The following is a 72089-nucleotide window of genomic DNA, read 5'->3' as shown; positions in this document are numbered from 1 at the left end:
CCGTTCACACTGCTCTTTGCTGAATATGAAGTACTTCAATGTTAGCATTAGTACTTCCTGATTTTGCCAGTTGTAACCAGATAGGATCTCACTATGTAGCCCTGATTAGCCTAGAACTTATGTAGACAAGGCTGGCCTGGAAGTAATACAGGTCTATCTGCCTCTGCCTCCCAAATGCTGGGATTATAGGCATAACAAAACCTGGTTTACAAGGAAAGTTTTTTTGCAACCTCATTTTAGAGCCCATAAGAACTAAAACCAATGATGAAAATAAGCAATTCATTTTTTGTTGAGAAGAAATCAGAACACAAAGGAAATACAGAACTATACTATTCACATTACAATTACCTTTGATTAACAATAGCCATTGTTAATCGATCAACTAAAATGGTTATTGTTAATTGATTAGCAGTTGTTAATGCTGAATTTATTTTTCCTCCTTTAAATGTATTTCATTAATATATAACTCACATTTTATTAGAAAAAATTTAATGGTCAGGGTGTTTATCATATTACATAAGAAATACAACAAAAGAATACTTCTCACAGTAAAGATCCGAGTTTGTGATTCTTGCAAGTAATTTTTGACTTGCAAATGATACCAAAATCCTTTAATGACAACAAAATAAAGCTATGGATTCACAATCTAATCTTGGATATTTAATAAGCAGATTTTTATTAAGCATATTTAATAAGCTCAAATTCCTTCCCTATGTTCGTATTTCCTTTAAAACATGTATTTAATGTGTTGGGGGACTAGATGTGTAAATATGAGATTATATCTGGTAGTCCTCCAACATGCTCCATTTGGTATTATTTCAAACATAGAATAAAAATGTATGGCTACTAATGTTTTTAGTGGATTATGCCAGGTTCAGCTAACAATGAGAAGGGATGAGTTAGGCTGCGTGACATATGAGCAAATAACATAGACTGGAGTTACTCTAAGTGTCGTGACTCCACTGGCTCATCAGTTCTGTGCCACAGAGTTCTCCTCTATCACAGCACACCCATATGCAGGTAACACAAGCCAGCATGAGGGGCTTTGCTCTCTCACGGTGTTCATGTTGTTAAGCATTGCCGATTCCAAACTGCTCACACACAATGGACTTCTGCACTTTACAAAATAACACCCCTTGGACTTGATCACTTCTAAGATGGGATTTGACCACTTCTGATCAGGTAAAATAGCATAATGCTATATAGATAAAACCTTGTTTTCAAAAGTAGACAATTTGATCTTGTATATCTGTGTAGAAAGAAAATGATGCATACACTCTGCTTTAGTAAGTGACTCCAGAGAGAGACACATTCTGGTAACAGGGACTAAAATCTTGCCTGCACGCTCACTGGGACTTACTGCAGTTTCATTTTTAAAATTTGAGACAGAGTATCATTATGAAGGCCTGGATAGGCTAGGATTTATGCTGTTGCCTAAACTGGACTCAGATTTGCAGCAGTCCTTCTGCCTTTGTTTACCAAGTGCTGGGGTTACAAGCACGCATCAGAGGCACATCAGTAGCACATTTCCTTTTATATATTAAATAGCTAACTTAAAATAAAAATTATTGTGTCCTTAATTGCAATCATTTACAAAATGCATAACATATCACCTCATTGGTCAATAGGAAATTTTGTAAATGTAATTTATAGTACTGTACTAAATTATATTACTTTAATGAAAGCAATGCAGAATAATAGTCTTAACAATTAGGTTATACCTTTGCCTTTAATGTTTAGAACACAATTTCTTATGAGAACTAAAATTTGCAGAACAACTCTCACATTTTGATTATTGTAATCAATGAATATATATATATATAATTATTATTATGTCTCACTAGATACTAGACATAAGCTGTTTTGTGTTACCTTTATGTTTCAAACAACTAGTTAGCTTCAATTTAATTGCCTTAAAAAATCAATACTTTTCTTTGTTAAAATGCATAGATTATCAAGAATGCATATTACGAAATGATATTAACATTGTATCTTATGCTGTATATGGTCTTATGCAAGTTAAAATGCCAACTGGAATTAAAAATGAGAATAATGTCTTGACTATGCATATGTAACTGTTATGTAATTATAGTGAGGTTTGGGGTGTTTTATGAGACTGATAGAGAATGTATTCTTTATCGTTACATGGTATTACACTAAGAATCAATCATTTAAGTTCCCAATGAGGTTTTTAAGAGACAATTCATCTAAAGATTCATTTCAAACCCAAGCCTGTTTAACACATGACATAATTCAAGGTGCATAGACTGACTCAACTTGTGTGAATCACAAAGCATTTCCTCTGAAATCCACACTTAGTGGAAAAGTTGGGATTTAATTCTTAATAGTAGGCTGGTGCTGCTTGCTTGGTTTTTACATCCATCACCTGGCCACTTCCAGGAAAACACTGCCGGGGTTCCACAGATAGAGAGACGCTTTTACCTTCCTAGTAAAACTCCTCAATTTCCAATATAGTTCAAAGTATTTTCCTTCCTATGCAGAAATTAGAAGCCATATTTGTATAATTTTACTTAAGGACATGAGACTAAATCTAAGTGAGCTGAATATCATAAAGGATCTACTATTGACTTAAAACAGACCAAGAGCAAAAAGATCAGAAAAGGGCGTGCACATGATAGAGCATTGATGACTTGCTCTTCCTGGGCTACACTACTTTTATCAACAAATAACAGTATATTTCTCTGAGCCTTTCAACAACTTCAGCTTAAACTGTGAAAGTTGACATTCAAAGAAGTGAAATTATCTCAAGGAAAGCATAGAACATTAGATTAAAAAGGGTCTGTGATAGGTGTAGTCTACAGCCACCCCTTTTCCACAGCTCCAAATGTCCCAGTACCCATGTGCTGAGGGGCATTGCAGATGAAGAGAACATTTCACCCTCTTGACAGACAGCTTCAATAGAAAGTCCCAAAGAGCTGTGCGGCATTTGCTTATTGAAGTGCATCAATGTGTGTTGGTCCTTTTTCACAGTGGATCCTTCTCAAGACCCACTGGAGGAGAAATGCTTAAAGAAAGTCAGTGTTCATCTTCTGACTTTCTGGGTTGCTCTTTGAGTAGACCAGAGCAAGACAAATTTGGAGACCAAGGCCTTCTAAGAGAAAAATAAATAATTCCATAAATGTAAGCATATAGACCTTGAGTTAAACTTGGATGCTGGGCTTCGTAGCTTACACCTTTAAATCCACACTCAGGAGGTAGAGGCAGGTGGATCTCTGTGAGTTTGAGGCCAACCTTGTCTACATAGTATGTTTTATGGCAGCCAGGGCTACATAGTGAGAACCGGTCTCAAAATCAAACAAACAAATTTGAGTTTGATCAAACATAGGTCTTAAGACCAGAATTCGCTTCAGATCCAGAATCCTGCAACTGACAGGAAGAGAAAGAAGCAGCAGCCACGGGTGTGGCAGGGATGTCAGATTTCTACACTGGGAGACTGAACTTGAAGAAAACAAGGTGGTCCACAGATAATCTAGACCAAACAGAAGGAGTGCATGAACAGGTGGCTAAGTCCAGTGAAGCTGTAAGGACAGTGATATCTCGGAAAAGTCTATATTCTGCCTATTTACTGCCAACAGGGTGAGGTCACAGTAGGTAATCAGAACCCTGGTTCTCTTGAAAGGACAAATGACCCATAGAAGATGCCAGACAGGGAAACCAGTTCATGGAGGAAAAACCTGTTGAGCCAGCAAAGATTGGAAAGTACCATGTCAGCAATCAAAGAGCTCACAGCTGGAGCAGAAATCTGATGATTTCAAAAGCCATCCAAGTTTACAGGAGATGACACCTTTGCATTTTTGACCAGGCTTGGCAATTGCCAGAAAGTGAAGAAGAGCCAGAAGAGTGGCCAGGAGGTCTCAATTCCCATGACCACCATGCACATATTCTCCTCCTCACTTCTCACTCCTTAGTGGGAATAAGGTAGAAGGTGAGGCCTTGATAGGAACTAAGTGAGGTGACCAAACAGTGCTCTATTAAACTAAAAGAGACAACTGCACCTTAAACTGCCAAGTCTACCTCCCAAACTATTACCCATCTGCTTCCTTCTCAATCCTCCACACTCCTTGGATGGTTCTCGAGAGAAGACCCTGAACAGGTATTTAACCTTTTTATTCCTGTTCTGTAATGACACACTCCTAGACAGTGGCTTCTGAGGAAGTTGCTATTCATTTGGGATGTTGGTTTTGTATTTGTTTACCGCTCAATGTCTCTACTTCTTCCTGACTGAGCTTTTGAGGATGTTGTGGCTTTCTTTCAGTTCCTAGATCGGGACTTTGAGGTTGCAGGTACTCAACATGGTGGGGATGTTGGAGGAGGGGTACAACTTGTAAGGGCACTCATTTGGATTCTAGCAGTTGGCAAAACTGAAGTTTCTTAGTTTTTAATTTCTTTCTTGATGAGGAATTTCAGTTTCAACACAGAAGCCAACCAATTAGGCGTCTGGCCTCCTGGCCAGATGTTTATCTGGTATGTTCATCTCCTTTCGTCATTCTGTCAGTGTTCTATCTTATAAAGCCTTCTAGAAAATTATTGAGGTCACAATCACCCCCAGCTCTTCATGTTTATGGCCCATCATTTGGCAGAATATTGCAACTTCCTCAAAACATGCTCCCTGCCTCCAGGATGAGCCTTCACCAAGCCCACCATCCTTACTGCAGCAGGGAATATTCTAGCACATCCACACAGAGGATGCTGTTTCCTGGGATTTTGTCTTGAGTATCATCATCAGCTTTGGCTCCATGTTCTCTGTCAACACCATGTATGTGCCATTTCTTTTTGATTGTGCCTCTACTGTTAACAAGTATGGAGTATTCTTCCTTTCTTCTTGCCTGTATGCTAATTTCTCAACCACATCACATACAACATTTTTCAGGATACCTTGGCCCTCTTGGAGTCAGCTACTCCAAGAATTTCCTCTGTGTTTTCCATCATCTTGCTCATGGTGATACCCAGCTAACAAATCATCCATCTTTCCTCTCCACCCAACTGTACCTCAGAGGAGAGGAAACTAGACCCTACCACAATCAAGCAGGGAGACTGCTCTACTATCTAGAGTTCCTCATCACTTGCAGTTAAGAATGAGATGATGCCTAAAGTAACATGTTTCAACTTCATCATCATTATCACCATCACTACCAATATCATTTTGCTTTGTGTTCAGGGCAAGTTTCTCCTATACTGACATAGATAGCAGGGTTAGCCATGATGCACTGATATAAACTCTTTAGAAAGCTGGTAGTTTCAGAGCTAAAAGTGGTCCTTTGATTAACTTTGAGAGTGGAAGTAGACAATTTGCTTCTAGCCATTTTCTTCTCTGCTTTAAGTGGAATGTTAAGATCTTAGAAAACTCAATTATTTGATATCTAAATAGATGACTTTCCCCCTAAACTACATTGCCTCAAATTAGAACAGTGAGAGACTCCTTAAACAGGACCAAAGCTCAGAGCATATTTACATTTTTTGTTTGGATAGTAACTGGTAATTCTTCCAACATTTCCCATACAGTTATCACAGCACATCATCTTTGGGAGTTTGCATCATCCTGCCACTAATGTTGCTCAATAATCAAGGAGGCAAGATCTGCTTTTATGTCAGTGAACTTTGCAACTGACCTGGCAAGCCACTCCCCTCTTTCTAAGCCCTTGTCTGTTTCCTCAGTCTTTTTCAAAGCATCAATTTAGAAAAACATTGAAAACTGTTGTGCTTTTGAAGTATTTTGAAAATAGAGGCCTGACTATTCTGCTTTTTCCTGGGAATATGAGCGCCTCAGAAGAGTTAAAATATACAGAATATTTGGGTCAAAAGGAGACACAACACTGATTAACATGATGATTAAAGAAGGCAGCCGTGGAACTCTGTCTATCCCTGCTTACCATCTGAAATTGTAGCCAGAGTTTCTGCCCCATGGAGAAGGAGTTTCTGACAGCTCGGGGATACACTGCTATTAACTCACAAACACTTTTCTTTGTGTCTCCTTATAAATCACAGAGGTCTAGGAGGAAGAATTACTAATGCCCCATAATGTCCATTGACCTCAATCTCTAGCTGACAACCTAGCTCCGGAAAGCTATTATAGAAATTCATTGGGGGAGGCAGTTCTCCTATTTAAAATTTACAATTTGTGTTTACCAAATTAAGTCCATATTTTAAAAAATCCAGTCACACTGAGTGTTTGTTGCATGGTCCAGCAGCTCCACTTGTATTTGAATAAGACCTTAAATAAACAGAACAAAAAAGGAGAACAGAACAGCTGTATATTTATAGAAACATAGTTTGGTGTATAGACACTTTAGAAATCAAAGCCTTCCTAGGGCAAGGAGTTACCTTCAATGCTATAACACTTTAAACCACTGCTTGTTAAAATAGCTAATAAGAAAAACTCAAAAAAAAAAACTGTCCTAGACAAAGATGTGTTAAGCTTCATATGTACCCGGCAAAAGAAAGCCATATTTAAATGGGTCTCATTTAAAATAATGTTTGGAAAGTTGGCTACAGTTGAGCTTGATGAGCAATTTCAAAATGCAATTAAAAAGTAAGCTACAATGTATTCCTGAAAACTATTTATAATCCTGCTTGCATATTTTACTTACATCTGTCTAAATATGGGCTATGACACCAATGTCACCCCAGAGAGTTAATAGTATGGTTCAGCTTCCTGGAAGTACCTAGCACAGTGGCCCTCTGTGGCTGCCCTCTTCACATTTCTCTGAAAGTGCCCTGTCGGTTAAAAGCTTCCAAGCAGCTTAAAAGTAATGTGTTCCCCATTTCGCCATGAGTCCTAAGAAGGCAAACAAACCTGTGTTTAACAATAAGGTCAGCGTGACACAAGGCAACCAGAGCCAGTAAATCGAAAATGAGGTTGACATTCTGGGACTCATCCAGCAATCCTGCAAAGGTTTTCCAGACTCCCCAGCTGTGTAGAGCTTGGATTCGCCTGGGTGCAGCCTCCAGCCATGGCCAGAGCTCTGTTTTGGAATGCTGTCAACACTAAGGGGGAGCAGTCCTGTTTTCCTCCCTTTGCTGTTACTGCTATTGAACTCATCATCAATGCCCCATAAATGCTTAAATTCTTCCAGGGAAGAGAAGGATTAGTAATGAAAGGAAACCACTGTTCACTTTTTATTTTAAAAATTGAGACAAAGTCTGTGTGGTCAGGGTGGTCTAGATTGTGCAATCATGCCTCAGCATACAAAGTCCTGGGGGTCCAGGAAGGCATCAACACACACAGCTTTAACATTAGTTCTGAAGACCTAACTCAAGATGAGTTGTCCAGGAACATGGTTTCCCTGATGAATCCAGCCTGAATCTGATTGTTTAGGTCTTGTTCATCTTGGATTCACATTATGAGGTGGTGTGTAATCCATACTGAACTGTATTTCATTCTGTGCATGGACAGTTAGCTGTCCTATGACTTTTTACTCATTTTAACTTTCAAGGCTGGGGTGTGTGAAACAATGTTTACTAAAGAAGTGGCAGGTTAAAGGTAGAGACAGACAGTGTACTTGGTGCCCAACCTCAAACAAAGACAACAGCAATGTCATGGAGTCCTGGCAATCTTCTGCTAATGAACATTAAGCCATGATCTAGTTTACTGCATGTGAGTAACTTGGGAGTTCACACACTTTGAATTACTTTTGGAATTTAAAAGATGAAGATGTTTCCTACATTTGAGAGGCAGAACATAGGAAAGAGAAAGCTACATCTTCCTTAGAACCTTCCTCTTATCCCACTAACTCTATCTTTAGGGGAGTGGTTGCTTAATTGTGGTGTTAAAAAATAAAAAAAAAAAAACAAAACAAGGCATCTTTAATTGTGAAAACATATTTTTAAGCCTTACATGTTCATATATATATGAAGGCTATGGAGTTTTAAAAATATTTAAAAGATTTATATTTCAGCCTGAAATCTGGTTGGTAAGGGCAAACAGAAATGATGCAAATTGCCTAGGTGTTTGTAGCAAAAACTGAAGGTGTAGTAATTATCAAAGGAATCAAACAGGTAGGGAGATGTCTTACTATTATCAAACAGCAATACTGTTTGGGAAGTTAATTTCATCATGTGTTTTAGATAACATTGTCAGATGTTACAGGTGGAATTTGGACCATGTCAAGAATAATGTTTAGTACAGAGCATAAGGTTGTTGAAGAGCTATGTTCTACTTAAGCTTTTTGGATTTTAAAGAGTTATTGGGAAATGTAAGAAAACTTAGTACTATTATTATTAGATATTATAGGCAAAGGATGATAATGCTCTTTAGATTTCTTATGAAATGGGTCCTAAATTAAAAGGCTACATTTATTTTCAGGAAAATAAATAAAGCAAATATATTTCAAATTAAGTCAATTATTTCATATTAAAAAGCAGGAGAAGGAAAACAACTAAGTTTTCCACATTACTGATTTTACTAGCTTATAGAACTGATTAGTTTGACAAAATTATAACTCAAACTATGACACAATGAAGATGGAATTATGGCAGTTGACATTTCTGAATACCTGTACATACTATATGGATATATTTCCTGTGCCTATTAATTGCAAAGGAGTTGGGTAAGGTTTAATTATGGAGCTCTAGCTTACACTCATATAGCTAGCAAATGACCAAGAAGTGGGCATAGTTCTAGGTTAGCCCTTTGTATACATCATTAAGTCCATCAGTATAGTCGGGAATAAGTTAGAAGTCACAAGTTAATGCACAATGGCTATATAAAAAATATCTTATTTCATACCTGTTCAGGGGTAAAAATTAAAGTTGAGTGTGAAAAAATGCAAGGGAAAAGGACCACGTAACTAACGGTGCCATGTTTTTAAACAATGGAAACAAAATAGTTCCACAAAATAATTGATGCTGGCCATAATCATCTCTTAAGATGCAAATGGTTTTTCTAACTTTTGTGGAGGGAATCTATCATTAAGTAAAAATAAATTCTGCTTCAGTAACATTCAAGTATTTCATGATATAGAGCCTGTATTCTTAAGTTTTCATTTTACTCTAGAGCAACCCACAGAACATGACCTGCAGAATGGAGATAAAGGTTATAATGACTCGATGGGAATGGAGTCATTGTAGCTGGAAATCTTAGAGTAAAAGATTCAGAGATGAGGTAACTTTCATTTGGTCATGTCATGCTTTTCTGGGAATGTTTTTCTTTCTAGGCTTAGCCTTAAATAGTAAATCCTGGTGTTTAGACATCTAAACTATGGATAGAGATCAAGATCAAGAATATCAAATGCTTTTAGGCAGTTGCAAAACAAGGGCCATAATAAAACTCAGCCCTGAAGATGACGGACTTTATTTACCCATAGTCGAAATGAAATTAGAAAATTTTCATTATCTTGAAAATTAAACTGTACTGGTAGAAAACTGTAACTACTATCAAATTAGTCCTTTAATTAAAAAAAAAGGATTTGATATGGTTGTATCCAATGTTCCAGGGGCCATTAAAAAGAACTTATGACATTGGTCTTGGCTGCATCCATTCATCAATCTCTCACAGTTGGTACAACCACCACAGAAGAGAATTTTCCTTGAGTATTCTATATGGGAGATGTTAAAAATATTTTTATTGTGATTATATCTGTGGAAAAAATGGTTTTGAAAGCTTTTTCAATAAACAAATGTACATATCAATTTAAAACAAATGAATTGCTAACAGTTGGCCTAGGTTATATAATTATTAATTTTAAAATAATATCATTTTCTAGAACTTATCTCACTCAAATTGTGCATAAATAATGCCTTGCATAGATCAAACCTCAAGAATGAAATTTATATATCCCACGGGTATCTGATGGCCCTCTACTTAGCAGACAGTAGATTCACACTACTCCTTGGTTATACCTTTCTTGAATTATATACAGTTTTTCATTACCCCTCCCCAGGTACTATTAAATCTTAACATATTTTCTTATGCTGCTAGTAGGTACTCAGAAATACTTGTTGAATAAAATCAGACATATTGATTGGGGTAATTTTACATCAAAGTTTGCAGTATAAAACAATGAAAGAGTGCTTAACTGTTTGTAGACTCTTTTATAGGGAAGGAAATAATATTCCATTCATTGTGTTGCAAAGTTCAGAACAGGGAACAGACCATTGTTCTGAATTCATATAAAATGTGCTTCTATGCTGTAGTTCAAAAAGGGCAAGATGTCACAGGACAGGGAAAACCAGCTTGGAAATAAAGAGAAACAAAGTTGTTAAGTAAAGGGAATGATAAAACCATGAGAAGTTTCTCAATGTCACTCAGGAGACCCACAGCCAGAGGACAAATGTGACAGTCAACTCTCTATCAGGAGACACTGTGGGCTTTCCTCAGTACAGCCCACAGACCTGGGGACCATCAGAGCAATGCAGCTACATATTATTGTAAATTAGACAGCCACAGAGAAATATAGGAGAGATGAAATCCCTGTGTGGCAGACTGAGGAAGACTTTACAGAAACAATGTAAGTCTTGATGGTTGTCACATGTCTGGGTCTAGAGTCAGAGTGGAGAAACTCTGCCAGAAAAGGTGATGCTATGCAAAGACTGGTGTAGCTGGAGCTTAACAGCAGCATAGCAAGTTGACAAATTAAAGGATAACTGTTAAGGATGTAGCCCAAGATTTTTTTTCTTAATAAAAGTGTTTTGTTTTTGTTTTTGTTTTTTTATCAAAGCCCATTTGGAAATTCCAATGTGTAGATTCGTGACGATTGACTGGAAGTTCCTCAATAGGCTTCAGTGAGGAAATAGCAGAAGCAGATCCTTTGGCTAAAAAGAGGAACAAGAATGTGAAAACTTTGACTGCTGGAAGAAGCAAGGTACTGTGCAGCAGGTAAAGCAGTACGATTTCCTCATGCATAAAATGAGAGAAGCCGAGAGTCCTGGTTGGTCCTTATTTCAATGCCTATTTTAAATGTGCTAAAGAATTTACTGTTTAAGGACACACCATAGTCAGTTCTCTTTTTAACTTAGAGAATTTATTGTTAATTTAGAGAAATTATTGTATAATATACATATGTGTATATACTATATATATAATATGACTGGAACTGATATCAATGATTCAATCATAACAAACAGTAACTGGCTTTTCTTGAATTTACCAATGGTGTGAACTTGGTATGTATACATATATGAGCTTTTTTTAAACTAACGAATGTCCAGTAACTGATTTCCGTAAAGACCTATTATCTGTGTTTCAAATTAATATTTTAAGTAGAAATGACAAAGTGAATTACATGTCTTATCATCACTGTACCTGGTTGCATTATTTTAAGCAAGTGTTAGGATTTCCTGAAGCAACTCACTTAGAATTGGGTTGTAGGCACTCAAAACTCTTTCCACCTGAGACTTGTCTATTTCTAAAGCATCTCTTTCAGATTCAGAGGCACTAAAATTATTTTCCACCTGAGATTCACTACCTACATTTCCCAAAACAAAACAACAAAAAAAACCCACTATGCCCAAGAAGGGAAAGCTATTTGCCCCTCCCCTTCTTCCCACTTCCTCCATCCTTCCGTCCTCCCTTTCTCACATTTTCTCTCCTTCCCTTCCAGTCTTCTTTGATAAAATGCTAAGAAGAAGAGGGGACAGGGAAACATTTTTCAGAAAAGATGCTGTCATACCAGCAAGGACACAGAACTACCAAGGGTGACTGACTTTGCAAGGTCCGTCAACAATAGGGATCCCAAGGGGAGAACAGACCTTCTGATTTCTGATATTCACAGGACCTGATCTGAAGGTGTCTTCTCCATCAAACCCATCCTCAATAGTGTCACTGCAACTGTATGGCTATTTGTTAGCTCCATCATAAATCTGCTTCCAACCACAGTTTGCCTAGTTTCAAACACCTCAACATATTTCAGCTCCCTTTCTATTATTCTGTTCTGTTTTGTTGGTTTGTTCTTTTATTTTTGTTTTTTTGCATAAAAACTCTTTGAAAATATGTTTCAGGTTATGAATCTTCTCACAAAATGATTACATTCTTGGCTGCCATTTTCAAGGTTCAGTTTCGGGAGATCAAAAAACTATCTAGAAGTAACATGTATGATTTATTGTTAAAGGTAGGGGTGTTTTCTCCCACTAAGGAGATTTCTTAGATGTTAGATGCAAAAGTTAAAAATTCTCACCTGAATACTATGAAATAACATAATGAGATAGAGTTTACTCACACAATCAGTTTTAGTCCTTTTAAACTATGTAAACTCTCAAAGAAAATGTGAGTACATAAAACACTTAAAAACTCTACTTAGGCATTACAAAGAAAAAAATCAGCATCTCCCAAGTTTTCCCATAAGTTCATACAATGTGTATGTATACCTGCAATAGCTTCATACAATGTGGTACATGTACATGTAAGGCTTTCAAAAGAACATTATAAAGACACAAGACCTGACTGTCCTAACCAAGACAAAAAGACATAGCACAAAATTCAATTTTTGTTAGGAAAACCAAACAAAGACATCACTTTTTATGAAAGAGAAGAGGCTTCACCATGCCTGCCAAGATCTTGGGTAACTGTGCAGCAATTACTTCAGACATCATTTCTGGAAATTCCACAGCTAGTGTCCGAGACTGGATGAATGTATTCAGGCAGTATAGATGGAGCTGTTTCACAAGCTGTTGGTTTAACAAGTGGGTAGATAATGTGAGAAAAACAATTAGCCCACACACTGTTCAAAAGGGATAAATTATCTTTTTAACACTGGAAAACCAACGCTCCACTCTCTAGCATAATAGGAAAAATGTTTTATACTCATGATGGAGCATGCTGATAATATGGTATTTCAGAGATTTGTTTATTTTTATCTTATATGCATGAGTGCCTGCATTTAGGTATGTGCACCACTTGCATGCAATGCCCATGGTAGACAGCAGATGGCATCAGATCCACTGAACTGGGGTTACAGGTAGTTATGAGCTGCCATGAGGGTACTGAGAACAGAACCCAGGTCTTCTACAAAGAGCAAGGGCTCTTAAGTGTAGAGTCATTTCTCCAGCCCCAACTGTGTAATGTTTTAAAGTAATGGAAATTTGCTACATTCCAATGTTCTTTAAATTTTGATTTAATTTTCAACCCCTTTTGTTTTAATGCATGCATGCACATATACACATAGTTTTGCAAATGTGTAAAGGTATACATTTTCAAAATGCAATTATTTCATAAATCCTATTTGTTAAGCAGACTTTTTCTCACAATTTATAGATTCTATTCTATAACCCAACATAAATCATAGAACTCAGGGCCTCCGGCATGTGACCTAAGGACTGTACCACTGAGTAATAATATAGCCAGTTTCTCTTTAATCCTATACTTTTTATTTTGAGATAGGATCTTGATAAGTGACCCAGACTACTGAAAACTTTCCCTGTAGTTCAGAGACTACAAATTCTGTGAATTTGTGAGCTTCCTGCATTGGCCTCTGAAACATTGGGGAGTACAGGCCTATATCAACAGGTTCAACTTCTAGCTTAATCAAATATATTATGTACACAAGTTTAAAAGTCTCATACTATGCAAGATGCATCACAAAAGAACAACAGAACCAAACCCCAGGAGTTCCTCACTAGGCATCTTCCTGCTGTTATATTCCAATTTTTTGCTAAGTCAATATCCTACATTTTTATTAGAAATATTGGTATTGTTTCCTCATGTAGGCTATTTCATTTCATTCACTGCCTATTTTTATTTTGCAGAATCTGATTACCTGTGTCTTATTTCTTTTATTTTTCTCTCCATTTGGCACAAAGCTAAAATCAACTTCTCTGACAGGATTGTGGAAACCACATCAACATGATTGTGCATATTAGAAACCCCCCTAGCTCCATTTTCACCCTGGAGGTGGTGTAGAGAGTCGAGTGCTGTCTTACTGGTCACAGCAAGAACAGAGCAATAAGCAGAGGCTTCTTATTGATTCCCCCCCAGTTGTTATGTTGAGACATCACCACACTTCCCTCCTGGCTTGAATCTTCTTTGCCTACAGCTTGTTGTTCAACAGGAACACATCCTAATGTAGTTCCCAGCGACAGTTATATTTGAGATGTCCTCTGCAGCACTTTGATGGGGGCATTGCAGTTGCTGGTGTTTGGTGGTTTTCCTTTCATTGGGGTTCTAAAGATACCACTCAGGCATTGTCACAGATCCAGTGTCATTCAGAATGCTGGCGGTTTGCATATGAGTTGTTTCTTTTTCATTGGTATGCTTAGGATATTCTTCTTATTCTTGGTATGATGAGCTATTAGAGTGTACCTTGGATGAATTGCACAGTGCCCGTACTCTATTCCTTTACATTTAGAAAACTCACATCTTCAGCAAAGAGAAGTGACATGAGGATGGAAACCTGTTACCAGCTGACGGTCAGTATGGGCTACATAGCAAAGCTACATTTCAAAGCTGAGAAAGAAAAGTAAGAAAAAGAGAACTCATGCCGTTCTATTTGCATAGCTTTTACGATAATTCCCCTGCCTTTACTTTCCTAAATTTTTCTTCTGTAAATTCCTATGAACTTGAATTTGAGGATGAAATCTGATTTAGCATGTCTTAGGTTTTAATTATTTTCTACTGAGAATGCCTTTGTATTTCATGACTTTTGTTGAAGTTTGATTTCTTTGATTTTGTACTTAATTGTCTCAAAGTTTCATTTATTTATTGCTAAATGTTCATTCTTGAAGGCTCTCATTTCTTTCTTTGACACAGTACCATTGTGTTTCTTTGAGGCTCTGTGAATTTCTCTTCTGTCTTCTGAACTGGTGCTTTATCCTCCAGGTTTCTGTTTTTATTCTTATTTTATTCTCTACTTTTTATTGTAAATGTTTAATTCTGGTAGCTCATCATCTCCATAAAGTGTTTATAATTCAGGCTCACAAGCTGACCTGGTAAGTCACACACAACCACACCCACACACACCCCACATACCCCACACATGTTAAGTTTCATTAATCTAGCTCTGGTGTTGGACATTTCTGGGCTACTTATCACAGCAGAGTATAAAAACAATAACCCAGATTAATTTATGATTTCTTTATGCCTTTGAATGGAATATTGGAAATCATGAATCTCTTAATGATTGCCATCAGCAAGAGTATTTACAAATAAACAGCAAATGGCATAGGTGTATTATTTTCTATATTAATATTTTGAAACAAAAACATATTTTAGAACATATTCTGAAATAAAATGTGATAATTTTTCTTGGCCATTAAATTATCCTCAAGTGATATACATACTAGTAAAAAGATGATATAGTCTTTTAAAATCCAACTACAAACAAGAATTTGGGGAAACCACACTGTGTGAGGCGAACGTGATAACCACTACACTACCAAAACCAGCTGGGGAAACCGCACTGTGATGGTTAATCTTGGTCATCAACTTGACAAGATCTAGAATGATCCATAAGACAAGCTTTTGGGCACAGGTAAGAAGGATTATCTAGGTTCTAGGCATGCTGAGAGAGATTAGATTAATGGCACAATATCCCAGGCTTGGATCCTGGAATATCTAAAAAGAAAAAATGCTAACTGAGCCCCAGAGTCTACCACTTAATTATTCTAGAAATTAACAGAATTCTCACCAATAATCTGGAAAACAAAACACTTACATCATGCAAGCTGTCGAGAAATTTTGTAAGTTGATAGAAGCGCTGTGAACTGGGGACCACTCCTTTCTGCCTTAAGCCGATTGCCTTTATCAATTCCCGGATATAGCTTGACCTCATCTCTTCAAACTGGCTTTGGCTCCTCAGTCCTTCCAAAGGAACTATATAAAATAACAAGAAGTGGCAGTTACATTAAAAGTGGACACTAGCAAACCAGGTAGTGGTAAGGCATGCCTTTAATCCCAGCAGAGGCACAGAGATAGTTCTCTGGCCAAAATGTTACGTATTAAGATACATGAGATATGTTAAATACATTCACATAGATTCCATAGAAGTACCTTGCACTCTGTGGGACTGACTCTTCTCCCCATCCCAACTTCCCTTCCTCAGTCATGTGAGATTTGTGCCACTAGCACAAGTCCCTGAGAAGATGATGCCCAGAAAGTCACTCAGGTCAGCTCATCCTAAGGCCTTAACTCCCTGTGACTCTCTAGCAAACCAAAGCATCAATTATCCAGCTGCAGGCTGAGCCTGCTCTGTGTGGGAAAGTCACAGAAAGGCTTAGTGATGCATGTGCTATCAGACTTTGTTCCCCTTTGCTCCCTTCTCCTATGGCTGTGCCCCCACATTTCAAGCCTCACACCCAAACTTCCGTGCACTTCTTATGTGTTCATTTATAGTCAGATGCAACAGAGGACTCCAGGCCACATGATCCAGTGTTGCCTCTATGTGGAAGGAACCTGAGTCTTTCTTATTCACTTCCTACCCTGGGACTGTTTGAGTAACACACACACCCCTGCACCAAGTCAGTGATTCTTATGGCCATTTGCTGGAAGTCCAACTGTTCCCATACCCTGAGAATAGTTTCAAACAAGTGTGTGTGTGTGTGTGTGTGTGTATGTGTGTGTGTGTGTGTGTGTGTGTGTGTGTACTGTGAGTACCTTGTTTGCGTAGTAGGTTTAATAATGCGAAGCATACATTGTGTTCATGTCATTATTTAGCTTGTAAAACTGACTTCAATAAATAAATTTGTAATCATATTTCAAGTAAAATGAAGAAATTGGCTAAGCTATTTTAATCTTGTGTGTCAGAAAAATATTTTAAAAATGCCAAATTGTCAATGACAATATATTGGATATTACTCCTTCATGGTTGTGATCTAAGTTTTATACCTGGTATATATGATCATACTTTTGACACTTACCCTGTGAGTTCAAAGTAAGGTACTAAGTGTTATTCACACTTGTGTACTCACTTGTATTAAGAAGTAGCAAGACTTTCATACAGAGGAACTCCTCATGGGTCACTTGGAGCTTGACAAACTCCTGTGGGATTTGCCACATGGTAAGGCACAATGAATAGAATGATGACTCCTTCATCCTCTGTCTACACATAAAAGAAAACCAACACAAAAATAAAAAAAAATAGACTGTCAGCCAGGCAGTAATATAATTTGTCAGTGAACAATATTTCAGTAATTGTCTTTCCTGTTGTTGAATTTACTGATATTTTAAATAAGAAACCTTAATATTTAGCATTTTAAATGTTTCTAAACTTTTTAATAGGTTGGCACTAAATTTTTAAGGCAAAAAAATTAGACATAAAAATGACATTAAATACACCTTGATCAAAGTTAATATTGTTTCTTGCTTTTATTACCACACTTAAATACCTAAATCTAGTAAGAGCAATGTTGTAGGAATTGAGAATTTGAGCCAGAAAATGCTTTATTTACTGAAAATATGTGTATTTGTATGCATAAACATGATCTTGTTCACAAGTTAATGGACTGCTTTGGTTCATGAAAATTTATAACACTGTGACTTTTTCTAAGCGATGTGTGTGATAAAACACAAAAACAAATAGAAGAATGGTATTAAACATTAAATAATTGAAAAGGTCAACATAAGTTCTGAAGATGGAGGCCCCTTATCTGAGCTATTCTTCTAGCCATGTGCTATTTTGTGATGTCAACATTGGTCAGTGCAGCTAAAGGAACAGTGGGATGAAGACAAGATACCCACACTGATGATAAAGGGTAATCCTGGCCCCTCAGGTCTGTGCCAGGTTTTCCAGTTCTCCCGAGCCCCAGTTTCTTGAACTGGTAAGATGAAGGGTGCTGAGTCCTTGCCTATGTCAAAGGACTATGAGTTAAAGAGGAATAAATGAAGCATGTAGATTGTTAACTGTGAAGACATTAGACAGTGTCAGTTATTAATTTAGATGCTTACAACTTAACATTCACTATTAGAACAGTGTAAACAATACCATGGAAAAATTCTTTCCATTTGAAAACTATATGCAGAAAACTATTTAAATATAATAAATCAAATATAGTTATTTATAGAAGATTTTATGCTTAATTTTTAAAAGTAAATCAATAGTGTCTCCACAAGTACAAAAGTCAGAAAATTTAATTTGATATGATAAACATTTAAATTTATATTTAAATGTAAATATCACTAAGTTTTTGAAAAAATTAAAAATATTAGTTTAAGATAAAAATACATTTCAAGACAGGCGAAAAGGGTTCCAAATATCAAACTAGTAATACAAAGGATTTAACTAAAAATTTCAAACAAATAAACATAGATTAAAAACTTTTTGAAAAGGACTCCATATTCTCAGGAAATAATACCAAGTATTTGCAAATAGGACTGCATGAAATTAAGTTGATTCTATACAGCAAGGGAAAAGTTGAATAAAGAAAAAGCAAAAGAATAGGAGAAAACATTTGCAAACTACACATTTGACATAAGATTGATATAGAAATATGCAAAGATCATAAACTAAAAATCAAGAAATCAAATAACCAAATCAATAAATGAGCTAATGAAATGAACAGACAGTTCCCAAAAGATGGAGTACAAATGTCCAACAAACATATTACAAATGTTCAACCTTATGAGTCATCTAGGAAAAGTTAATTAAAGCTATATTGAGATTCCATCTTACCAGAGTCAGAATGGCAGTTAGAAAAATAACCCATGCTGATGAGGATGTGAGCAGAAGGGAACCCTTATACACTGCTGCTAGGAATATAAATTGGTCCAGCAGTTATGGAAATCAGTATAAAGGTGCCTTAAAAATTAAAAATAGATCTACCGATGACCCAGCTAAAACACTCCTGAATATCCACCCAAAGGCCTTCAAGTAAATGATTGTAGAGAACCTTTCATCAATGGTTATTGCTACAAAATTCACAGTAGCCAGGCCATAGATGGATAAAGAAACTCTCTCTCTCTGTGTGTGTGTGTGTGTGTGTGTGTGTATGTGTTTCATATAAACTTCATATCAACAATGGAATTTTATTCAGCTATGAAAGACAAAGCTATGTTATTTTTAGATAAACAGATACAACTAGACATCATATTAAGCAAATTAAATTGGACTTGGTAATACAAATACGTTTTCTCCTATTTGTGGATTCTAGATTGTATGCATACATTGTGTCTATGTATGTATGACACAATGACACAAAAGTAGAAGAAAACTGTCCAGAGACATGAAGAGAACTAGCAGGGGCAGTTGTGATGGAGGACAGTGTCAAAATGTATGTACTTATTGAAAAATGTCTTTATGAAACTCAGGACTATGTATAGTGAATACAGATGAGTAAGTGTTGGAGAGTACTGAGTAATGGCTCAGTTAATGATGGTCTCTGCTGCCAAGCCTGATAACCTGAATTCAATCCCTAGGATTTCCACAGGTTGTCTTTTGACTTCCATGCTGTGATGTAAGTGTCCCCACCCATACCCTCACAATACACAAGATAAATAAACAAATAAATACATAAACTATATACATCTATAGGTACATGAGTAAAGAAAGGTGACTTTATCAAACTAGGTAAATTCCAGGAAATTTTTGTTATTTAGGACACTGGATACAGCATCATCTATTGCAATGTAGTTTTCCAAATCATACTATGGACACCCCTATGATAATAACAAAAGCACCAAAAGTCACAACTTACTCATTTAGGATTAGATCAGGTGCAAAATATAGCATCTGCCCACTGACATGCTTGTAGGACCTCCACCCCAGGCCAAACACCATCAGACTCATCCAGGAGTACTGAATCAGGGTTATCTGGTCATCAATATGCAAGTTCCGGAAACCTACAAACATTTGGAAAAGAAACAATCACAGAAATCATGTGAACAACATTGAAAATCTGGAGGAAGTTGAAACAGGATACGGAGATGTTTCCATAAAGTCAGGAAACACTCATAAATAACACAGCCTAAAAAAGAGACAAGGCAGGGAGGGGGAGCTGCTTTACACAGCATGAACATCAGTCACTGTGGTTTAATGTTGGTGGGCATGGAATGGCTAACTGCATTAATCATCCATTCTGGGTTCATGCAGCACCATGTACTGAGACACATTTTCATGCCATATACTATGTTAAAATGATGGAAATCAATGCTAGGATCCATACATGGGTGAAAACACGTGGCATTTGTCTTTCACCATCTTCTTGACATGATATCTTGTCCTCATGAACCCGAGCAGCTACAGTGCCTGCATAAGATCTGTATAAGGTCTGTACAAGATCAAGCCAGTAGGCATTCCAGCATGGAGAGGGACAGACTCAGAAGTTCCACCCTTTGCTGAGGACCTATAGAAAACTGATAGATTCTCAGGGAGGGAAAGCCAGTTTTCATTAAGGATGTGGCCTCTGGTAGGTCAACCAGACTCCAGTGAATGGCCCCATACCATTACATAAATATATGAACAGCACAATTTTGACCCAGTGAGTTATTAATGGAAAGGAAAGAAAATTAGGAAGTGGGAGTGAGTTTGCGTCAGTTGCATCAGTGAAACACTTAAAGAAGAAAATATAAGACACTTGTTTTGCCTATGTCCTTCAGTAGTTTTCCCCAAATCTGAAATAAAGGCAAAGAAACAATTAGGCTAAAAGTGCCAAATTAGACATACTTGAGGGCCCTCAAGAATACTGATTGCAGTTGAGTATATAGACTTGAAGCCTGGGAAGACTAGCGGAAGAATATGAATGTGAACCTCACTGCAACTTACAACAGCTGAGTAATGAAATTGGTTTTAATATTTTAAGATTAAATAAAAATAAATACTTTCATGTGACCATGAAGCCCTTTCCATGAAGCTCTTTGAAAACCATTTCCTTAAAACTCCACTAACATCTATTTACAAATGACCTAACTCAGAAATAAAACAAGTTCAACATTTAATCCATTAGCTATTGAGGGAGAAGGTATTTCTTTCTCTTTTAGACACTCAGAATCTCTACACATGTTCCCAGTGGTCCCATAGTCATGGGGATAGTTGAGGTAGAGAGTCAGCTTCTCTGCACATGCTCCTGATGGCTTCATCACCATGGGGATAGTTGAGGTAGGCACTCAGGTTCTCTGCACATGTTCTTTTTTTCCCCCATTTTAAAAATTTGAATTAGAAACAAGATTGTTTTACATGTCAATCTCAGTTCCCTCTCCCTCCCCTCCTCCCCTACCACACACCCCCAGCAACTAAAACCCTACCTATTACATATCCTTTCTGCTTCCCAGGGAGGGTGAGGCCTTCCATAGGGTGTCATCAGTATCTATCATGTCCTTTGAGGTAGGGCCTAAGCCCACACCCGTGTGTCTTGGCTCAGGGAGTATCCCTCTATGTGGAATGGGCTCCCAAAGTCCACACCTATGCTAGGGATAAGTACTGAACTACTACAGGAGGTCCTGTAGATTTCCGAGGTCTCCTCACTGACACCCATGTTCCTGGGGTCTGGATCAGTCCCATGCTGGTTTCCCAGTTATCAGTCTGGGGACCAAGAGCTCCCTGTTGTTCATGTCAGTTGTTTCTGTGGTTTCACCAGCCTCTTTGCTTATCACTTGTCCTTCTCTGCATCTGGATTCCAGTTCAGTTCAGTGATTAGTTGTGGGTGTTGGCTTCTACTTCCACCAGCTGCTGGATGATGGCTATCGGGTGGCATATAAATCAGTCATCAATCTCATTATCAGGGGAGAGCATTTATGGTGCCCTCTTCTCTGTTGCTTAGCTGTTGTCATCTTTGTAAATCTCCAGACATTTCCCTAATGCCTGATTTCTCTGTAAACCTAAAATGTCTCCCTCTATTATGATATCTCATTTCTTGTTTTCTTCTATTCTCCCCTGGACTCAAACTTTCTGCTCCCTCATGTCCAGCAGTGGAGAAGACTTCTCCTTTCTCCACATCCTCTCCAGCATAAACTGTCATTGGTGTTTTTTATTTTAGCCATTCTGACAGGAGTAAGATGGTATCTCAGAGTTGTTTTGATTTGCATTTCCCTGATGGCTAAGGATGTTGAACACTTTATGTGTCTTTCAGCCATTTTAGATTCCTCTATTGAGAATTGCCTATTTAATTCTGTACCCCACTTTTTAATTGGATTGTTTGGTGTTTTGGAGACTAGCTTCTTGACTTCTTTGTATATTTTGGAGATCAGCTCTCTGTATGATGTGGGGATGGTGCATATCTTTTCCCAGTCTGTGGGCTGCTATTTTGTCTTTCTGACTGTGTCTTTTGCTTTACAGAAGCTTCTCAGTTTCAGGAGGTTCCATTTATCTATTGTTGATCTCAGTGTCTGTGCTACTGGTGTAATGTTTAGGAAGCAGTCTCCGGTACCAATTAATTCAAGGATATTTCCCACTTTGTCTCATAATAGTTTCAGTATGGTTGGATTTATGTTGCAGTCTTTGATCCATTTGGACTTAAATTTTATGCATGATGAAAGACATGGATCTATCTGCAGCCTTCTACATGCTAGCATCCAGTTATGCCAGCTCAATTTGTTGAAGATGCTTTCTTTATTCCATTGTATAGCTTTAGCTGCTTTGTCAAAAATCAGGTGTTCATAGGCATGTGGGTTAATATCAGGGTTTTCAACTCAATTTCATTGGTCTACCTGTCTATTTTTTGTGCCAATACCAAGCTGTTTTCAGGACTATAGCTCTGTAACAGAGTTTGAAGTCAGGGATGGTGATACCTCCAGAGGTTCCTTTATTGTATGGGCTTGTTTGGGCTATCCTGGGTCTCAACAAGTTGAGAATTGTTCTTTCAAGGTCTGTGGAGAATTGTGCTGGGATTTTGATGGGGATTGCACTGAATCTGTAGATTGATTTTGGCAAGATTGCCATTTTTACTATGCTGATCCTACCTACCCAAGAACATGAGAGATCCTTCCATTTTCTACTATCTTCTTTAATTTTTTTCTTTAGAGACTCAAAATTCTTACAGTACAGGTCTTTCACTTTTTTGGTTAGTGTTACCCCAAGGTATTTTATGTTGTTTGTGGCAATTGTCAAGGGTGGTGTTTCTCTGATTTCTTTCTCCACGAATGTATCATCTGTATATAGTAGGGCTACAGATTTTTTTGAATTAATCTTGTATCCTGCCACTTTCTGCACATGTTCTTGATGGCTCTATCACCATGGGAATAGTTGAGGTAGACAGTCAGGTTCTCTGCACATGCTCCTGATGGCTCCATCACCATAATGAAGCAGACACTCAAGTTCTCTGCGGATGCTCTTGATGGCTCCATTGCCATGGGGTCCCTTTAGGTAGACACTCAGGTTCTCTGCACATGATTTCTATGGTCCTATCACCAGGGGACAGCTGAGGGATGGCACTTGTCTTAGCATTCCTTAGTCTCCTTCAAGATGAAAACTCAAATGTGCCCCCTAACCACCATATTCCAGCAACCTCCTGCTTTTTTTTGATGCGCATCTTCAATGTCGAATCATTTTGCTTCTCATTATTCCTTTGTCTCTGCTTGACTATTGAGTTCCTCTGTTTGGAATCTGGTAAAAGTAAATGCTGCTACTGGGGAAAATGGATAAAATCCCTGCTTCCCTCTGCATTGTGCTTGGTGTGATCTGTAAAGCACACACTACCAGGATTTTTAATCTGAATCAGCAATGACAGGGTGTGGTTATTTACTGTGAATGTAGTAGAGGATGCTGATGAGGTCAAGCGATGCATCTGTGACACCAGTTCATTGTCCCATCACTGTTGTCTCAGTTTGTGCCTTATTCCACCTCAGTTGAGTGCATCCCTGGTGCCCTCCAGAGGTTGTTTTCCTTCATTCCTTATTTGAGATCCAAAGGTTTTTCTTTTCCTAATCTTCCTTCCTTCCTTCCTTCCTTCCTTCCTTCCTTCCTTCCTTCCTTCCTTCTCTCCTTTCATTTTTACCAATTAGAATAGTTTGTTTTCCTGTGTTTTGATTGTGTTAACATTCACAAATCTAATTTACTTTATGGCAGAAAGACTCCATCCAGCCAAGAAAAAATATGGCATATGCTTTTCATAATTTCTTATTTTCATAAGACTTAACTACTTCTTCAAGTGCATATGGTATGTTATACCAGAAAAAGTGTGAATTTAACACAACATATCTAGAGCATAAGTATTGCTTGTCATTGACTCTTCAGCAAATTGGATAATTATTTGATAAATTTCAGAATCAATTGATAAGAGACATTAATTCCTTTATTTGCTTTTTTTTTTTTACCATGAAGACTCCTAAAAGGAGTCACATTTAGAGCTATGTGTAGGTGTAACTTCAAAGCCTCTGCAGAAAGGTCTAAGCTTCACTACTGACTCTAGCAATGTAAATACTACATTGAACAAGTTAGACCATAAAGATAAAGATACTAATTCAACCAGTTGCTAAAGATTCAGGATAACTGTGAGTTTTGTTGAGGAATCTGCAAATATTTATTAATTCATCAATGGATCCTGCAACAGACTTTTCATTGGATTAATGACTATAGGAAAGCCACTAATCATTTTGAGGAGAAATCTCCAATTAAAACAAATTAACCATACATAGTAAACTCAGCTCTGAGAAGCTAGGGGCAGGAGGATTAAGAGTTCAAGTTTATCCTTGGCTACAGAGTAAGTTATAGGTCACTGGCTGTGTGAGAACCTGTGCGCGCGCACACACACACACACACATATATGTGTGTGTGTGTGTACCTATATGAAAGAAAAAGTGCCCTAAAATAAAATAAGATCAAAATGATAAGCCAGAAAGCATTTCCTGTATGTTAAAGAAAACATAAATATAATTAAAATGTAAATGCTGCAAATGGCAATAAATTTGGAAGACAAGTTAGACATCACTGACCTAGGAAAATAGCTCAGTCAGCAAAGTGCTTATCACACAAGCATGAGGACCTAAGTGTTTATTCCCAGAATTCATAAGAAAAGCCAGGTTTTCTCAGTTGCATAATCCCAGAGCCAAGGGGAAGCAGAGTCAACTGAATCCTTAGAGCTTTCTGCCAGCCAGTCCAGACAAAACATTGAACCCCAGGCTCAGTAAGAGGCTCTGTCTTTGAATCTAAGGTGGAGAACATCTGGGGAAGACAGTGTCAACCCCTGTTTCCACACACACACACACACACACACACACACACACACACACACATGTTGGCTTCTATACATGAATAGATGCATACAAATTACATATACAATACAATTAAGCATTCATGATGACATTTATATTTGGAATATTTTCAGAATAATAATTCCATATATGCTATTTTATTTATCAGAATGTGTTATGTGCATATATGAATTTCATTATGGATAAAATGACAGGCTTATAGAAAGTGAGGCTAATTAATTAGACATAAACAATTATTAATAGAATGTTCATTATGATCTCCAATAATTCACTCATTATTCTCTATAATACTCCTGATCACTTCTTACTTTTGTAATATATTTTTAAATATCTAAATATTTGACATAACTATGCTAGAGTTTTCATTTTAAGCCTTTGTTTTAGAGTAGTCTCTCACTGGTTTTAAAAGTTTAATAAAGTTATACATATGTGATTTTTTTCTTTTCTGGAAATCCCATTCTGTTTGTGTTTCTATTCACTTTATCCGTGTTCTTATGTCTCTTTTGTTTCACTCTTGAATTCTAGGCCTATCAATGTCTTGAAATAAGGGGTCTTTTACTTTCTTGTAGTATGAAAGGCAACTTTTATTGAAATATTTCAAAACTTACCCAGTTACTAACATTCATAGCAGAATATATATTTTCATCAAATAGAAAGGAACTCAGAAAATAACCTACTCTCTCCACCTTTTGGAGGTGTATCTGTGGAAAAAGTCCAATGTTAAATTGACTTGAACATGGTTGACTCAGAAGTCCAAATTTTCCCCCCATTAACTGTGATACTATTCCATCATCTTATACTGAAACAAAGCCAGGAACACAGAGATCAAATTCCCATGGTGATAATGATTAGAGAGATTTAGTGCATTTGAGATGATAATCAAACTGGAAAACCTACTCATAGGGAAGTGATGGATGATGACTAATTGTACTTAACAAGTAGTGCAAAAAAAAGTCCTTTTTTTAAGTGGCTTGACCTAATAATTCTTGATAAAACATGGCTGTGAATTGTTCAATTCTTAATACTTTAGAAAAAAAGCCAAGTAGAGGACAAGAGATGGCATGTGAGACTTGCTGTGACTTCCAAAGTTCTGCTAAAAATGTACAAGTTGTACTTCCATTTTTAAAAAGTCACATAGTTGAAATAGTGAACCTAAACCAAGACAGAGCATTACACATCTCAGGACCTTGGGGTTCAACATGTAAATGTTAACATTCAGGTCACAGAAAGGAATAGGCAATGAATCACCAACATATTCAATGACTTACTGTGACCAAAACTTCAGAGTTCATCTAAAACAACTTAGTTCTTTATTATAAATTCCATACTTTAGATTTCTACATCTTTTTATTTGTCCTTTTGGGAACAGGGTCTTACTTGTAGCAGAGGTCAGTCTTGAACTTAAGACTCTTCCCTGCCTCTACCTCTCTCTTCGAAAGTGTTGGGATTCAGTCTGGGAAGATGCAGGAAAGAGTTGATTAGAGTGTGAATGGTTAAGGGTAGTTAGAAGCCAGAAAGAAGATGTGGGTGAAGGGATGAGACTCCAGGTACAGAAAACAACCGGGGATGAGAACAGGGGAACTGAGCAAGGAGCCTTTCAGAAAATGTACCTTGGATTCAGTGGCATGAAGGGAAGTTAAGAGGAGTGCTGCCACTTTAGCAACTGAGCTACAGAAGGATTATGGCTTTCAAGATACAGAATTTAGACTTTATTCTGAAATGGAAAGGGAAAGCACGATCGATTACAATTATTTCAGAAAGTTGATTCTTGGGTTAGAGTAGAGGATTGTTTGGGAGCTGAAATGTAGGTAAAGACAGAAAGGTTGATGACCAAACCAAGCTGCATCAGTAGCCGTGAGAGTAACATTAGAGTGGATCACATATTGAGTAAGAGGAGTTGATACAACTGACAACAAACTGGGCAGGGGATGCAGGAGGAGAGAGGCAAAGAAGGTTCTGAAGGACTGCTTGGGATACCATTTTGGGATACAGAAAAATGGATTCGGCTTTTGAACTGTAAAGTCATATTGAGTTGGGAGGCCATCTGTGTGGAGATGTGTTACGAGCATTTGAAATACATGACAGAAGGGCTAGGCTGATGCCATTATTCAAGTGTCATTAGGGCAGAGTGGGAACATCAAGGCTACAAATGTGCTTATTCAAAATGTGTAGCATGAGAAGCCAGTGGAATAGAGGACAGAACTCAGGACAAGGAAAATGTATGCCGTGGGTGGAAGAAGAAACGTAATGACTGAAATTTGTTGAAGAAACCAAATACCTGGAAGGAAAGTGATGGATGCCAAAGGATGAGGTTCACCAGGAAGAGGTTACAGCCCCACAGGCATTGAAGTATGTCATGGGCTGAGAACAAACATGCTACTTTCAACAGTTTTAAAAAGTCAACATTGGCGATGGCAATTTCAATAGAATAAAGTGAAGGAATGTTTTTTTTTTTTTTTAAGTCTTCATAGAAGCTTTGGTCAGGTCAAATTTTACTTCTAGCAAGACAATTTCATTCCTCTCTCATCAGTTTTAGAAAGCAATAATTTGAAATATTCATTCATTCATGGGAAGAAAGAAAAAAATTCTTGTCACACTGACACTGACTCATGCTTCAGAGCTAGAAATAATGGAAATATTGTCCCTGTCTTCAGGTCCTTATGTCAAGCAGACTGGTTCACTGAAACCAAGAAGGGATGAGTTCAAGTGGGCAATGGTTAGAGCACCAAAGCATAGCCTTGGGTAGCTAAAGCCACCGAATACATGGAAACGGTAGGGAAAGTTTGCCCTGTACTTTTCTGCTCTTTAATTCTACAATTTACTGACAAAAAAAGGTGAATTTGAGTTTGGAATGAATACTTATTAATTTATTTTTTTCTTTCTATAACTTTCAAGACCCTACTGAATCAGCCTATGATTTTTATCTGTGCTTTTATTCTCCTTGGCTAGTACCCCCACAATTTTTTTTGCCATCAGTTTCTGAATAATTTGGTGGTGAAATCTTCAGAAGGCCATCACCTGCTGCAGCAGTATCCAAGAATTCACCTACCCAGATGCATTTTTACAGTAACTACTAAACTCTTCCCCTGTCTTGTGGGGTAAGTGAAAATGCAACTTGTGATGCTATTTAAGAATCCCTGCATTTGAAAGTTGGAGAGCCACTGACTCCTGTTTTTTTTGTTGTTGTTGTTGTTCATTCCTAACCAAGTTTTATTCACAGTTTTCCTTTCTTACAACCTCAGGAAGATGGATTCTTCTAACATAAGTGGTTTCTCCTTTCACAATTAAAGTTTCCTCCCTCCTTTAGAACCCAATGCTGAAGGTATTTGTCTGTCCCTATTTCCTTTATTTCTGACTCATGCTATTGTTAGGCATCTTAGATCTCTCTGTGGGTTGAAAGTTCTTTAATAGAGGAAATGTGTATTGTTAAGTTTTAAAATTTTGTAGATCGCTTCATGCTTTAACCAGAAATGTAGTGCTCACTGAAGCACACATGCATTTCACGTAGTCATTCACAAACAGATACTAAACATAAAGTGGAGAGTGTATTCTAGAATGTGGTTTATAAATATGACACCTTTAGGTTACAGCATCTTACAAGTTCCCATTAAATTTAAAAAAAAATTGAAAGATTATTGGAGAGAAGTAAAATTAGCTGCAGTAATGGTAACACATCAACGACAGTGAGAGTGAAGACCAAGAAGAAAAGAGGAAACCCTGTCTGGGAAATAAAGAAGCCACAATGCCCACAGAGTCATGCATAGAGCACCCACTGAATCGCTCTGAACATATGCTTTTCATTTGATTTTGACGTACACTTTATTTACTCAAAATAGTGAGCTTTTCTGTCAGCGGGCTTTCCAACAGTCAATGTACATGGACAAATGCAGCTACATTTTTGCTATGACCACTGGCTTACTGGTAAGGCTCCTTTAACAAATATCTATTTTCCACACAACTACTAATATCATTGCAAATGAGTAACTGAATAAAATTTTCTCTTCTGTGCATAACCAGTGCCCAGAATGAAGGTGTGCTACATCTCCTGCATTCACGACATGAGCCCTCCATCTGACTTTTCTTCCCAGCAACACTGTTTAATATGAGGATCTGAACTCAGCAGGTATGCGGCTGGCATTCATTAGTTACTGAGTAAGGACTTTGTGTGACCAGCCTTATGTAGAGTCAGATGACGTCATCAGTATCTACTAACACTGGGTCATGCTAATGGTTGCTCTTGCCTGCTAACTTGCCTGGATTTAGAACCAGCAAGGAGCTAAAACCCTGGCCTGTCTGCAATGAGAGAGAAGATCCACCATCCATTCTTGGGATGCAGACTGGACACAAAGGTGAAAGCTCACTGAACACCTGTGTTCATCTTTCTCCCTCCTGACTGTAGGTACAATGTAACCAGTTGCTGTATTCTTCCCACCACCAGCCTTCCTATGCGATGGACAGCGCCAACATAAACCTTGGCTTCCTTAAGTTTCTAGTTAGTGGTCCACAGCACTGAGGAAGGCAACAAGAACAATATCAAATGCATGTCTTTTTCAGGTGTTCTCAGAGGAATGTTAGTTACCTATTCCTGGACCAACTCTGCATCCATTAGCAGTGTCCCTTTAAACACACTATTTGTGTCCTAGGCAGCCTACTCTACAGAGCTAATTCTAGGATAGCCAAGGATACACAAAGAAACCCTGTCTAAAAAAACACCCAAACAACAAAAAAACCCCAAACCAAAAAATAAATGCATTGTGCCAGTGTGGTTTAAAGAGAGCACTGTCAGTATAAATTTTATCATCTCAGTGTTGCCCTTGTGCATCATTAACAGAAACACAGGGACACATAAAGGTGTGGATATTGCTTTGATTTGCCACATATAAATTATATTCTGCAGCATTTAAAAAGTTGCCACCAAATTCAATACACAAACTTCTTCTCATCATTTTTCAAGTTTGTGTGGAGGTCAAAATATCTTGATATAAAACATTTGAACTTAAAAACAGCTTTTATCTAAAATGAATAAATGTTCTTTTTAATTGCTCTCTTTTCTAAGTTTACAACTGACAGTAAATCTCCTTCAACAATAGTCTCCAAAAATGCAAACAAAGGGAATAGTAACTCATAGCAATGATAGCCAAGGGATCACCATCTCCTAAGAATGGAAAAATGGAAAATTAAGACCACAGCTGAGAACCCATTTAAGAACAATAATTTCATCAATGCTATTATGACATTTGCTTAGTAAAGATCTATCAATTCACAGTAAGTTTTAAATGTTCATAACTTTCTTTGATGGAGAAAGTTGGCTGTCCAAGGCCTGTCAGCTGAAATAAAGCGAATGGAAACCTGGGCATTCTGACCCATCCACAGAATTACTTCATTTCCATTAGAATACCAAGCTTTATTAACTTTTCTCAGTATGTATCTTTTTGAAAGTCTAACAAACAAGAATCTGTTTTATGTTTTAAGTAACCTTGGATGTTCAATAACTATTCATCTATTATATTTCAAACCTTTCAGGTAGAATAATAGCCAAGAAATGCATTCATGCAAATTGGGAAGGAATTCCTAAAAAATACTAATTGAATTTCTTCCAGGACAAAAAGGACATAATGTGTTTAATTCTTGACCATGTATCAGAAAAATGAACAGTGCAAGGATGTCATTGGTGTGAGGAGCATGTGATTTTTGGAAGAATTATTCTGATTCTAATCAGGACATTGAGGCTCAAACTAACAATTGCTAGTCTTTGCCTGGTTCTGCCATCTAAGATTCAACCAAGTGAAAAATTTATCCTCATAATTCTACCAGCCACTTGGCTGCTAAAGAGCTGTGCTGAGGGACAAGTCATGCTAATAAAGTAAGTGAAATACTTCCATGAAAATACACAAATTCTCACTACAGCTGGTCCACACTCCCCTTCTCTGGGTGTGATGAGAAAAAAAAGGTGATTGAAGTTCACTTGTCTTTCCAAATACCTTATTAACATTAAATATTTTCTATTCTTCATGGACTAGAAATTACAGGGGTTCCGAGTATTGTTTTGATTTGTTACATTTAATTTTATCTTGAACAGACTCAAAACTTTAGTTAGGCTTTAGAATGAACTTGACATTGTAAGAAGTTGGCTAACATGTCTTTTTCTGAATTGCTATATTTGTGGTTTGACACACACATATGCTTTGCTCTTTCTTAAGTGTTTCATGCAGTTAGTTATCAGCCACCCTCAACATGTATTCCATAGTCATTATGAATCTTGTGTGTGTGTGCAGGTATTGCAGGGGATCGATCCCAGGGCTTATGCATGTTAACCTAGTGCTCTACAAACTGAACCAAGCACAGGTGTGAGACTTTACCAAAAATTTTGAATTGCTAGACATATGGTGCTGTTTACATGATGGGTTAACTTACTGTCCAGACAGTTTTAACATTCAGCTAGTGCCCCAAACATAATACCTTTTAATGCATGTTACTACATACAAATTACCTGGCAGTGACTTAGACCATTTGACTACTGAAAGCAGTTGCCTCTCGCCTAGTTGATTGAGACTGGTCAGCAAAGAGCTGGACGTGTCAGGTTTTGTGTTGTCATGTCCTGCGTAGATCACATCAGGCTCAATGGTCATGAGCAGGTTGATGAGTGGGGGGATCAGCTGCATTTCTTGACTTGGGGAGAAGGTGATTCTCTGGCCTAAGGGCTGGCTCTCATTAGGAATGCCCACTGACTGAGGGAGAGCAACACCATCGAGGGCTCTCATAACTCGGACTTTATTGAACTTCTTAAACTTCCGACCTACAGAGAAGACAGAAAGGGAAAGAACTTTGTGTAAACACAGGTATTCATTATCCTAGCATTGCATTGTTTTCTTTAAGCCTTATAATCACTGCACTGTACTTTTTATCATTAATCTGAAAGCGAAAGCTGGGCAGGCATGGCGACACATACCTATAATCCCAGCTCTTGAGAGGCAGAGGCAGGAGGATCAAAAGAACACCAAAGCAGCCTTCCTGAACTACACAGTGAGTTCAAACTAGCCTGGACTACATAACATCTTGTCTCAGAGAAAAAAAGAGAGAGGGAAAGGGAGAGGAAGAGAGGGGCAGAAGGAGAGATCATATTTGGGTTAAATAATAGCGGTACTCTCTGGGTTACCAGGTATGTGTGTAGTCACATCAGGACTGAGCAGAGGTTATCAAGCTCTGAGTTCCAAGGCACATGGGAAGGCAAGTAGCATTTCGGAGACACCAAAATCAGGGTTGGTCAATTGTGTAACAGGATTGCCCTCCAAAACTTGTGGTCCAGGCTACATTTGTGCAAACAGGGTTTTATGATTGTGAATCTTCTTTTGGATTTTATTCTTTTAAGACTGTTACAATTCATACACATCATGCAAACCCCATGCCTTTCATAGAATTTCAGCAGATTCATGTTTCTTAAAATCAACCCATGTACTGCTACAAGATCAAAATAAACAAAACTAATACTACTGTGGTAGTTTGCATGTCATTGGCCCCCATAATCCCAAAGGGAGTGGCACTATTAGGAGGTGTGGTGTTATTGAAGTAGGAATTGCTTTATTGGAGGAAATGTGTCACTGTGGGGGCAGGTTTTGAGGTATGTGTTGCTCAAGCTTCACTCAGTGTGACAGACAATTTTCTGTTGCCTGCAAGGTGTAGGACTCTCAGCTACTTCTCCAGCACCACGTCTGCCTGCATGCTGCAATGTCCCAACATGATGACAATGGACTGAACCTTGAACTGTAAGTGAGCCACCCCATTAAATAATACTTGCTATTTTCATGGCGTCTCTTCATAGCAATAGAAACCCTAACTGAAACAATTATCTTCCCTAAATTAAGGGAAGACATAATTTCATCTGTGATCTGTGATCTGTGATCTGTGCTTGCAGAATATATATATTTATAGCCAACTTGTAAAATTTCTAGTTTGGTGAATTATTTTATTTTCAGAAGAAAAAACATGATGGCAAGGAAGTAGAATTTGCTCTTGACAACATCTGTTGACCGCCATACCATCCGGAATTCAACCATACTCAATCTTAGGAGCTAAGCAGCTTCAGCCCAGTTAATACTTGGATAGGATAACAGATTGATGGGAACCTGGATGCATAGGTAGGCTGCTACTTTTCAGACACATGGGGAGTGAATCAGAGAAAGTCTTTTTGATTAAGCACAGGCCCAGCCACCACCACCCCAGGTTAGGTACAGCTTTTCACTGTGAAGGGACTATGCGGTGTGGCTGCTGCTCGAGGCCTGGTTATTGTTTATAATGGTCTAGTTATGTACATGTGCGGCCAGTAGGTTAGATGTGTTCAGGATAGCTGTAACTGTATCCCAACACATCTGTAGATGGCAGACTTTTGTGCAGCAATACCCTCTGAGTGGGAACATTCCACCTTGGAGAAGGGTATTGACTGAGGAGGCAAAGTTTTTTATTAAGTCTGGGAGAATTGAAACTTAAAGATCCACGAGGCCATAGCCAAGGTTATAGATAGACTCAGTGAACAATTGCCAAAGAGAAGGTTCTTCCTATCTGTCCAGAAGAGAGACTATCCTTTCTGTTGAGCTGCCTGTAAGTCACTCAGAGGAATTTAGGGTAATATCTTTCCTTAGCCTTTGGTGATGTGCCTGCCTTTGTGTTATTAATACTTCTATAAACAACACTAATAAGCTCACTGGTTCACCAAATTGGACTTGGGTGATATTGTTAGTTTTGTTTGTTGTCAGTTGCTTTCTGGGGTGAGCAGACATTTGTTCAGGTCTCCCTGGGAATAGTGTCACACAACACAAGTCCACAAGTCATGTTACAGTGTCAAAAGGTTCAATGCTCCTGGAGCATAGGTGGTGGTATTCTGACTCTTGTACTTGATGTGACTCACACATTTGCTTGACTCATGCAGCACTGAGCTGAATTAAGGAACCATCCCTGAACTAGGCATCTGTTGGTGTAAGTGGTTAGATTTGGACATTCTCGTTTTCCTAGTTCACACCTGATGTGAGATGTTATTCTTTATATGCTTCTCTTATTGTTTAATGAATAAAACACTGATTGGCCAGGCGGGAAGATAGGCAGGGCTAAGAGAGGAGGAGGATTCTGGGAAAGGTAGGCAGAGTGAGCCCACAGGACAGAGTCACAATGCTACTGGAGGAGTAATACCATGCTGGGCATTACTGGGTAAGCCACAGCCTCATGGCAATACATAGATTGATAGAAATGGGTTAATGATTAAGACAGAGCTAGTCAATAAGAAGCCCTAGTCATTGGCCAACAGTTTCATAACCAATATACCATCTGTGTGCTCATTTAGGGCTCAAGGTCTGTGGGACCCGCTCGGCCAGAAAACTCATGCTTACACACACCACAGACTGGTAGTAGACAGTGCCAGTTTACTTAGTTCTCAGCTCAGATGTCACTGTAAAGACAAAGGATGAGATTTGTCCTGTGAAACCCCATGAAAGACAGCAAAAACTTGTAGGTTACAGGCAGACAGTTCCCAGATAAACAAGGGAAAGGATTGAGAACCTAGTGTAGAGGTCAGATGGGCTTCCTGGGAAAGGATATGTCACTAGCAGAGAAAAAAGTCAGATTTACGGAACACCTACAGTTAACTGGGAAATTCACAGATGTGTCATTGGTATCAGTGCAGTCTTGAAAATGAATGATTCCCTTTGCAGGTCAGAAGCAATGCAGAGAGCTGGGGACTCCACACTTAATGCATGAGCAGTCGAGCAGAGCTCTGAGTATCTGATGTTAAAGCACAGATTCCCTGTCCCTTCCTCCCTCCCCTGTTGGTTCAAATGGGATAAGTCTTCTCAGGGAGAGGCTCTGGTGAAGAGATTTAGGGGAGAACTTGTGGGCAACAGCACAGAACTTGGCCCCAATATTTTTAATGGTTCGTTCTGATATAACATTGCAATCAATGGTTAATAGCAAAAATAACAACACACCCTCTCCCAACCCTAATAATAACTCCAAGTGGTTTTCCTTCTGAATTCTTATTTCTCTTCACATATTTTTTTTTTACTTATAATAATTACATTCTTAACAACTGCCCGTAATTCCAGATCCTGGGTTATCCAAGGCCCTCTTATGGCCTCTGTTGGTACCTGCACAACCACAACATAGACACACGTAGTCACAAAATTAAAAAATAATTTTAAAAAATTATGTTTTTCTAAGAGACTATATAGTTTAAACATATAAAAACCAAAATTTCTTCCAGTTATCCAACCCAGATTATTTCATAGTTTTCTTATATATAATTCAAATTTAAAATGCTTAATGTAATAAAATTCCCCTTTAAAAAGCCAAACAGAAAAGAGTTTAGGAGCTACTAATGTACCTCAGCAGTGGAGTGCCTCTTAGGTGCATGAGGCCCTCTGTTCTAGCCTCAAAAGCAGGGGGAGGACAAGGAGGAGGAGAACAAGGAGGAGAAAGGCAGGGAGGAGGAGAGGGAGGAGGAGGACAAGGAGGAGAACAACAAGGAGGAGGAGGACAGGAAGGAGGAGGAGGTCAAGAGAAGAAGAGAAGGCAGAAAAGAAAAGCATTAGGGAGTTGGGCGTGGTAGTGCATGGTTGTTTCCTGGGTACTTGGGAAGCCAATGCAGGAAAACTATAAAGGCAGGGACATCCTGGGCTACAGAGTAATTTCAAGGCTAACTTTGGTAACTTCATGAGCAAAATAAAACCATTTAATGCCTCAGAATATGAACCATAAGGGCATTAGGGATATAACTCAGTGGGAGAACACTTGTCTGGCAAGTGTGAAAACCTAGATTTTTTTTCTCCAGTACTAGACATGCAGACAGACACAGAAAGAAAGAAAAAATGAAGAAGAAAGAAAGAATAAAGGAAGGAATAAAGAAAGGGGAGTAAAGAAGGAAGAAATGAAGAAAAAGAAGGAAGGAAAGAGAGAAAGAAAGAAAGAAAAGAAAGAAAGAAAGAAAGAAAGAAAGAAAGAAAGAAAGAAAGAGAAGGAATAAAGAAAGAGCAGAAAGGATAAAATGGACAAGGAAATAGAATAACATGGGAACTGTCATGATCACAGTCTTCTCTAACCATCCTTCCCATACACCATCCCGTTTTGTTTTCCAAGTATTTAATTACACTTTACAATATAATAACACTAGAAAAATGCAGAGTATCACACCACAGAAGACCCCCTTAGACCTTAGTCTCCTCATTGTTTCCCATGGTGATCCTCAATCCCTTACACTTTCCTACAATTCACTTTGCCTTCTTTCTCTTTTTTCATAACCCCCCCTTTTCTGGTTTAACCAGTATTTGATTACACTGCAAATACTGCTGTCTTTTGAAAACCAGAGCAAAAGTTTTACACATTGATCAGATTTTAAAAAAGTCTCCCCAAATGTAAAAACCCTACCTCCCTCACATGTTGATTATATATAATATAGCTGGAATCAATATGGAAAGTTTACATGGTTATGCTCATGGATCAATCTTTACATAAGTCAAAGCATGATCAAATGTTGAGCTGTGTCACTCACCTGTCCTGATTAAATATTTTGAATAAATATTTAATATTGAAAAATTTGAATAAATATTAGTATTTGCACTTTAGAGATGAGGTTTATGGGAATCTAGTGATTTTCTAACTTTATGAGGTTAATATAGACCCTAGAAAATGTGTCAATCAAAGGCTATTTTCTTTTTTTTTTCAGGACAGGGTTTCTCTGTATAGCCCTGGCTATCCCAGAACTTACTCTGTAGAGCAGGCTGTGCTCAATCTCACAGATATCCTCCTGCCTCTGCCTCCAGTGTGCTGGGATTAAAGGCATGCAGCACTACCATCCAGCCAAAAGCTATTTTCCCTTATTCGTTTATTTTTTTTTCAGTGAAAAGTTTAGTGGCGCCTTGTGCTAGGTCCTGATCAGGAAGATGAGTTCACAGCAGACATACGACCTGATTTAATGGGTCTATTGTTTTCAAAGTGAAAGAGAAGGCTTTTAAACAAGGAGGATACTTGTGCTAAACAGTGGACATGCTACAAATGAAATAGATGAAGCACAATGCCCGGGGAATTGAGGGAATATGGCACCAGTAGCTAATACAGTCAGGGAAAGATTTTGCACTTGACCCCACTTGAGGACCTTCTAATTGCCTTTATTTTAAAATCTTCAGACTGACAACTCTTTAGGAAAAAAAATCAAGCAATGCATCTAAAGGAGGACTTTGAACACCAGGAGAATTACTTTTATGATTTACAAAAATGTAGTGTTATTAAGAGATATATTCCTAAAGAGTGAAATTGTTAGAATCTTTCTAACTCTATAATCTACCTCCCACCATGAGTGTCAGCCTGTTCTTCCAAAAGTGCTTAAAAAGATATAATAATCCTTCCCTCATCTGCAGTTATGTTATTATATCATAATACAAAATGAACCTTGTGTTGGCCATATGTGTATATGAATCCTATCATTTTATAAAAGCTTGGTTACTAGGGTCAATTATTTTACCTATCCAATACTAAGATACTCAATTTTAAATTAGTGTATGTATTTGACACAAGACGAGGTGAAATTTTAATTCTTAGATAGCTCATATGCAATGACAGTCACTTTAATACTTGTTCCCTTTATCCAGTGTGTGTGTGTGTGTGTGTGTGTGTGTGTGTGTGTAAGTGTGTGTGTGTGTGTAAGTGTGTGTACAGGCATATGGAAGCCCAAGGCTGATTTTGGGAATCATCCTCAGTTGTTCTTCCAGCTTGCTCTCTAGCATGGTCTCTCAGCTGAACCCAGAGCTTGATGATATGGTAAGTTGCACAGCAAGCTTGAGGTTGGAACTACAGCAGGGTTGCATCATATTCACAGCATTTTCATGGATTCTGGATGTCTGAACTCCAACCTGATGCTTATGCAGCAAGATCTTTAACCCTGGGCTATCTCCCTAGCTCCCTTAATTAATTTTGATACTTGGTGGGAAAGAAATGAGAGATGATAAAAAACCACTTGTGGTTATTTTTCAAAAATTTCCCTATTTGTGTATTTTCTACAACACTCACATGTACTGTGGCATCTATTGTCTTAAGTGAGCAATGCTGGATTACAAGAGGCATCTTTACCTTACCTACGTCATTCAATACATGACAAAGATACAGTGGCATCTAAGTTTCAAGAAACTGAAGAGAAACAAATAAAAAGAATAACTATAATGAGAATAAGGCAAAATGAGGTGGCAGAGCAAACAATGGAACTATCATGGATTTAAGAACACAGTTGGAAAAACTAAATGAGTAGACAGTGTAAGAAATGATGTCAGCAACATGGAATTCAGATAAGAAAACTTACCAAATCAGTTTTTTGAAGGACTAAGACTAATGTCAATGAGGAAAGATGATGGATGCAGAAGCAGACAAGTGCTAACTCTGAGATACTGACCAGGAACCAAGAGAAGAAGAAGGAACAAGGAAACCTGCCTTTAAGGGAACAACTAAGATCATCTACAAAGACATGAGTTTTCAGATAGAAACTGTTTATCATTGCTAAGAAAAATAGCAGGCCTAGGCAAAGCTACATCTTGACAGTCATTCCCTGAACTTCCAGGGCTAAGAAAAATATATTTGACAAGTAACAACAGCTCATCAACAAAAGAAAACTGGAGATTCCTATGATTTTGTTCAGCAGTATCAGACACCTAAAAGGAGGTGCATAGATCTGGGACAGAGGAAAGGCAATGCCACACATTTTCTCTTTCCAGAAAACATGAGTGAAGATTTGGGAAGTTGAAGAAGGAACACACAGCCAACGTTTCGCTCTCACCTCCTTCTTCCTCTTTTCCCCCTTCCTCAGCAACAGATTCTTATCTTTTTTCTTTGGTAGGTCAAGTTCTCGAATACCTTTGTAACTTCAGCATGCTCCTGGAGTCAGAGACTATATTCTGAGAGTTCTTCAAGAAATTTCTAAAATCAAAACATGTACAATACTGTCCTCTAAAGGGAAACAAAATCTTCAACTGACAGACATGGTCACTCATTTACATGATTTTTCTACAATTTGGAAACTGTACATATTGTCTTTAAGATCATGTTTCTGTATGCAAATATTATTTGAGGACCTAAGTATATGTAATATACTGCCCAACAGCTACTAAATTAAGTACCTCTGAGGGTATCTAGGCTCTTGTAAACTTCAGATATTCAGGAGGTTCCAAATAAAGGCCACCTCCATGCACTGATGGGGCCTGGGGAATGAAGCAGTTCTTTCTGTCTCTGCTTGGTGTGTGGGGAAAGTCTCCTCTCAAATTCATAAGAACAAGCCTCCCTCACCCAGCTCTGGGGCTCATTTTCCTGCTTTGAAGATGTGGGAAAACAAGGGCAAAAGGTAAATGTTAGAAGCTGTCCTCTACTGGTGTGACCCCCAGGGGTCTGGAATAGTGAAATGTAAGTTCTCTGTGCAAGACACACCTTCAGTTAAGGCTATCTGCACAGGACTAACTTCTACTGAATATGAGCCCATGGTCTAAAGTTTAAAAAGTACTGTAAGTGAGAAACAGCAAAAACAGTCAACAGTCAAAACCAGCCCAATAGTCAATCCTGGCTTTGGCTTACTCTAGTTTATAAGACTCGTTTGCTAGGAACCTTAGTGGGCTGATTGTTGAAAGTCCTGAGTGACCAATGGAAACCAGATGTCGTAATGACACCACCACCAGTGAAAAATGTAAGCAACTATGATATATTTGCTTTTTAAAGTGAGAAGTAGGTTTGGTTTGCCAGAATGCTATAGCAGTGTTAAATAGATACTGATATTTTTTGAATCTTGAATTATTGTTTGCAATATAATTTAAAACAAAAGAACACAAAAGCTACTCTCAAAGAAAAAGACAACTTTCCGAATGAAGCAAGTACATCTGATAGAAAGGAAACACTAGGTCTAGGGAGCTAGCTTGTTGTATGTATCTCACAGTCCTGGGACTCAGGAGACAGGCCTGAGATCCCTGGGGCAAGCTGGCTAGCTAGTGCAGCTTGGATTAGGAGGTTTCAGGTTCATAAGAAACCCTTACTAAATAAAATAAGTGGAAATCGATTGAGAAAGTCACCAGGCATCAACTCTGGGCTTCCACACACACTATTAAAACATGCATACACACTTGCATGAATACACCATACATACATGCACACATCTACATTTTTAAACTCTTCATTAAGATAGAAAAAAACAAAACACAGCCCAAAACCCATAGAAGAATCATGAGCTAGAATACAGAACTGACTGAAGTACTCAAACAATAGCAATCATATAGGTAATAGCAAAATGGACAAGGGAGTATGAGGGTTAGGTGATACAGCTAGTGTTCCCTGAAAGAGATAACAAATCAGGAACTGATATGAGAATACCGCAGGTTTGGTGTCGTCCCCACCTCACTTTGTTGTGAGTAAAGAGAACAAGAATTAATGCTGGATACAACTCTGAAATGAGTGTTGTTTGCTTTGTGTACCATCATGTCTCTATTTTGCTGCTGGTTTTCTTTATCCCTACAGGAAACATTTGATCTCGAAATATGGTGTGAGATCTTCATGCGAAGCACTTGATACCATTGTAGGGAGTGAAGCACCCGCATGATGTCAGAAGCTAAAATGTAGCCTTGATGAGATCCCCAAGCATCTGTCAAAAGGACAGGGCACAAAGGATGAGGTTCAGAGGACATTAAGGATGGGTGAGACTTTGAATTCCTGAGGGTCATAATACACATCACTCTAGTTTGGAAGACTTTTTAGGTGTCTCCTCAACACTTGCAAGTAATTACAGAAGAATGTTTTTGTGATGGTTAAGACTTCAGATTCGCAAAGCACAATGACCACTGTGCAAGGCCAGGACTGCTGCCCCAGACTAAGCTCTAACAACAAGTATTGCCCTGATACCACTTGGTCCCTCATTTTCCTGTCAGGATCTGCCTGTGATTTTCAGTACCAACAATGTGTCTGCATGTACACTTCAAAGGAAATACCAACACCAATGTAACCGTTTCTCCAACTAGACAAGAGTTGAGTTTTAAAAGTATGTATTTGTCTAAATTACTCAATGTTAAATGAAAAATAGGAATTTGAACTCCCGAATCTGTACTCTGGTAGATACTACAAGCAATTCTAGACAGCAGTGACAAAAGTAGCTCTGAAATTAGAAGAACTTTAAGCACAGTAGTGAGGCTGAAACACCAGTGTGGGAGGATGTGTAGCAGGCACACATAGACTGTGATCTGAAGACAACACCAGGGTGCAGAATTCAGGGCATTAGATATGGAGAAAGGTCAGGGGTATGGTCTCCTGAAATGCTGGCTCAAAGCATAGAAAAGGGGCCGTGTGTGAGGGCCAGAGAAGAAAGACATAGCCACCATCCACAGCGATTCTTGCCTTAAGAGGGATTGTGGCAGCTTCAAGATATATATATATATATATATATATATTATATATATATATATATATATATATATATAGGACAGGACAGGCCTCTAGACTTCTAAGCTGAATTCAGATCTGGAGGATTCTCCAGGAAAAGTGTGGTGGTGAAATGTCAAATAGTAAAACTTTTGCTATACAACCCATCTTCTTCAGCCGGGACACCATTCTCTAAGAGAAGCAGGACTGAGCTTTAAGTGAAAGGGAGGCAAAGGGAGTGGGCCAGAAACTGTGTCCTCACACAACTTAAAAAATTTGAGTATATGACTCGCTACAAAAAAAAATGAAGCTACAAAATTGCTCCAACAAGCATTACTTACTTAGTGTGTGTGTGTGTGTGTGTGTGTGTGTGTGAGAGAGAGAGAGAGAGAGAGAGAGAGAGAGAGAGAGAGAGAGAGAGAGAGTCATTATGCAAAATGTTTTCTAAAGGCAAGAAGTTAGACAAATGAAGCCATGCTGAGACGATATATCACCATCCATCAGCATCCTTAGGGGTGGAACCTACTCAGTAATGCACAGCAATGAACTAAATGTAAAAGTTCACCATGACCTGTGAAAAGCCAGGGAAGTGATTCATAAAAACAAAACTCTCAGGCACTATGACCAGAGAGCTTCTACATCATTCTTAGGATGAGAACAGTCACTGGAGCAGATAGGAACAAACAACCATTAACAGAATCTATGTCCTGACTCAACAGAATCTATGTCCTGACATGTCAAAACCATATTTCTTCTGACATTCCCCCATAGGATTTTATTAAACCCTGGACAAGATTTTCCTCTCATATTTCACTTTTATTCAAGAGTCTGTATGTGAAATGAGAAGCCTTAGGGAGGAGAAATAAATGTAACTGAAGAAAGGGAGGGAGGGAAGCAGGGACGAGAGGAAAGAAGAGAGGTGGGAAGGAAGGAAGGAAGGAAGGAAGGAAGGAAGGTGGGAAGGAATGAGGAGGGTTTCAGGCTCCTTCAGTAGTGTGAGCAGTGATTTCTTCCACAGCATTCTCCTCTTACTGTGAAGGAAGCCAGCTCTGAACTACCCAGATATCAATCAAAAGTGTACACATCTTCTACATCCCACAAGTATAGTCCCCTCTACTCTGGAAACTTGAATTGAATTTAAACTATGTTGACACTGAATCTAGTTCTTCGCCCTAATGACCTTCTTTCTGGGTGACAGGGGTTATTTGTTCTGCAGATTCCTGTCAATGACTCTTAGAAAGGTTCAACTGTGTTTGAACCCCAGGATACTCAAGTGTACTGACACTTTTTTTCTGATAAACTGTATAGATGCACTAATGATATAATTAGGCCATTGTTGTATTTCTGTTCCTCACATGTCCTTGGGCCACCAATATATTTCTCTAATCTAATTTCTGAAATATATTAATTTTTGTAATCCCCAGATTATCTCTCTAAAAATTGCCTGGTACTGGAAACCTACCTCTCTATGCAGTGCTAGTGAAGTCATGGTTATTGGAGGAGCATCGACAACCATTCATTTACTAAACCACCGTAGTCCATAACAGCAATCTAGCAACATTTGTCTTCATGCCCATAGTTAGGTGTAGTCTTTACCCCCCACCAAGGAAACTTATCTTTGCAAACAGACAGAGAGCATTATAGAAAACCACAGCCAACCAAAATGCAGAGTTGTGGAACCCAGTCTCAATGGGTACATCTACAAAACACTCCCACACCTAAGGCTCAGGGAACATTGCAGACGAAGGGGCAGAAAGGCTGTGAGAGCCAGAGGATCTCGAGTTTGTTGTGAAACTGTGCCTCTTAGTAACATCAGATGCTACACACATAAAGTCCCATCAACATGACTGTCCAAACATGAGTTGAACAAAGATGACACCAACAGCATGACATATTGGATGGGGAAAAGCACACAAGGCCTCAGCCATACACAAAGAACTATAGGCAACTGAAGAAAGCTGGGAGTGGAAGATGTGGAGTTTCCCAGGAAAAAGCACATCAATTGGTCTGATGCCAAATGGTCATCCCTGGAAAAAATACACACAAATAGCACTATTTGGACTCAACCAGCTACATTTAGGAATATATATGTATATACAAATACATATATGATACATGCAATAACAACTAATGAAAAAAGAAACCATGAACTTGAAGCATAGCGGGGAGGAGACTTTGAGGAAGGAAACGGAAGGGGGAAACACTGCAATTAACACAAAAGCTCAAAAACAAACCAGAAAATGCTGTATTGTATTAGTCCTTATGACCCATCCACACTGTGAAACTCAGTTATTTTGAAGACAACATGTTTTGCAATATAAACTAAATTAAAACAATTTCAATCAGTAGTAGCCTTAAACATTGTTGGAAATATTTTTTAGGAGGAAAGATAGCATGTGTTTAATTATTTCTGGGGTAAGTACTCAAGGAAGAGTGGGGTAAGCAGTGGAGACTACTTAGGAAGCATACCACTTTAAATACCACCTTAAAGCATTAATTCCTCTCTTTAATCTATATACCCTTATTTAATTGAGTTTATGCCTTGGGTATTATGTAGCAAAGCTCTTACTATTTCATCTATATCCCCAAGAGACTACATGTTTGTTTTGGTCACTTTGCATCTTTACATTAGCAAAATGGAGAACCAATCTGCATGCCAGCTCGCCCAGAAAAGTTCCCATTTATATCCCTTGTCACATTTCAAATATTAATAGTGTCCCTTCATTCCCAAAAATAGTTCGCTGAGGGAGGCCTGCTCTGCAAAGGGATTAACTTCTCTATGATTTCAGATCTGGGACAAAGGATGGCAATAAGAAACAGGAGTCAGTGACAGGCAAACAGAAGCACAGACAAGGAAGTTTGCCAGCAGGCTCCTAGCTCTACATGTGTCTCTCATCAGTGAGGCTGCAGCCATTGGGTTGTGAACTTTGGATCCTATCATAAAACAAGTTTCACTCACAAGCAGGAGAAATATAAAGAAATCTGAAGCAGCTGCAATAGGTCTCCCCCAAGTTGACCCTGTTGCTGCCTTTTGTCTGGGGCTTCTTTGGTATGCACCCACAGCAAGGAATCATTCCCTCCCCCAATGTTCTGGGTCTTCTCTGAAGAAATCTTCCAAGGATGTTCCATTTCCTCTCTCTCTCTCTTCCCCTCCCTCCCTCCCTCCCTCCCTCCCTCCCTCCCTCCCTCCCTCCTCTCCCCTCCCTCCCTCCTCCCTCCCTCCCCTCCCTCCCTCCCTCCTCCCTCTCCCTCCCTCTCTCTCTCTCTCTCTCTCTCTCTCTCTCTCTCTCTCTCTGTGTGATCAGCCTCACATGTCTCTCCTCAGACACTATCTCTAAGGATTCAGGCATTATGCTGGCCTGCCCCTGTTACCTGGCAGAATGCACTCAGGCAGTACCCTGGTCAGCCCTGGTTCCTTAATTGCTTAGTCTGCAAGCAGGTGCAAAGGGCCCCTTTAAAAGAAACACCCCAGCCCACTTATACTCGCTTTTCCTCTCTCTTTCCTGTTGTCCCCCACAGCAGAGGACTTCCCCTCTCTCTCTTTTCTTCTGTCCTATCTCTGTGTCTCTTTCCCTCTGTTCTCTTTCCTTCCCCCTCCCCTTTCTCATAAAACTTCTCACTTAAGCTCTGTCTGCCTAGAATGTTTGTCCCACGCTTTGGTCACCCTCGCCTGCCGTGGAATCCGCCAAGGACCCCACATGCATTATTGCTAACAATATCCACTCTGTTGAATGTTACACCTGAACTTATAAAGTAAAAGTCAGAGTTCATGAGTAGAGAAGAGAAAGCAAACCGTGTGCAGACACAGATGAAGGTGGCCCGGAACACAGGCCTCGGAAGTGTTGTGGAGATGACTGAGGAAAAAAGAAAGACAAGCTCAGGGATGGAAGACTGGGTTGAGTGAGAAAATGGGATTTATTCACAGGCAGACCAAGGATTTGCTTGAAAAGTTCACTTCTATACTATCTGTTGAAAGCAGTTCAAACTCCGGGTTCCTGTTGCTGCAAGAAAACTTCTAAGCTTCACTTCTTTTCTACTGGCTTACATTCTAGAAAAATCCTCACCATCATGATCTTGACCTCCCTTGCTCGTGTGTTCCCTCCTCCCTCTCTTCTACTGGATTCCCGGAGTTCAGCCTGGTGCTTGGTTATGGATCTCTGCATCTGGTTCCACACTTGCTGGATAGTTAGGTTATTCGCCAATCTGATTACAGAGGAAGGCCAGTTTGGTCACCCCCTCCACTAATGCCTGGAGTCTTCTTGTTGGGGTCATCCTTGTGGATTCTTGGGAATTTCCTGAGCACCAGGTTTCTCCCTAACCCCATAGTGGCTCTCTACCAGAGTGTCTCTTTCCTTTCTCTCTCTCTCTCTCTCTCTCTCTCTCTCTCTCTCTCTCTCTCTCTCTCTCTCTCTCTCCCCCTCTGTCTCTCTCCATCCCTCCCCACTTTGACCACCCAGTTCCCTCATGTTCTTGGAGAAATATATAGAGACAGCTGAACCAAGTTCTCAGAAACTGATGAACTGTAGGCTGAAACCTGTGGAGCCTCCATGGAACCAAACTAGGCTCTCTGCATGAGGAAGACAGTTGTGAAGCCTGGGATGTCTGAAGGACCCCTGGCAGTAAGACCAGGATCTTTCCCTGGTGAATGAACTAGCTTGTTGGAGCCAGTTCCCTATGATGGGATGCCATGCTCAGACTTAAAGCAGTGGGGAGGGGCTTGGTCTTGCCTCAACTTAATATACCTGACTTTGTCCACTCCCCATGGGAGCCCTTAGCTATCTGGAGGAGTGGATGTGGGGTAGACAGGACAGGGCGGGGAGGTAAAGGGGGCGGGAGGAGGGGTGGAAGGGAGAATTTTGGTTGGAATGGAAAATGAGGCTAAAAATAAATAAATAATAGAGATTCCCCCCCAAATAATCCTTGCCAAGGTGTGCAGCATTGTACTTTTTCAGACACACAGTGTTTGCTTTATACACACCACTCTCCTTTTCCTCTCATAACATGTTAACACTCTGGAGCTCTTGGAAACATTGGCTGTATCTCCCAGCATTCACTCTGGCCTTACCCTTCTTAGCATAATACTGTGTGGAATGTGGTTCAAGTACACTGCCTTCCTGTAGAGGTAGGACAGACAGCTGGAAGCAGAGACAGCTATGCAAAGATCAGCACGTGAAGGAATCCAGTTTGTGGAGGAAGCCCATATTTGCCAGGGCTTCCCTGACCACAGGAGCTCTGAAAGATGACAGGCACTACAGTACATGGCTCATGGAAGGCCCGGTGGATCTTGATTCCCTTCTTTCCCACTTTTAGCCCTCTTGAGACCAGACCACACTCCTGGCTTCTCCGAATCTTCCCCTGTGAACTCTGCCCCTTGCTCTCCAGACTCAGACTCCCATCTTTTACAGTTCAATTACCTTAGTAGAGATCAGACCATTCTGTAAGTTGGAGCAGCAAAAACAGCTCTACATAGGTGTGTAGCACACTAAAGAAACCATGTTGGTCTAATCCATTCTTCCCCTGGAGGAATGAAAATCACCTGTGCTACATAAACCGTTTTTTTTTTTGGCAGTACCTTGAATGTTCATTTTAGCTGTTTTGTATATATATTCACTCTGCTTTAGTAACATTATCACTGTCAAACTCAGTTTCAGAACCAGCCCTTCTTAGGAAACAGCTATGTCAAGTGAAGATGTGATCCATAGTAAGGCTCAGGGGCAAGCTGTCTCCTTAACACTCATGCACCTGTCCACCCATTCAATGTTGTTCACAGAAACTTTTGTCCTTCAGCAAGTGTATCACTAACCCCACTGCAGAGTACAAACCCCATGAGGGCTGGAGTTTGTGAAACAGTGTCTGCTACAGCCCCAGAGCATGCCAAATAGGCTAGACCAGCTGCCATCAAACCCAGTGACGTGTTGATCTTCACCACCCTAGAACTAGAATCACCCTGCCCAGCCTTTCTGAAAAGGTGAGTCCTGGATATCAAGCTCAAGGGCCTCCTGCCTCCAGGACAAGCATAGTGCACAGTGAGAAATTTTATTTTCTGCTGCTATCAAAAAGAGGGAGAAAGAGGAGTAAAGAAGCAGGCAGGAAGAAAGAAAATTAGGAAGGAAGGGAAAGGAGGGGAGGGAAGAGAAGAAGTCAGGAGATGGAGGGATCAAAGCTAAAACAGTAATCCTGTAGAATTGTGAAAATATAGTGGTAATTATGGAGGTATTCTGGTATGGTTTGAATAATGTGGTAAACTGACATGATGTTTGTATAGAGAAGGCATTGAAAGATTGCACAAGCTTGGATGACAGGGCAAAGCCCAAGAATATTATAAGACAGCACGAGGTTAGACCCACATCATCAGACATACTCTGAAGATTCTTGCCAGAGCTCTATTTCTAATCTGTACTCAAAGGGAAGAATCCTTTAAATGTATTTAGGGAAGAATCCTAGATTAAAGCTCCTGATGGATTGGGTCAACCAATCTCCAGTGGATGGATGACCCCACAACCATTAGTATGTGTACAGTGCAAACTAGACTTTGCATGCTGTCAATTATTATTTTAAAGAAGAGAGGGGGAGGGAGGGAGGGATGGAGGGAGGAGGGAGGGAGAGAGGGAATGAGAGAGAGAGAGAGAGAGAGAGAGAGAGAGAGAGAGAGAGAGAGAGAACACAAAGTTGGATAAGGAGGTGAGGGGTGGATCTAGGAGGAATTGGGGAGTAGGAGTTGAGTATGATCAAAATATATTATGAAATTCTCAGAGACTTGATAAAAATGTTATGATCCTAGTGGAAGTGAATCATTACATTAGAGATCCTGGTGTTCCCTAAGGTAAACATGCCATAGAAAAAAAACAGTGATGGAAACAAGGGGTAGCCACGGCATCTCCACATCCTTCTTGTAGATCCAACAGCAATACACGTGATTTGTGGGGAAGTCCTGGCTTCGAAAACTGTGGGAGATTACAAAGACTTGGGAGGATAAAATGGAACAGGAAAGAGGAGGACAATGAGGTGCAGGACTTGAGAAGTCCTGAAAATGGGTGTATTGATGCAGTCCCTGCCCTCTGAGCACCTCCCCAACCAGGCATTGTATGGACACATTTAAGACTTGGGCGTTGACTTGGGGAAAATAGTCTCTAATCATGAAACCATAAAATATGAAGAATGTTGCAACTCAGTGAATTATTGCAGCTCAGAAAAGTGACCAGCATGTTGAATGGGTGTTAGTTTTTGTCCAAGAACATTGGCAAATTTTTTAGGGAGGAAATAACACTTGGGTGAGGTTTTAAATTTGAAGAATATTGGTCTAAAAATAGCATTTTCCAAAGGAAGAAATGTGGAACATTGAGGGAACACAAGCAAGCTTGCATTAGGCAGCTCCAGGAAGAAAACTTTTAATCTCAACATGTAATGCATGCCTCATTGTGCTTTTGACAGATTTATCCACACACAAAACCAATTCCTAGACATTCTTGTATAGGATATGATATCCCCCTCCCAGTGGAATGACTCTGTGTCTATCAGCCACACTTCTTGGCAGGCTTTGTGCTCCCGAGGAGTTGGCCAACAGAAACTGGATCCCATGGCATTTTATTCTTAAGAGAGAGAAAAAGAGGAAGGGAGAAAGAGGTAGAACTTGTGTGGGTAGATAGGTGAGGGGAAATCTGGGAAGTGTTACTGAGGGAACAAATATGACCAAAACATATGAAATTCTCAAAGAATAAACACAATCATCATTTAAAGTCTGGCTTTAATATGTTCATGTGTATGTGTGTGAGAGCATGTGTGTGTGTGTGTGTGTGTGTGTGTGTGTGTGTGTGTGTGTGTGTGTAAGAGTGTTCATGCATTCTTGTATATGTGGTTGTGGAGGCCAGAGAACAACCATCGGTGGTGTCATTCCTCTATCTTCTCATGTGAGACAGTATTGGTTAACAGTTCTGTAGCTTTCCAAGTAGTCTAGACTGACTAACCACCAAATTTCAGTGACATTTTGGTCTTTATCGCTGTAGAACTTGGGTCATAAGTCAGTGTTACCATATTCAGCCTTTTAAAAAAGGTAGCTTTTGGAGAGCAAACTCAAGTACTCAGGTTTGAAAGATAAGCATTTTACTATGTCTCTAGCCCATGACTTTAATGTGTTTCATTAAGAGTGTGTGTGTGTGTGTGTGTGTGTGTGTGTGTGCACGCGCGCGAGTGCTCGCACATACACACGTGTGCAAGAGCACACACAGGCACACATATGTCATGCTGTACATACGAGGAATAGACTACAACTTTGGGAAGTTGATCCCCCCCCACCACTACATGGGCTCTGAAGTTTGAACTTAGGCTTGGTGGCACCTTTAGCTACTTGCTCATCTGCCAGGTCCAACTTTAATGTATTTACTACTATATTATCAAAAGCCATAGAGAGTCTAATAACAAAAAATACAATGAGTTACTACCACACGTTTATGAAATGAATTCTTAGTCCATGGTTGTAACCATAGTTTAGTTGGTCAAGGCTTAATTTGCATCTCACAAAGTTTCAGAATCAAGTTCTGAACTTAAAGAGAACTCTATTCTCTTATTCTAGGGTTATGAAGTCTGATGCCCCCAAAGGGTTGGTGAATTGTTTAAAATAACACTAGTAAGTGGCAGAGCCTAGACTCCAACCCATACCACCTAAAGACATGTCCAGGCATTACCATAAAGTTTACTGATACACAGTCTAGACGGATAGGTGTTCCTCTCCCAACAGAACTTATCATGCTGGAAGTCTACAGCATTAACAGGATTGTATTATTGGTTACTTCAAACTAGAATATGAGGGGTCACCACCAATAAACAAGAAAAACAAGAATAAAGATGAATAAAAATGGGATTCTTCTGACTCAGCGTTATAAGAGAAATATAAGATAGTATACTATTGATATACTATTGAAAACTTCAACATTACCTCCAAGGACCATGCCAGCCTGACAGCACTTTCTCAGGCGACATGCTGGGCAGTTTTTTCTGCGGATTTTGTCAACAATGCAGTCATTTCTTCCAGCACATAAATAGTTATGCTGCCCTAAAAAATGAAAAAAAAGTACAAATAATTCACAAGTTCTAACGACTCCAAGTCGAAGGGTAGACATAGGGCATCAAGTTAATGGCCCCCACAGCCAGTCTTGCTGGCCACCACTGCATCCTGGAAATGAGACAGACCTCACCTGTGACTTCAGGGCCTAAATGAGGTGATAGTGAGTGCTAGAAATAGTTAAACCACTGTTTACACCTAAATAAGGAAGCTGTGATTATCAAATTGAATGCAATGTTATGTCAAGACAGATAAAGAGCTGCCTAATCCAGCATTTAAATTCCAGTGGGAAGGGCATTTCTGATAACTGAGCTCACTGACATAAAGTTAAAACTTTAAGGGATTGACATAACCCATGTTACTGGTCCAGTGGGCACCCATAGAAGATTGGAATGGATGTACAAATGGTCTAAATGGTTCCATAATGTCTGGAGGCTCAGTCTGTTCTAAATTATGATCATCTTTGGACATAAATGCTGGGCCATCAGAACAGCGAAACAGACACAGCATAGCCTAAGCTAGTTACAGCTTGATCCCTATGCAGTTTGTTTGGCTAAAGGAACATGACAATCATGCAGGATCAACTACTACTGACCATTAAGCCTGCCCTGGAGTGGTTGACATACCCAATGTCACTCTACTGGAGAAAACTAATTGTTCTCACAGAAGGTATAAATGACAATTCAGTGTTAAACTTTACCCGGGGTGGCTAGATTTTCATTGATTGATTGATTCATTCATTCATTCATTCACTCATTCAAAAATATAACAAAATAAATACAATACGATAAAACAAACACTATTACACTGAAATTGGACAAGATGAACCAACAGAAAGAAAAGATTCCAAGAGAAGGCACTAGAATCAGAGACTCACTCTTCAAGCACATAGGAAGTGTGAGAGGAGAGGGAGTTGTGAAAGGAAATATTGGGAGAGACAGCAAAGATTAAGTGCGAGTGAGGTTGAGGGGTAGTATGAAAAACTAATAAAGTAGAAATGTCTTAAAATATATATATATGATATAAATGAAATTGCCAAATAATGGGAGAGAAAGAATCTCCACTGACCATCTCTTGTCACCCAATGAAGTTTCCAGTACTGGGATTGGGTTACATCTAATTAAGTGATTGACCAAAGGGACCTTTGGGAATTCCCGAATAACCCAGGCTGTTACCAAGACCATAGGGTTGCTCTCCACAATTTGATACAAGACCCATTGCTGAAGACAACACTTATATTGAACATGATGTCCAGCTGGTGCCTACATAGACCCTCCACCCCTATGTTCCAGCCTCTTTGGTACATGAAGATGTTCTGCATGCTATCAAAAGAGTAACATAAACACCAAGGCAACCACAAACTGTTTTTCTACTGGGTGTGTATACTAGGGCAATGGTGGCGCAAAGTTTGTGGAAGTAACCAACCAATAACTCATTTGACTAAAGGCCCACTCTACCAGATGTAGTCCATAGCAAACACTGCTTAGGTGACCAAGAACCTGAGACTAGATAAACTTAGAAAAAAGTTTCTTAGCCCAGAAACTTAGAAAAAAAGCAAATAATACTGCTCTAAAAAAGGAAAAAAAATAGTGATGATATTACTCCTAATGCCATTCTGTTCTGCTAATACCTTGTTCAGCTATTAGCAGAGAAGCCTTCTCCTGCACAAGATGGAAACAAACATGGAGATCCAGAATCAGGCATTGCACACACACACACACAGAGAGACCTTGGAACATTCAGCCCAAAATGGGAAGTCTCCATCAAATCCCTCCTCAGGGAACCCCAAGGAAGAAGAGGCAGAGGGAAAGGAAGATACCAAGAAAGCAAATCCCTTTAAATAGGAGACTGAAGCAGCATGCACAGGTCTGCACCAGGTCCTCTGCACATATGTTGTGACTTCTGGTTTAGTGTTCTTCTAGAATGGGAAGACCTTCCACTCTTAATTGGAGACAGTATCTCACTGAGCTGCCTGACATGGGTGCTGAGAACCAAACTCAGGACCAGTACATGGTCTTAACCACTAAGCCATCTCTCTAGCCTTTGTGTTGCCTTTTAATAAGAGCATAAGTGAACAAATGTCATTTGTGTGTGACAGAAGTCCCAGTATTTCATTCTTGTTTGGAAATAAGAGGGAAATATACAGAAAAGAATCTGAGTAATTGTGGCTTGTCTCAGGAACTATAATCCAGAAAGTGAAGGCTGAGGCAGTGCGAACTGGTGCACATGGAGAAATGCCTCCAGCCACAGAGACACAGCAGTCCTGGATAAAATACTGTAGAGACCTGTTGCTTCATTACAGTCTCAGCTACTTTTTAAATGAGCCAAATTCTGTAATGCAGAAGTGAAGAAAAAAAGACAAAGAGGTTATCTCAAATGGCACAAATGGAGCTAAGACCTGGGGTTTAATATCCATGGGTGGTTGTCACTGAGTCTATCAACAACACTCCAGGGCACATCCCAAGCCAAAGAGTAGTTAGACAACACAATGTGAACTCCATGGTTTTTCTGTGGGACTTTATTTCACTGCAGTAATTTGTTGTTTTGTTCTTATTGTGGTTTTTGCTTGTTTATTTTAAGGTTATTTCTCTCTTTCTTTCTTTCTCTCTCTCTCTCTCTCTCTCTCTCTCTCTCTCTGTGTGTGTGTGTGTGTGTGTGTGTGTGTGTGTGTTTGAAACATGGAGTGGGAGAGGAGGAGGGAGGGAGAGAGACAAAGACATACAGAGAGAGAGGAGAACATAAAGGTGAGTGGATAGGGAGTTGAGAATCTGAGAAGAGTTGTGGGAGGGAAAAAGCATGAATACATTTTTAGAGGAAAAACAAAAAAAGCATGGGTGAGAGGCTAAGACATGACCTGAATAGGATTAAAGGAAAACACTAAAACTTGAACTCTGTTTAAAGAGGTTTGCTACCTTAGCCATGAAAACAGGGTTAGAAAACACAGCAGGTGCAAAACCAATGAAGTCACAGATGCATTCAAATGTTGGATGAGAAGGCAAATTATCTATATCTAAAACCAAGACAAACAAAATAAAATAAACAAAATAAAATCTCAGTTTCACAATGGAAGATGAAGCCGTAAGCAGTGGGTGGCTGGAAGTATGCCTCTAAAGGCTGGGCACAGATTTTCCTGGCCCTTTCCTTTTTGTTTCTATGAGGTGAAGGGCTTATTCCTCCATGTGTTCCTGCTTTCACACTTTTGTTCCCAACTTGGGCCAAATATCCACATGCTGAGCCCTCCAAAACTGTGAGCCAAAGCAGGCCATTCTTCCCCTAAGTCATTCTGCCAGTTACTTGGTCACATCTTGGCAAACCAGTAACAATACAGTGTTTATTTTAATGTTACTAGAAATATAGAAATTTATCATTAATTTCTAACTAAAGGATATTTGTGAAAAGAATTTAAAAGATTTTTGCAAGTTTAAGAGAAACCAGGGCAACTAGAGGCAATTTTCCTCAACCCTCTTCAAGACATTCTCCAATAGATTAATACAACTTTAAATGATACTTAGGTAGTTACTTCTGGAGGGGAGTCCTGACACCCTGCCAAGCATCCTACAATGGACAGAACATCCCTTCTAATGAATTGTTCCTGAATACCTGTAGGATAGCATTGTGAAATCATGGTATACATTCTTGGTCCTCCTCACTGTTAAAAACAAAATTTTCTAGGTCTGTCCAGTGTTGGCAGCAACAGATACCAGGAGTCAGAGTATTCAAGGTTACTTCTTTCATCCAAAATAAACCACAACCCTTTGAGAAACTGCTGATGAAGTAGTGCTCAGGGAACAGGATGACCTCTTGTGAAAGAGAATTTGACTTTATGGAAGGCTGAGAAGAGTGTGTCAAAGCCACGCTGATGCTATGCCCTAGAGGTGGTTTGGTTTGTGCCCTCAAAACCTCATGCTGATGTTAAATGCCACATAGGGAGATTAAGAGGTGGGAGCATGTAGGATGAGTGGTTAGAGCTTTGTCATCAGAGTGGGTTACCCCGTGTGTGCCATCCATGGCTTAGGAGAACATTAACTTCGAGAGTTACATCAGGAGACGGTCTTCTGTAACATCCAGTTTTCTGGGTCTTGGTTTAGCTCCTTGTCTCAACTTGTGTCCTTCATTGCCTCAGGACTCAGAAACGAAGAAGAAACTAGGTGTGTTCCCTCAACTGGGACCATAATCATGGGCTAGAAATAGATCCCTTTCCCTCGTAACTCACCCAGACTGTGTATTATGTTGTTAGCAACAGAAAGACACTGGCTGAAGATGATTTACATAAATTCAAATGACTAAAACACATTGAATATATAAACTCCATGATAATATAAAAAGGAACAAGTGAGAGAAAGACACAAAAATCATGGGAAAACTCTAGAAATTTCTAGCATGCACATTGTTTGCCTTGAAAATTGATAATTAAATTTAAAAAAATTTCCCAGCTCAAGATTTCCATTATAACTTGTATTTAAAAATAGCAAATTTCCTTTTGGAAGAAAGAAACATGAAAATGATTTATAGGAGATAAAATCAGAAAGGATAATAAAAGTAGAAAACCATCCTTGCAGTCTCTAAAGAAATAACCTCCACTTGGGATGCCTAAAAAGACCACCAAAACACTCATCCATCTTACAGTTGTGTGTCTTTGTGGGGCCACCTCTTCATAGGCGTCAACCAAACACACAGAGTGAATGTGAGTGCACCCAAGAGACTCCAGCTGTCTTCCATGAAGGTCAATATTAAAATTGTTTATATACTTGTAAAACAATGCCATTCTTCTTTTGGTTTATGAAAATATCCTAATTTCATTTAAGAATAACAAGTAATGAGTATAGTTTTCTGTGAATGTATCCTGCCACAGATTCATGAAACTTGTATAAAAATTATATTAATAATCAGAGACACTTATAATCACAATTTCATTTGCCATTCTTGTCATTGAATTTTCTGACTTAGAAAATTAATACCTGATGGGGTTATTATTATTAAAACAGGGAAGGCAAAGTTTTGAAATCTACATTATCACAGGGCTGGAGAGATGGTTAAGGGTGACCCCTCTTCTGGAGGATCAGAGGTGGGTTCCCAACATCCACACTGGTGGCTCTAAACCACCTGTCAGTTCAGCTTCAGGGAGTTGCTGCCTTCTGCTGAGCCCCCAGGCACTGCACACTCCTGTCATACAGTGGGATGGTTATACATATATATATGTCTGTAATTTGTGAGTTGCCAGAGACACGAGGGTGCTGGGTTCTAAACTGTCCTGTGGTTGTGTACCAGGTGTTTTAAGCACTGAGCCATTGTTCTTATCCTGTAAGATTAGTTTTCATTTCTAATATGGTCAACATTCTGCACAATCTGTATACACACAAGATCTTTGGGGGTCTGAGTCATTTTAAAGTTCCTGGGACACCCTAAGTCCCATTGCTCTTCTAAATATGATTTTTATATAGTCCTTACGCTTACTTCTGCTATCCAAATTTCAGTTTCTCCCACTGATTAGGTCCATGGCCTCAAATAACTCATTTAATCTCCTATGTTTTCATTTTCTTATCTAGAAAAATAGCAATTCAATGTATAATGACGTAAATAAAGCCTGCAACACCTCAGCAGACACAGTTCAAATGTTCACTAGTTAGTAATTCTGATGGTTCAATAAGCAAATACTTACTTCCTGTCTACTACGTGCCTGTATAATGCTATTGGAAAATATGCCAGAAGTTTATTTTCTATAACCACTGAATGCTTTTCCTGGGTTTGGTTATTATCTTCTTCAGAAACCTTATTTAATGAGTTAAACATTGACTTTCTGTTCACCAGATTTATTGTCAAACTAAAAAGTGAAAACATCACATTCATCACAGTCAAATAGATTTCCACTCAAATTCAGTTCAATCAGTATCTACCCCTTAAGAAAATGATCTGTTCTGTCTATTTTCTGTATGCAGTGTAGAGATGAAGAGAAATGTTACATATGGCCTCTATATTGAGGAAAGGAGTTAAATGAGAGAGAGACTATCACAATGACTGATATGTAGCATAAGCAATAAATTATGACGTGATTTCCAGCAGTTTGTTTGGGGTCACCTTCTGCTCTTTCTGGCTCCCAGTGTAGATTTCTTATTTCATCACTGAGGCTTGGGCCTTACTGTTTTATTTCTCTTATCTAAATTTGCCTTTTAACCTCATCCAGTTCTTTTTTCTGACATTAATTCTTGTTTCTGAGATGCTGTTCTCATTTATAGCAATCTGAAGGTTATTCTTCATGTTTTCCATCTGTTTCTGCCATCTAATGCATTTTAAATATGCCCTTCTAAGATCTAACGCTCTGATTACTGGAAAGAGAGTTAAAATCATCATCTGCTGATATGCCACAGGGAAGAACATGGAAGGAGAGACTGAAGGTCACCCAAACCTGTCACCTTTCAGTTCATGCATTGGAGCTGGCACCCAGAACAAGTTGAATGAGAGGGAAATGCTAGGAAGAGACACTAGACAAGCAAGAACAAGGTACCTCTTGATATGATGAGACTCAGCCATTGTTGCTCAAGGAAGCCTGTGAGGCTGCCAGGGAGGATAGCAGTAGCTGCCAGGGAAAACAAACAGTAGCAGAATGTGAAAGTGAGGCTACCAGAGGAGCTGGAGGCCACAGTCTATCAGCAGAAGCAGAGAGCATGGGCATGGGATGGGGTTGAGGAGAGGAATGACATGTTCTAATGTCTGTTTAAATAGCATCACTTTGTCATCTAAGATGGGAACAGAACCTGGAAGCAAGGATAGAGATGAGACACCATTTCAAGCTGTCACCATGAGCCCTAAGTATAATGATGGGAGATTGCAGCAAAGTGGTCAGTTGGTTAGTTAGAACAAATGGAGGCTTTGAACACATGCTGAGTGAGGACGGGTCATTTACAGAAATCTATTTAGTAACACATGCAGGCATTTTATATTTTATTTAGCAGTTAGCCCTCTGTGGAGGAGGGGAAAGGAGGGGAGGGGATTGGTAATAGGGAAAGATCCTTAGTTAAGATACCAGTTTTAAATATCTCCTCCCACTTAGGCAATTTTTCCTTCTAAATATTCAGTTATTCAATCTGTACTTTCCTTGATGTCAATGAGTTTTCATTATGAATGGTGATAAACACTAGACACTAGCAGATGGGCAAGAAAATTATAATAGGAGACAAGTCTCTGGCTCCTGCCTCAGCTCTGCCACTCCCTCAGCTGTTTGCCGGGTAAACTTCCTGGCATGTAGGAAGTATTTAATAAATGTAACTCTTGTTACATTTTGTCATAACCTAACTGTTGAGACTCTTAGGCAGATTAACAATCTAGAACGTATGTTTACAAGTGTTTAAGGGTGTAACCATGGGCACTTGGCCTTTATATATCTTGGGGAATTACACCCAGGTACTTTTGCTTTTCAAAGCCTTCTCTTTATAACAAAAATGGCTCCCAATGGGGAGTTAATTTCTTTTTTTCTATCAAAAATCTTATGTTTATCTCCAAGCCATATTGTGTGTGCTGTTGGCCCAGCATTTGCCACTCCTCTGGGAAGGCTGCCATCATAGAAAATGTTAGCATCATAGATGTCCTTCTACCAAGGACAACACAAAGCTTGTCTTTAAAAGCTATTTTAAGCAGGATGGTGGTGGTATACACCTTTAATCCCAGAACTTGGGAGGCAGAGGCTGGCAGATCTCTGTGAGTTCAAGGCCAAACTGGTTTACAGATCAAGTTCCAGGATAGGCTCCAAAGCTACACAGAGAAAACCTGTCTCAAAAAATAAAGCCATTTTTAAGCACTTTGCAAATAAGATATATATGACTGTGTGTGGTGAGAGGGTCTTCAGCATCTTACACTCCTTAACATTCTACTCTTTCTCCTGCACCTTTTGTTTAAGATTGACAGCAGTAGCTCCTGTAAGATCCTGAGCTGCTCACTGCAATGGATAACTTCTCTGAAGGAAGCAGTCAATGCAATTCCATGTCATGTGACCTGTAATCTCAACTTGAAATCTCTTTTTGCATCACTCCAGCAACTCACTTTTGGTTTTGCAGTCATTCCATAAACTACTCCTTATACTTATAAGGGAAGCAATGCTTATAAGGGAAGCAATGACTATTGAAACTATATCTTTAGCTTTATTAATTCATCAACTATCCCCTTATATTTCTTTATTGAAACAGGCAGCATACAGTTGGGAAAACTGGGGCCCAACGAGCAGGAATGCAAATGCATTTGGTCCCAGCTGCACACACCATGACCAAACATCAGTGGAAAACTTCTTGACTCTTGGACAGTCTAGGAAGGCAAGACTGGTAGATTGACAAACTGAAGTTTGCTGCATTTTCTCTGCTTAACTTGACTTTGCTCTTCATTTTTGAGATAGGCGATAGCTCAAACCATTGAGGATTACATTCTTTCTGAGTTAACAATAGCATAAGATCCATTGTTACATAGCTCTAATGGCTCCTAACTTCTGCTTCAATAAAGAAATACATGGGAATACAAGGATGGAAGTCTAATGACCACCTTTTGCTTATGGAAGATGAAATGAATGTTCTCTTCCATGCTCTCTCTTATTTGGGAAACTTGACTGACATGAGTCCTGGCCCACTTATTTCTGAAGTGGGAATGGTGAACCCTGTTGAAGGGTTGTTGTGGAGGATGAAAGACATAATCCAAGTATTCAGCATGGTTTCTACCATACAAAGACAGTATGCTAACCATCTGTGCTTTCTATTTCTACTGACTGCTCTCCAAGTCTCCCCACCAAACAAGTGCTGTTTGTAAATCGCCACTTCTGCATGCACTAAGTCTCTTTAGCACTGAGGACTGTGTCTTCTACAGAAGAGACACTACCCAGTAGACACAGAGGGTGAGTTCTCCTGGAGGGAGAACTTTATATGGAGGAAAAGAGAGCCTGCTTCACAGTCTACCAAGCAAGAGCAGAAGAGTTCCTTCATTTATAAAATTAGTGATAACCATCATTTATTCTATGTTGTCTACATAATCTTCTATGTCTACATAATCTTTTAAGTTGTTTGTTGGTTGTGAGACAGTAGGGAAAAGGAAAAGTCTATGTATGTTTGCCTGAGGACAATATGATTATACTGTATATATGCCCCAAGAAAAATGGTGACTAACGAAAAAATGTCAAGGAAAGAGAGTACCACTACTTGGGAGTGTTTAGGAGCTGTGACTTTGTTGGAATAAGTGTGTCACTGGGGGTGGGCTTTGGGATTTCAAATGCACAAGACAGACCCATTGTCTCCCTCTTCCTGCTGCCTTTGGCTTCAGATGTAGAACCCTCAACTACCATGTCTGCCTGTGTACCACTGTGCTCCCCACCATGACACAAATGAACTAAACCTCTGAACTGTAAGCCAGTTCCATACAAGAGTTGCTGTGGTCATACAGAAGCAAGCACACACAGGACTTAAGTTTTATCAATAATATTTTAATCTTTTTAAAGTACATTGCACTGTCATGTTCCTTGGGCAGTGAGAAGAAAATTCAGGACTCAGTGGTCCCAGCAGGAGCACAGCCTCCATGGTTAGCATGGATGTCTGTGAGTATTGCTTTCCTCAGTACAGTGCTGTTAATGATGTACAGGTTCCAAAGGGCCATTAAGAATAACAAAACATATACCACCCAATGCTAATTTTCTACCTCCTCCTTACTTCAGTATGTCATAGTGCTAGTCATGCTCATTGGTCTTCAGAGTTAGACAGAATAACCTCCAGCTTGAGAAGAAATTGGCTGTAGAGTTTGGAAATGAAGTCCAATGAATTACTACACATTTATTTTTAGGGTAATGGGAAGGCTGCCAAAGGGCGAACTCTTTCTGAGAGCACATTAAACCAAATATAATGATTGGTGAATTATCTTCTCAAGAGCCCAAATGCTAATGACGTAAATAATAGTGGGGAAGATTGTTGGGTAATTTTGTGGACTGCAGAAGATAAAGTATTACTGAACTTTAAAGGCAGAGAAAATACAGCTTATGCGGTTGTTAGTGGATACACTTCTATCACTCATTTCTCTTTATGATACCGCATTGAGGAAAAAATCAATTGTAAGTCAGTCTTATTTAAAAGATCAATTATTTTTATCAGTTGAAAGAAACATTTTCTTAATAAAAAGCAATTCCACTTGTCCTGTTTCCATGGTTCTTCTCTAATTCAGCAATTTTCTAAATGTCCTTATACTGATAAGGGGTCAGTGTTTTAAATAGTCAAGTGCATGAATAAATCATTATATACGTAATTAGTTATGAACATGTCTCGGTGGTATATCCTTTTCTGAATGTCACTGCTAGTACCTTGGTATGACACATACTCAGTAAGCTAGTGCATGAGCTAAAGTGCTTCCAATAATCAATTCATGATTAATTAAAATGTTATTACAAAACAATTACAAATACATCCATGCTATATGGTCTCGAGTCTTATAAATAATGCAATTCAATTATGTTATAGTATTTGCTCAATCATACCACAATGAATGTCTATACTATCAATGTTGTCACTTAGTAAAACATTCAAATAATGAGAATGTAGCATAATTACTTATGACAACCATTTCATACAGCAAAATATTTATTTACTTAATGTGTAGTGCACACAAAGTAAGCCAATAACAACTGCTTCCTTCTCCTACAAGACCTGCTTGCTGGCCTGCACTAGTAGAATTGGGGGTTGTTTTTCTTTTTCATCTCTTTAATAGACATTTTATGATTTCTGCCCATTTCCTGGTTCCTCCTGTCCCTGTCAATGTCTTGGTAAAGGAGTGTAATAGGCTTTGCAACCACTTAGCTTAAGAAAGGCCATTTCTCCTCACTCCATTCTCTATTTCCTGATTGTTTTTCCCCTCTCTCTTCTTTCTTCAGTGTAAAACCAGTTGTCCTAGGTGACTGTCTCCCATTCTTAATGTGTGTGCAGAACTATCAGAACAACCTCCCAGCACCTGGTATGTCTTTTCTTTGGGGTTCTTCACCAAATGTGAAGTTAATGTGATGAATATCTTCCTACTACACATTACTGTTCACTGCAGCTTTATATTCTCTTAATATTTTTGTTTAGCATTCTAGATGTGTCTTCACTTGACAAACATGTTTGACAGTGTTTCCTCTTATGAGAAAGGAAGCGCTGTGGTTGAGGGCTGAGATCTGGAGCACACCATCAGGTTTGGATCCTGTCTTTACCACTTCCTAACTGTCATGAAGGCATCTTGGCTCCCTCCTGAGTAAGGACAGAATAACAGCTTGCCTCTATGTGAGGATGAGGTGAGTCCAGTAGAGCCTGCGACACTTAGTGACTGGGATGTAGGAAACACTTTGCGATGCCAGGGTTATATTCAAACCCTTAGCTCAGTTAACTGACCTGCCATTCCCTTTCTGGTCTCACTGGCTTATACACAGACAGCCCTCTGCCTCGAACTAACTCACAATCCAGCTCTATTGTGATTTCTACCCAGCCACTAGAGTTCTGGCTATCTCTCATTTCTGGAAACATCTATCTACTCACTTGTGTTTGCTCACTGATTCCCAATTCACCAAAACCTTGCCTAACTCTCTGCCTTCCCTGTGTGTGTGCACCTCACAGGTCTCCTCAAACTTAGAAATCTCTTTGCACTTTAGCCAACTGAGACCCACATGTTCCCTGAAGCCTCCCTTTATTATTCTAGAACCTGCAATTTCCAGCTCACAGGCCAGCAAGATGGTTAGGTAGTTCAAGTGCTTTATGTGCAAGCCTGACAGTGTGAGTCCCACAGGAAACCATATAAATCTAAATTTACTTAGTGTTTATCCAGGTGCTTAATGAGAATCTGTATCGAAATGTTTTATTTTTGTATATGGTAACTCTTCAGCTATATTATAAGCTTCTTCATGGTGAAACTGCCACCAAGGGAGCTCTTTGGATACCATATATATAAATTCATTCCATCTGCACCTTAAAAATTATCCTCTATTATTACCCCCATTTTGTTTCCAAGACAGAGGGAAATGAAGTCATAGAAAATACCTTCACCATAAATCTAAATATAGGAAGTATATAATAATTGCTACATGAACACGAGAAACAGCTAATGCTTACCCAGACTTGTGTCTTTGAGACATGCTTATCTGTAAAACAGAAATAGGCTAGAATAATTGACCTTTGGTGATCCCAAACAGGGCTGCTCAATTGTAAGTTTATACTACTCAAGGATACTGTAGAATACAGGGGATCCTATCATGAAAGGAGTAGTCAAGACTCCACTAACAAGACTGGAAAGTTAAGGCCCTCTTGCTTGGCCCAGATGTGCTGTTATATGGTGCCACAGTGAACCTAGGGGTCTTTGAAGTTGAATGCATTCAATATCATTTAAATGATTTATGAAGAAAAACCTTCTAAAGGTGAACAAAAGACATGTATTGTCATGCAGAGCCCCTCTGGAAGCCCCTAAATATTAATGCCCCAGTTCCTCCTTGACTGCTCTTAGTGGTAGGCTGTTAAACTCATACCCCCAGGAAGCAGGGAGAGCAGAGAGCTGACGTGCAATCCTCAGCCTCTGCCCACAGGTGACCTTGGCACTCTGTGTCAACTTGTTAGAAAATACCTTTATCTCCTGCATCAAAATGTGACTTGATCTTTAAATGTATTCTTATCATCAAATGCAAACATGTTTGACTTGGTGTTTACTGAGGTGAAGGAATTTTAAAATGTTTCTATGGAAGGTAACTAAGATGTTCTTTAAAAATGTGCAAGTTTTACTTAAAGCAAGATAGTCCTGGGGAAACTGTGTTACTGTGAAGTTCAGATTGTCTATTTATTCCAAGCAATGACTCCTGCCCTCTTATATACATAAGGCTATGCTAAACAAAAAAGCAAACTTTTGTTTAGAATTACTATATACATATCAATATATATTTACAGAAAAGACAGAGAATTTGCAATTGTATCTGAGATTCTCTCTCTTTATATGTATATATATATATATACATATATATATATATATATATATATATATAGTAACCACACTCTGAACATGTAGCAATGTATGCTCATCTATATAAATTGCACAGATATGTAACTTTAATTACTGTAAGTTTTCTTTTGCTGAAAAACACAGTGTTCCATTTATGCGGTAGACACATATGAACATAGAGTAAAGCTGTGTATTGAGAGGAGAGAATCTCCGAATGCCACCATAGTCCCCAGTGTCAGGACTTGAGTGTACTGTTGAAAGTATGAGTCACTGCACAAAGTTGTAATAGTGAACCACATCCACTCTTAGCTGATGTAGGCAGCACATGCTGTTAAAACAGCATGGCATTTTCAGGTGTTCTTAGAAACAAGGAATTATTAAAATGTATCAAGTATTGGGTGATCTCCATGACAATGAAATGGGGAGGAAGAATGACTGAGAGCCTGCCTACCTTCCATTGCCCTCTTAAAGAAGACCTTGCAGCTTCCACAGGTGAGCACACCATAGTGACAGCCAGATGCTTCATCCCCACAGATTAAACAGATCTTCTGAGGTAAGGAATCAAAGCCGTACTGTGGGCTCTGGCTGGCTTCCGAATCTGGCCTTGAAATGCAAAACAGGCTCCATTTAGTTTTAGGTTCATTTCCAAAACTGGCATTGATGACACCACAGATCTGTTACATACAATCATATTATTTATTTGTTTTTGGTTTGTGTGTTTTGATAAATATCTCATATAGCCAGGTTGGCTTTATATTTGCTACTTTCCAGAAACTGGCCATGAATTCATGAACTTTCAGCCCCCAGCTTCTAAGTGCTGGGAATAGAGGCATTTGCCACCATGCCCAGTTTATTAGGTGCTTGGAACAGAACTCTGGGTTTAGTGTATGATAGGTAAGTACCTTTCTAAGAATGGAGCCACATCCCCAGCCCAGGACCACACACACACACACACACACACACACACACACACACACACACATTCAAAGTCAGGTGGGCTAAACTTGCTACTTGATATCATAAACTACCTATGATGGATTCTTTGGACATACAAATTATGAGCCATTCGTTAATAGTAAAAGAAGAGCCAGAGCATCCTTCCACGTTCAAAAAAGTCTAGACATTCTCATTTAAAAAGAGCTCCTTGTACAGAAGTGGATGAAATATGACATCCTTCCTGAGAGCTCGGTCACAACAAATACCGTTGAGCTTTGGGAGTTAAAGTCAACTTAGCAGTGGTTCCGCTTTGAAAACACAGCCCTGCAACGATTGATTGCTCCAACATATAAATAGAGAGGTTATTTTAAGGTATTGTTAACACGCTGACTTTATTTTACCTAGTCACCGCACAAAAGACTACAAACTCGAGCATTTTTTTTTCTTTTCATGTTCTATTACTTCAGTTTGTGAAGTTAATTTTTTAAAACCATGTATGAGCACAGTAGGGGTGTCTGAAACAACACAAGGATGCACACTACCCTTGAGTTTAAACCCACTGTCCAAACACTTCCCTCATGCAGTGTTCTTCACTCTTGAGAGTCCTAGGAAAATTAGGCCAGGGACCTGCCCACATCCCTAAGGTGTTTCTGCTTTCAATTCTGAAGCCGCATTTAGGTCCCACCGCCAACCAGAAGAACTGTGCCTTAGTGCCTCAGCCTCTCCAACACACACATACACAACACACACACACACACACACACACACACTATCCAGGCACCCCCATCCTCAGGACAATCAGAGGTCCTAGAGTGACTCCTCAGGGTTTGAACCAGGGAGGTCCTGATTCCGAAAGTTTTCAGACAATGTTTTTTTTTTTTGGGGGGGGGGTGGGGTATGAAACAAAGCTATCTGTATGTCTTTTACACCACCCAGAAAACGTAAGAGGGGAGACTCATGCCATATGAGAGAGGGTGTCTGGGTTGCAAGGCCCAGCCCTCCTGCGGGCATCCTGCTACCTTGAGCTGCTTCAGGGGTGGAGCAGGGCAGGGTGCTCACCTCAAGTAGTTGAGATAGGGCGGGTAGACTTGGGGCAGGCTGTCCTTGATCACTGTGGTCTGGTAGCCCAGCTGAGGGAGCCCATTGAGGCCTAGCGGCGGGTAGATGTTGGGGGCTGCCGAGGCGGCCTGGGGTGCAGGAAGGCTGTCGCGCGGGAGCAGGCAAGAGCCGGCGGCCGAGGGCTTGCAGGGTAGCGGCGGGAACGGGCCCTGCGTGGGCGGCGCGCCCTCTGCTTTGTACAGGATGCACTCCAGCGCGGACCCAGAAGAGGATGCTGGCGACACTGCGGAGCTGCCGGGACCGCCGGCCACCACTGAGTCTCCGGGCCTGGAGGAGTGAGCCCGTGGCGGCGCTGGCGCCAGTGGGAAATCTGGGTAGGAGGCGGCACTGGCTCCCGCCACCAGGTAGGGGCGCGGCGAGCGCGCAGCTGCTTCTGCGCCTTCCTCCTCTTCCTTGATCTTCAAGCCTGGTGGCTGGAAGTCGCCATAAAGAGGAAACGCGTCCTCTTTGGGGTCGCCGTCCTGCGGGTAGGTGCAGTCTGGGAAGTCGCCGCAGGGCACCGGCGTGGATGGTGTGGAGGGCGAGCCTCGAGGCGGGGCAAATGAGCCCTGGGCTGAGGTCCCGGCGTCGTAGCTGTCCCCCTCCAGCAGCTGCCGGGTGCGGGCAGCCAGGAGAGCGTGGTTGAGAGGCAGGATGGGCACGTGGATGAAATCCACCACTGTGGTGGCCAGTGGGGAGCGCCCGGGCGCCACGGAAGCGTCTTGCTCCAAGGAGATTCTGGGAGCAGAAAATCGGGAATCTTCCTTGGGAACCAGGGTGACGCCTCCTGGAGCCGCTGCGGGCGCGCTGGTTGCAACTCCTCCTCCACTGCCCGTGCCTTCTAATGCCCGAGGTTTGCTCTTCAGAAGCGGACCTGCGGAGCCCTCAGTCTCTAGGTCACAGTCCTCCTCCACCTCCACAGCAGATGGCTGCGGAGACGGCTTCACCCCTGCCCCAGGCCAATGAGCACTTCCTGAGGTCGGGAGCAGGAGCTGCCTGGGTGGTGACAGCCCCTTGGGCAGCACCTTCTGCCCCGCTCCTGTGCTGGAGCTGTCGCCAGCCTTGCTCTCTGCCCGGTTCATGAGCGGGGACAGCAACTCCTTGGTAGTAGGGACACCGCGGGGGTCTTCTGGAAGTTCTGATCCAAAGAGACACCAAGATGTGATGACCTCACAGGCTGGAGGGCTGGCGTGGCTCTGCTCGGTATCCGAGGGCGCCAGCAGTGTGTCTAAGACACTATCTAAGAGTCTGCTGTCCTTCTCTGGGGCTGCGGGATTGCTGCCTCCTGCCTCACGAGTGGCTTCGACTCCAGGGAACGCACCCTCCACGTCGGACAGCGATTGCTGGTTCTGTGCTTTTCCTCCTGCGAGCTCCAGACCCTGGCAAGGCCGAGGGAAGAGCAGCCTGTCGTCCAGGGAGATGGGTATAGGCGACACTACAGACGATGCGTCCGACTGCTGGTTCCCCTGGAAGGGACAAGGGTCCAAGCGTCCAAACAAGGGGGACCCGACGTGGGTGGGAGAGGGAGCGGCTCCCGACGCGTGGGGTGCCCGCGGATCCTTTGCCTGCAGTTCAGTCATGACGACCCGAGCTCCCCTTTTCTCCTCCCCTGTCTCCAGGGAGGAGGGAAAAGGGAAAAAGGAGGGGGTGCCCGTGATATAGGGGCAGAGGGAGGGGGAAGTGGGTGTTGAATCGCAGGACCCGTGGGATCTCCACCTCCCGGCTGGGAGGGGCGGTGCTGGTCAGCTCCTGTCCTTACCCTCCACTCAGACGCAGAGGAAGGGTGGCAGTCGCGCTGTCTCGGAGGTGGGGTGAGGGCAGGAAGAAGTAGCTATAGCAAGCTGGTCTCTGAACTGGGAGAGTTCTTCCAAAGAGTTTTGTCGTGTCTGTCCGGGTGCTCCTCAAGAATCTTGCTCTGGAGTGACTGGTGCTGTGAAAAGGGCTCCTGCTGTTTGCGGACTTGTTCCCTTGGTAGAAACATCGGCATCTAAGAAGTTTGCATCGCAGTTCTCACCACTAAAACCCTGGAGCTGGCTGAAGCTCGTTCTTAGTCATCCTCCTGTGGCAGCGACAGCTTCTAAAGCTCCCTAGGTTCTCTTCAGTGCCAGCAGTCTGTAGTTTCAGGTGCCTCCAGGAAAGCACAAGGGAAGCGAGTTCTTTTCGGGCTTGCAGAATCCTCGCACTCACAAATACTACAAAGGCTAAGTGATAGTGACAGTCTAGACTGGCTCCATAGCTTTCTAGCAAGCCTGGCGCTCTAGGAATGCCCGCCCACAGCCCCTCCCTAGCCAATCACCAGCTAGATCCAGAACTCTGGAGTTGGCTTTCTTACCACCCACTAGTCTGGGCTCCACTTGGAGCATCGAAAGCTCTGGGAAGAAACCTCCTAAGCATACCAGATTTTTATACTATCAGTTAGGTATGCCAGTCCCAGTGAGGAGAAAAAAGTACATATACGCTATCAAAAGCAAAATTGTAAGGATTTCAGGGTTTGAAATTTGTAAAGATTCTACAGAGAATGGCATTTGGTTACACTATCTTTTAAAATAAACGTATAGAAAATGATCCCAAATATTTTCATTGTTTTTACATGCATATGTCTCTGTGAGTGTACACCGCATTGTGCTCAGAGACCAGAAGAGAGGGTGGGGGGCCCTCGGAGGTGGAGTTTCAGGTAGTTGTGAGGTGGGTCCTGGGAACTAAGCTGGGGCCCTGTGAAAGAGCAACAAGTGCTCTTGTGCCATATGTGTGTATTACTGACGGTCTGTCTTACCTGCTCCTAAATGTGAGAAACACATTTAAATTATCCTTATGACAAGTGGGTCACACTCTTTCTGATGGCCACCCATGTGACTTATTATAGTAGTGGAAGACAGTTGGAAACACACCTATACCTGTGTGGGGAGTTTGGATGCTGAGTATCATATTTGGCTTGTCCCAATGCATCTCTATATTTTCAGAAAGTTCCCTTCAGCCCTAATTAAATACCCTGTATCATATCTTAAGATCTCCAGTGCAAAGGCTGAACAGTATTTTCTCCTCTCAAAGTTTCTCTACTCTTAAAATAATTTTCATTGAGCTTGTGAACTAGTCATTTGGAAAAATTCCCTTGAGTGTGTCCAGGTCCTATTTATGCTGATGCCTTGCAGTTATTCGCACCCAGGTCTAGAAGATACGTGCAAGACTCCAAATCTCCAGGGCAGGTGGGGCTGTTAGAGGCACAGAGCCTGAATGCCTGAGTCACCAGGGAGCCACTACATATGAGAAATAAATCTCCATTGCATTGGGCCACTGGGTTTGACCATTGACTATCCCAGCAATGAGTTATCACTGACTAATTTAGATGTGAGGGAATTAGGGAGGTAGAAGAGAATTCAAGGAAACAGTTATTTTATATCCTTAAGGCATCAAATGGTAAGATGGAGTGTGGGAACTGCAGTGGGCATTAGGGACAACACATGGAAAAAGCATGGGAAGGAAAAAATGAGGCTAGCAGATGGCCTCCTGTACATGCATATGTATGTATGTATGTATGTATGTATGTATGTATATGTATGTATGATGTATATGGAGAGCCTTGACCACAGACAAAGTGAGATGTATCACTTTTACCTCCCAAAGTGCACTCATGTTCTTTAAAATCCCTTCATATTGTCTTTTCTCACCTCTTCCTTGCAATATCACTGCCCACCCTGGTAACTGGTAATCTGCCTCTGTCATTGTATATTAGGGCTTCTACAGAGTCCTGCCTGGTTTACTAAGTGTTATGTCAAATTATTCTCTATGTCATAGATATAATAGTCTTTTACTAACAAGATTTCCTTTTCAGAATACTTTTAGATTTATAGCAGAACCCAGCAGAGAATAAAGAGTAAGTGTGTGTCCTCTCTGCAGCTTCCTGGACACTGCAGCAGAAGGCATGTTGCCATTAGTGAGTGCAGGCTGCTGCGTGGCTGTTAACTAGGGCCCAGAGTCTATGCAGTTTTCCTTTTTTCTTTCCCAAGATCTCACCCAGGACACCTTGTTTCATTGTTGTAATGGCTTCTGCGACTCCCCTGGGCAATGATGTTGTCTGGTCTCTTGTATTTCATGACCTTGGTAGTTCTGAGAACCCTTGTAGAATGATGACATTCTCTAAGTAGTCAAAGCTCATGGGTTTGGAAAAGAAAGTCAACATTGGCTCGTGCTGTTTACACTACCTTGCATCAAGGGTTCACAATGAACAGTCGGTGTTGGCTTGAGTACCTGTTTGAAGTAGTGTGTCTCAGAGCCCCTCATATGCTTACTGTTTTCACCTTTGGAAGGAAGTCGCTATGAGCTATTTGTGGGAATGTGTGGGTGTAGGAAGTTATGTCTTCTCCCCATTAAGGTAGAGTAACCTACTGGGAGCTTTATTTGTAATTCTGCCTGGGGAGCACCCTTTACCCTTATCATTACTTTACTCTGTCTTCCGTGTATATCACTATGGATACATTTTGTCCCTCAAGATTTTTCAGCTTTGAGTATTGGTGGCTCCACCAGTAGTCCTTGTGTCTGTTGACATATTTCACTGTTACACATGTTCAAGATGGGTGGGTGTGCATTGGACTGCTTTGAGCATGTTTTTGGCTCTTTAGTATTAGATGCTTCTCCAGACTTCTTTTTCATACCACCTGTAGCCTCTTAAAATAAGCCATTTATCTGAAAAATATTATTAACGAAGATTTCCATTTCAGTTTATATAATGTGCTCTACATTAGCCTTTTATGGCTTGTTTGATTTTTTATATAATACTTTGAATTTCACTCTATTATAGCATATATCAATAGTTTGCTCTCTGTGAATGAATGAATGAATTGATTAATATACTATGGTGTGTTTATTTATGCACCTGCTGATAAACAGTTTTATGATTTATAAGTTTTGCTAGAAATGTACTATCAAAATGTGTATACAAGTCTTTGTATACATATGCTTCAATATTTCTTGTATAAATGTTTAGAAATGAAATGGCTAAATACATTCGTGTGTTCTGTGGTCTGCTTGTGATCTCCATGGAATTCGTAGATTGACTCTGTATTGCCAGTGTGACTGTCTTTTGAGGTAGGGCTGTTGGGAGAGCAATGTGCTGTGGACAGCTGCCTGGTCTCTCTTACCCCATGGGGACATTAGTGCAAGATAAATTTCTGTGCATGTAAGCTACACAGGGAATGTGTGACATTTTGTGACCGCAGCCCCAAGGACCAACACAATAGGTGTACACAGAACTGCCAAACCACCTGCCACAGTGGTTGTACCATTTTTCATTTTCCATAAGGTGTTAGAGTTCTAATTATTCCATAACCTGAAAAACAGTTGGTGAATATTTGTAATTTCAGAAAATTTTATAGTGTGTGATGGGATCACAGGGTTCTGGTTTTTCTTTTCCAGTGTTTGTTTTCCAAATATCTTTTCCCACATCTTAAAATGCTGAGAATTAGTGACAGACTTCCTGTATGGAATGGGAAGGGACTCACAAGACCCTGCTCCTAGGGCTATTAGCAGTTCGCAGCTGTTGGATAAAGGACAGTCATTTGGGGTGGGTGTATTGCCATTAGTAAGTTACTCATGATCCAGTGAATGGCGCCACGGTTATGTACCTGTGGGCAGCACCAATTGAGCTCATTGCATATAAAACAAAAGAAGAGACCATGAAGGTTGGAGAGGAGTTTGTTGGAGGTTGCCAGGGAGAGTAAGAGAGGTTTGAAAGAAGAGTTGATGTGTGTATGGATATGATCAAGTACTTTGCATACATGTACAAATTGGTCAAAGGACAAATAAAATATTATTTTAAGACATCTGCAATATATTTTTTAGCTCTTTGATGTGTAGGAGACTGGGGAACACTACCTCCAAGCATGTCCATCATTAATTTCTCTTAACCATGTCTATTGGGCATTATCTTGATTTGTAATTGTTGTATGAGGGCCCAGCCTACTCTAGGAGGCACCATTCTTATTCAGGTGGGCCTAGCCTATGTAAGAAATGTAGCTGAGCACAAGAGTAAGGAACATAAGGTCTGTGGTTTCTGATTCAGTTCCTGCCTTGGTTAGCTTTGATGATGGAGTACAACCCTTAAGATGTAACAAGCCCTTTCCTCCCCAATGTTGCTTTGGGTCAATGTTTTATGAGAGCAACAGAGGAGCAGACTGGGACAAGTACTATCATTTAGTGTTGGGTCTTCTTGTAGGTATTTTTATGCGTCTTGTGACTTGAGGTCATTCCATGATTCGGTCTTTTGCTGTGGACTCCTAATATACCAGGTTTTCTACAAAGCTTTGCCACGGGTTTTGCTTTTAACAGTATTTGTGTAAACTTTGTAGCTTGGTAGTAGTTTCTCTGACTTCTGGCTTTCTGGAAAATTAATTTTCATTGTTATTTCATCCTTTTTATTCCCTTCTTCATGATCTTTTGAACTAGTGGGCTGATTCATAGCTAATCTTAAACCAACATCTTGATGGGCGTCATTAAACCCTTTCTTTTCCTTGTTACATGGCTGGTTATTCAAATTTGTCAAGCCAGGCTTTACTTATTGCCAAAGTGGAATATTTAATATCTATTAAGATTCTGTAGGAGCAC

At 40.0% G+C, this 72089-nt stretch overlaps 1 protein-coding gene across 2 annotated transcripts; it reads right to left on the bottom strand.

The window, feature by feature from the left end:
• Positions 1–12465: 12465 nt before the first annotated feature.
• On the bottom strand, positions 12466–67072 carry Pgr (progesterone receptor). Of its 2 annotated transcripts, XM_027415153.2 has the most exons (8): positions 65454–67072; positions 63910–64061; positions 50370–50486; positions 31515–31820; positions 19576–19720; positions 16855–16985; positions 15603–15760; positions 12466–12621 (listed from the first exon to the last, which is right to left on the bottom strand). In XM_027415153.2, the coding sequence occupies exons 1-8, from the start codon at positions 67070–67072 to the stop codon at positions 12466–12468; spliced, it is 2784 nt and encodes a 927-aa protein (XP_027270954.1). The 2 variants fall into 2 exon arrangements, with proteins under 2 accessions (XP_027270954.1, XP_035300428.1); XM_035444537.1 differs by lacking the exon at positions 31515–31820.
• Between the last annotated feature and the right edge of the window lie 5017 nt (positions 67073–72089).

The sequence above is a fragment of the Cricetulus griseus genome, chromosome 4, assembly GCF_003668045.3.
Source record: "Cricetulus griseus strain 17A/GY chromosome 4, alternate assembly CriGri-PICRH-1.0, whole genome shotgun sequence".
In the NCBI taxonomy this organism is placed as follows: Eukaryota; Metazoa; Chordata; class Mammalia; order Rodentia; family Cricetidae; genus Cricetulus; species Cricetulus griseus.
The sequence above is the reverse complement of the archived record's forward strand: the minus strand, read 5'-3'. Positions and strand labels throughout refer to the sequence as shown.

Excerpts from the sequence above, each read along its gene's own strand:
- Pgr (XM_027415153.2), bottom strand. The coding sequence starts at position 67,072 with ATGACTGAACTGCAGGCAAAGGATCCGCGGGCACCCCACGCGTCGGGA. Across the intron at positions 50,487-63,909 it reads CTTTAAGAGGGCAATGGAAG|GGCAGCATAACTATTTATGT; the intron begins GTAGGCAGGCTC and ends TTCATTTTTTAG. Across the intron at positions 31,821-50,369 it reads GGCTGGCATGGTCCTTGGAG|GTCGGAAGTTTAAGAAGTTC; the intron begins GTAATGTTGAAG and ends TCTTCTCTGTAG.